The 72,089-nt window shown below is 40.2% G+C and overlaps 2 protein-coding genes across 9 annotated transcripts in view; one reads left to right on the forward strand and one right to left on the reverse strand.

The window, feature by feature from the left end:
• Positions 1-2,440: 2,440 nt before the first annotated feature.
• On the reverse strand, positions 2,441-44,599 carry RDX (radixin). 5 transcript variants are annotated; one of them, XM_082304325.1, is made up of 15 exons: positions 44,362-44,599; positions 37,266-37,318; positions 36,415-36,486; positions 25,729-25,812; positions 20,018-20,113; positions 18,132-18,406; positions 14,133-14,216; positions 13,499-13,645; positions 11,928-12,024; positions 11,098-11,261; positions 10,322-10,452; positions 7,999-8,159; positions 6,915-7,007; positions 5,823-6,065; positions 2,441-4,838 (listed from the first exon to the last, which is right to left on the reverse strand). In XM_082304325.1, the coding sequence occupies exons 3-15, from the start codon at positions 36,424-36,426 to the stop codon at positions 4,674-4,676; spliced, it is 1,752 nt and encodes a 583-aa protein (XP_082160451.1). In that variant the 5' UTR covers positions 36,427-36,486; positions 37,266-37,318; positions 44,362-44,599; the 3' UTR covers positions 2,441-4,673. The 5 variants fall into 5 exon arrangements, with proteins under 5 accessions (XP_082160451.1, XP_082160449.1, XP_082160450.1 ...); XM_082304323.1 differs by lacking the exon at positions 37,266-37,318 and having other exon boundaries at positions 44,362-44,598; XM_082304324.1 differs by lacking the exons at positions 37,266-37,318; positions 44,362-44,599 and adding an exon at positions 43,047-43,142.
• Positions 44,600-65,873: 21,274 nt separating this feature from the next.
• FDX1 (ferredoxin 1) overlaps positions 65,874-72,089 on the forward strand; it is a 16,204-nt gene continuing 9,988 nt past the window's right edge. For all 4 annotated transcript variants that reach the window (XR_014227491.1, XR_014227492.1, XM_082304868.1 and 1 more), the window contains exons 1-2: positions 65,874-66,093; positions 71,970-72,089. The exon at positions 71,970-72,089 is cut by the window's right edge and continues 5 nt beyond it. Coding sequence is in view for 2 of the 4 variants with exons in the window: in XM_082304868.1 (XP_082160994.1) it covers positions 65,921-66,093; positions 71,970-72,089 (293 nt within the window). In the remaining 2 variants the exon portion in view is untranslated. The remainder of the gene's footprint in view (positions 66,094-71,969) is intronic.

The raw sequence follows: 72,089 nt of genomic DNA on the forward strand, positions 1-72,089 counted from the left end.
TTAAACGAAACAAATACGTTTGATATGTCAACAAACTTTGCATGGTGAAGGGGTGGGGGGAAGGCAAAACAAGTCAAAGTTTATCTAACTGTACTCCAAAGGAACAATTTATCAACTCAGAATCTGCAAACAGTAAAGTGAATACAAGTGATAGACTCCATGAATCAAAGCAAAATCAGGTAACCGGCCTGTGCCTATAGACCTGGGCTCAGACTCTGGGAAATGAAAAACGCAACTCCCATCAACAAATTGGCTGTTGAATTTGCTAAACAAATCATTGGTCACACATAGCAAATTCATGGATGCTGCAATAGTACACTGAAAAGCAGTCCTCAACACAAGTGAATAAATGGGCCAGTTAAGGATTCTAGCTCACCACAAGGCTTCGTTTTTGTGTTTTTTTTTTTTTTTCTTCTCTCCTCCTTATAGTCCTCTACCATTACTCTTCACCATTACACCATCCCTGCCAGCCCTGAGCTGCTCCCGGCTGCTGACTGGGTCCCAAACTGGGAAAAGGACCAGCCATGTAAAACTCGCGTGCCTGCAGACCCGTTGGCTGGGGAGGAAGGAGACGCTGCACGGCCGGCCGGGGAGCGCAGCAAGGGGAGAGGCCGCCGGGCAGGCGCCCGCAGCGCCCGGCCACAACCATCACCTCCCAGCCGCCCACCCAGCCGAGCGGCCAGCACGGCCTTTCGGCTGGGAGGCAGGCACTCGCCATCCCTACGCACAAAAATATGCTCTGAGGGGGTCGAAGAAATGACCACAGTTTGTATGCTGATCCATTGACACTTACTACATTTTCCAGGAAAAATCGTATCACCTAGCCAAGATGCATTACATTATGTGTATGAGGCAACTTCTATTCATGAGTGAACTTTGCTCTTTTGTAAAGAAGCTTTCAATTTTATGTTGGTATTATTACCCAGAAAGTATCTTCATGCACACTAGCATCAACCACCTCATCCCACTGGGATTTATCCTTGTTAAAATCCCCGATTCTTCAAACTGATCTGATGTCTCGGGGAGAACAAGAGTTTTTAAATGATCCACATGTGAACAGACATGGAAAATGCTTGCATAAGAACTCCTTTTCAAAAGCAAAAGGTTTTAACTAACCATTCTAATCTCTATCTTTCTCTTAAAAAAATTAAGAAAATATACTTGAGGTACTTCCTCCTCAGAAGTTTAAAATATTTCATTTAGGACAAACCTCCTTTTTCCTCAGAGGTGCTTAAGCAGGGTATTTGAACTGCCCTACAGAACATGTTTTAAGAAAGAGGCAAAAGCACAACAATGCTTTCCAAACTAGGTTTATAAAGGCAGATGTGAATTTTGTTTGTTTTGGACAAAATAAACGGAGTATACAAGAAACATGTACTCAAAGAGTACAACCAACAGAAAACGTAGGTTTTGATGTGCCAAGGGGACTGCTTCCAGAAGACAGAATATCTTCTCTCATCGAGGCATTCTGGGTGATTGTATTAGTTGGCCTGTAAATAGTGGCACTATTTTGTATCCTTTTCTCCCCACCTCAAGGGCATATTTAAAAAACAAAAAAAACCAAAACACCTTTCAAAGCACTTACCTCCCCTTTAAAGCACAATATTCTGTAGTTACATACCCATGCAGAGGCTCTCTAATAAATGAGAAACCCTAAATCTAATGCTTCAGCAGAAGGGGCTCCGAGAGAGGTATAAAACTAGAAATACACACAATAAAAAGTATGAAGTACAGACGTTTTAATTCATCATAGAAATTCTGTCATACAGAGTAACAAAAAGGGTCCTGTGCTTGTATTGAGCGCAAGGCCAAACAAATGCAAGACGGAACGGAATGTCACCCGAGAGGAGGTCTCATTTACGTGAGAGCTGCTTAGCAGATTGATTTGTATACCTACTTATATGGGACTGTTCCTGCTCTCTCCAGGCGTACTAGACAGGTGAAAATGCCATAAACTTGCCATGACCTAAAGCATATGGCCATGCATATATTTGACAGCACTGTCCACTATTATGTGCAGTATCAAAAAAACACGTCAAGGTTTCTCGATGCTTAAGACATTGGCCTATTAAACTAAATTTCACTTAACCTGGGGCAAAGCAATATGTAGGCAGTGATTGAAAGTTCTTACATTACCCATAGAGCTCTTATGTGGCCAAATTGCCCCCCTGTTCTCAAGAAAGCCCATTTGCTCTGATGATTCACATCCTGTTTTGAATTGACAATCACCAGTGCTTCCTCCCAACTGCATGTGGTAATTTCTTACGCAGAGTACCATTCTCTAGGGACACAATTTGAAAATACTTTTTTTTAAATTTCATTTTGACCAGTGAAACAAAAGATGATCAAAATTTGTACACTGCTCTGGAAAAAGGCTATTACAGTGCACTTAGCAAAGCTGTCAGAAAAAAGTGTGTTAAATAACAACAATGGACCTCAGAGAAATTAACTGTATCTCTTTATTGTTAACCAATTAATGTTATCCAAAATAGTAGATGTAATTGTAGCTTAATTGTACAACACAAAACATGATGCTAAAGGAAAAAGCATGTGGAAAATTACTTCACCAAGTAATCATTAAATGTATTCTTAGTATTTCCGCACCAGTAAGTGTTCCCAACTGCTGGTGACAGCAGCTATTACCACTTTGTTCATTGTGAAAATCCATATTACAAATGGTTGTTCCTGGTTGTTTAGAAAAAAAAAAAAATCACACAGCTTTATAAATGGATCTAATCCATTTAGCCCTACTCTATATATTGTAGATTTATGAACAGCAAACTTTACTGGTATTTTTTCTCAACACTAAAACTGATGTATCAGTGTTAGTGCACGCTTTCCAGAGAAAAATGAAAACTCACTGGAAGCACAGTATTTCACCTGCTATGGCAAACTGTTCGAATACTTCAGAAATTTGCTTAAGCTTCTGTGTATGAAGAAGCCTGTGAAACAGAAACTGTTCTTACAACGCACTGCAAGTAGAAACACCAACTTCCACCAAACAGCATTTTGAAGCATGTGCACACCATCTGCACACCAGTCTTCACAGTCAACCAGATACGTTTAGCCCCACAAACCAAAAATATATTAATGTATCTTTATTTTATTTTCATGATGTCACCCCACATAGCCAACCTTTAACTCCGCAAAATAATTAAAAAAAAAAAAAAGAAAAGAAAAAAACTTAGTTGGACTGTTCATAAGAAATTTAAACCTATTGTGCATGAAAAAATGTTTAATAAAATGGCAAATTTTAATAGATAAGTGTAAATTTATGAGTGCATAATATCAAACAGAAAAGAGCTGAACCATCCTCAGAGAAAGCAGGGTTCTTCCACTGTAGATATTTACTAGGGTACTATAGCAGAAGGAATAATTGCAGTCCACATTATCCGTAAAGTTATTTCTAAAGTTCAATTTCTGAGCAAATTTTTCAAAAAAACCCAGGTCTCCTTTTCAAGAGGGAAAGGACTTAATAACAATGATCTGACATCAGATATGACAATTACAATACTAGCTTCACTGAAAACTGAAGCTACGGACACTTTTACTCCAATTCTGGGAACTTTCATTTTGTACTTGGAAACCCAAACCCAAACTAACTCACACATTCTACACCCCTCCCAGGAGATAGTATACCAGTGACAGGTTACAGCTTTAAAACACACAAGATGCTTTTACAATTTAAACTCAACAAAAGGCAGTTAGACAGTATTTAGCACTATAAATCCATCTTAAAGTAAAAGAAAATCCTAGGAGTAAGGGCTCCTAGCGTTCTATGATATTACTGTTTAGTGATAGTCAATTTAAATAGCTTTTTTCATGGTGTTTGAAGGACCAGTCATCATGTATATAGTAGTGAGGTAGGATACTGTCCCCTCCCTGGGACTGATGTTTTCATATGCTCCCTTGCCAGAAAGGTCCAGGTCTCCCTACTGCAAATAAAATAATTACAAGCAAATAGCACATGAAGCTTTGTATTTTTTTTTTCCCTTTGCTGCATTAGAACATTTTGTGCATCTAAGAATCACCTAGGAAAAGCAATGCTTACTCAAGCCTATCAGCAGCCACGCGCTGCCCACAGGTAGTGTTCCATTTAAAAATATTTCCTGGAACTACCACCTGCCATCCAGACCTTTGTGAACAGGTAGGCAAAGAAAACCATCAATGATGACAGGACATGAAACACCAAAAAATTTCACTTGGGAGAAAAACAAAACAAAAACAAAACTGAAAGCCAGCAATATCAAACTCTTAATGGTGTAACTACACTGAAAAATGTAATTTCAAACTTCATACTGAAACAGTACCTATCCAGCTTAGGTTCAGTTTCATTCTTCTTTCTATTCCTTAATGTTCAGGTAATACATATGCTTGTCAGTCATTATATACTTCACATCAGTTTCCAAAGAAAAAAAATATGAAACAATGAAACTGAAAACATGATGGGGGAAAAACTATCATTCTCCACACCCTCCCCCCCAAAAGCTAGGGATGACAGACTGCCTTACTGTTGAATAGCTTCCCCTAAATTTGTCTTCTAGCCACTGTAGTCAAACTGGTATTAAGTGCTTTGGCAAAGTGGGGTGCAATCCATCAAATCTGCAAAGGCCTGCTTTTTTCTCTGTTGGTGGTTCAGCTTTACGAGGAACATATATGCAATATAACAGCTCTCACATTGCTTCAAACTCATCAATACGCTGCTTTGTATTGCCTTGTCGGATTTGTCGAAGAGTCTTGTACTTATCACGGCCTGCTTTAACATTCTCAGCATGAAGGACATCATTTTGTGTTTTCTTGGTTTCATCTCTGGCTTGAGCCAACTCAGAACTTAAAGCCTGTTGAATAAAATATTTGCATTTAAGTGCTTTGACTAATCTTTTAATGATTCTGGAATTTCTGGTAACAACTATCCTGAATAAGGATTTCTTGAATGCCAACCTATGAAACGCTTGTTGTGCTGTTGAGTAACTCAAGTTGTGAGGTCTATCAGAAAGACTGCAGAGGGAAAGAGAAGGAGCGCATAGGATTCTTTCCTTACGTAAGCGTGGGCATCAAGCTAAAGAGAAAAGGCCTCATACCATAACATCCAAGAAGAAAGGGAGCGGCAGGATAAAGCAGGAGAATGACCTTATTTTTCAATTTCTGCTTGACTAAATACGGCTCTTGTTTATCTCCTTGATCCCGTTCAGTGACTGGCCAAGCAGAAAGGATATTACACATACAGGCTACTAAGATGTTGCTGTCAGAAAAAGCAGCAGCTTTCCATTTCTTTTATTTCCTTCCCAAATAGACCTTTCATAACAAGGCAAAGGGTTACCACTAACATAGATTATTATATTTTAACAGGTAAGACTAGTCTAGGAGGAAATGCTCCATTTCAGGGAAATAAGATTAATCCAAAATGGGCATAATTCAGTTTTTGCATTTACAACATATGTGAATGACTGCAAATAAACACAAATACTATTAAGCAAGCATCTGTTCATACCACTTAATGAATTTCAGTATTGAGAAAGGGAAGCATTACTTTTTAACGTTCAGTGTCCTGGACATCATATAATTATTAGAAATGTTTACTGGCCAATGCGACAACATACTAATACTTTTAAGCTATAAAGCACAATCTTACATCCAATCTTTCTATCTATTCCACTTTTAGAACACTATGAATGATATTGGTTGGTAAATTAGTAATAAACCTAGTAAATGATAAAAAGGCTGTTTCCTTGGCACACCATAACTTCAACGAGATTTTTGACAAACAAAGAATGAAAACCCAAAGCCTGAATTATGTTGATACAACTATGAATCTTCATTACCTGGAGCTGTTTCTTAACACGTTCATTTTTCTGTGTTTCTGTTACCCGTTCTTCCTCACTCCTGTGATTCATGACACCATCAGAAGACAGTTCTGCACTGGCTTCAGCATTGTTCTCATCATGTTCATCGTGTTCATTCTCTGTTGGAGGAATAACTGGTGGGGGAGGAGGTGGAGGAGGAGCAGACATCACAGATTTCAGTTCTTCTTTGGTCTTTTCCAAGTCCTCTTGGGCTGCAAAAGCCTAAATATAGTAAACAGCACTTAGCATCTTTTAAAATGATTTATGAATAGTCAGAAAAATAAAAATAAACATTTGAGATGTTTTCAGACACATGGAAACTGTCCTTTATAAATGACACAAATAGCTTACGCACTGGAAATTGTGAAATAGGAATACAGGGTAAAAAAGATACGACTCAAAACCAGCTGTACCAGAGTCCAGCTATTTCCAGCAGTAGACAAGATAAGAGTGAGAGAATAGGGCAGTCATACCGATTGCTTTCCAACTTTCCTAGCCTCCTGAAATGTGAGGCTCAGGGACTTCCTAATCAAAAGGTGATGTCTTCAAATTTCATATTCGACCAGAACTTACAAGAATTTGTTCAATCACTTTTTGAAGCTGCGCACACAATTAGTATTCACATCCCATAGCTAATTACAGATTTTGTGAAGAAATAGTAGTTTGCTTTAAACTATTGTCCAGTTGCATTTGATGTGCCTTTGTTATTGTTCGGGTTAATCTTTTCACCAGCACTCATGGTTTTATACATCTCCCTCCTGAGGTGTTTTCTTTTCCAACACGAAGCTCCAATCTATTTCATCATCATACGTAAGGAAGCCATTTCAAATCGTTGACCATACCTTTGTGATGAGAATTTCCCCCCTTCATGACTATTTAATGAGAAATGAGTTAAATAGAAGCATAGGCTGGCTTCAGTAGACTGGAGAAAAAAAAAAAAACCTTTAAGAAAGGCTTCTCTGAAGCCTAAGGGAAAGAGAGATTCAATCCCATGGACTTCCAGTGGGATTTATGCACTCATCTCCCTTAGTTTCTTTGAAGTTCTGACTTCACACAGCATGAGCTCATTACTTTGTGCTGCCATTCTGAGGCTTCCTCTTCTTTCTTTTTCTTGGCCTCCTCTAGAAGTGCAATCTTGGCCGTGAATTCAGCAAGTTCTGCTGCCTGAAACAAACAAAAAAAATGAAGTAGAAGTTTTAATTTGGTATCATTTTGGCTCTGCAGTGGAAGAAAGCAGAGCCTTTGCTGTGAACTGACTTGAAAAGAGTTAGTTACCATCCATCACTTCTCTGCTAAAAATAGAAGTTCTAAGCATACATGACAAAGAGAATGAATCAGCACTCCTGCCTGATGGAAATAAGTCCAGAAAAAAAATATTTATCTTCTGCACTTCCAAAGCTTGCTGGGAAAGAGTGAGCTGTAGTTACTAATTAGCATTTGGGGCTGTTTCAGTTTAATACAACTTTAATGGTCCCACCAATAAGGTTATGACTCTGGATCATAATTTCAGTACTGTTAAGCTAAATCTTGCCTTCAGAATTGTGTGCTGAGTTTACAGCAGATCAAAAGCTGTTTTATAGTTGAGAAATCATTTCTTCTACTATTTTCATGTCTTTCTCAGTTATTATGTACAAATCTTGAATTAGAAGTAGTCTAGCACAGAATGTGAGAAGATACTGTGAATGCTGGAAACAGAGGGGGGAAAAAAACCAACAAAAACCCAACCAAACAACAACAACAAAAAACCCCATAGTGTCACCAACTCCCCACCACCACCGTCAAGCTTCAGACCAGACCTGCTTCAGAGAACAGGCTTCTCAGTGGACTGCAGAAGGAAGCTACTCTTGTTCTCAGCTGGATAAGCCTGACACTATTAGAAAAAGAATGTAGTGGGTGTTGTCAGTCTGAAATGTCTACGTCATCATTTAATTTCCTATAGCCGCAGAGTTTGTTTTTTTTTTTTCTTGCCAATAGTGGCAAATCTAATGTAGTTTCCTAAAAAAGTTCCCAGAACAATCTGTAACAGTATTTCACATACTTTTATCTGTGTTTCAACATACTTGTCCATTTGACAAAACAGATATAACCAAGAATAAAGGCTAAATTTCCAACTATCTTTTTCAATTTGCTTCGAAATAGGGTTAAAGATTCTTACTAGCTGCTCCTGGTTCTTCATTTGATCAGCTGCCTGCTTGGCTAGAGCAGCTTTAGCTTCTTCAGCTGCTCGACGCTCTTTTTCCAGGCGCTCTGCTTCCTCTTTTGCACGCTTTCGTTCTTGATCCAGTTCTAGAGCTCTTCTAGTCTGTTCCTCTAGCTCTGCCGAAAGGAAAGTTTGCAGACAAGATATTACTACCTAGCTCTTCCTCATATGTTAACGCAGGTAACAGCTATAACATGCTCAAAATAAAGTAACCTAGAAGGCCGACAAAGATTTACAAGGCTGCCTCAAGCTAAGAAGAGCCATTGAGCATGTTACCTGAAGCTATGCTCCATGTCTGATTTTCTTCCCCATCTTTAAGACACACTTTGGATATACTTCTACTGACAGTTCTGACAGCCCAGTGTTTCAGAAAATTATCACCTCACTGATAAAACTAAACATTCAAATATATGTACGTATGCATGCACATACACCCTCGCTCTTACTACTGAGATTTTATATACATTAAATCATACTCTCTTACAGTAAAAAAGCAAAAAACTCTTCTACTCTATTGAAATGCCTGACAAAGATTCCTTAATTGCAACAGACAATTTAGGCACGTGCCTCCAGCAAAATGACCTACGACCCATTGGACAGGTCAGAAAAATTCTCCATAGAACAGAGCCAAAAAGGTGCAAACAGGAAAATTTTAAATCAAGGGAGGGATAACAGTTGTCTAGCTGCCTGCTTAGCAAAATATTGCAATCTAAAGGACAGAACTCCGAGTGAAACAGGAAGAATAATCTACCAGTACTGCAAGGTAAGATTTGCACAGGCAAAATACACTCCTCTGATACGCGAAATGAAGCAACTATGAAAAAGGTCTTTCCGAAGCTCCTTTCTGGTTCTAGTGATAAATCTTCCACTATGTTTTTGTCTAGGCTAGCTTCTTCACTAGAAAACCTAAACAACTGCTCAGTTATTGGAACAACCTATTTGCCCTTTACCATATGCTTTAATACTAAAAAAGCATCTCCCCAGGTATGCTGACACATGCTTAATCTTTGCACTTGTAGTTTTAAGTACGTCTCATGTAATCAATATTCTTCAGTTGGTTTCTGAGGCCTACTGCTTCAGTTACAAAAGGAAATGAACAGCATGACAAGTAACGGAGTTGTACAAATGCTGTACTTAGAAAATTAAATAAAATGCATAAATATTTAAACACACTACTCAAACAAAATCTTCCCATGAAGATGGAGAACACTTAACTACCAAGTCAACTACAGAATGCAGACACCATTTACATAAATACTTCCATATGTGAATAGAAGGCTAAAAAGACCAGCAACACATGAACATTATGTATTGCATCAGAAGTTAGGCTATATTGCTTACAAAAGTTAAGAAAAAATGTATATTGTTAAACCTTTAGAATGACCCTGATACTGTTTTGTCCTAGGTTAAATAGTTCTCCCTTAAACAATTCCAAGGCACAGTTCATGTGTTACCTGTCTGGATGTGTCCAACCTGTCCTGCATTGAAAGACTGAAAAATATGGGGGTAGAGCTAGAGAACAGTGCCAGGCATATGCAATTTATTTGCATAGATTTAGTCAGTGATTCTATCTACGGCGCCTGAAGCCAACAGTTATGAGCAGAAGAGAGGAATAGAACTTTTATGAATGTGAACAAAACCTGAAGCAAAAAAAGAACATGGAGAGGAGGGACTGGGAAGCAGTGGAGGCAGGGGCTCTACAGGGTGGTTCAACACAAAGAACTGTGGTTGGTGAAACTACCTTTATTCATTGAAATCTGACAAGATTGTAAAATTAAAAATTCTCAAATCTTACTCAGGAAAAGGAAAAGAAAGGAACAAGGAATTCCGAATGAAAAGCTAAATTCAACAAAATCCTAGAGGAAGTACTTTGAATCTTCCTCTCTAATTTCCCTGTTCCCTCCAACTCCAGCTTTTCAGCACTTTAAGCATTTCATAATTCTGAGTTGAACTGTGTACACATTAATTTCTTTTTTATTAAAGAAAATTGAAACTTTTGCTACATTAGGAATTGATTTTATATTACAAATATACAGACATACACACCATCTTTTAACTCTTAACATTGAAAAAGAATCTCTCTTCCTAAATTAAATACATCACTAAATCCCTGCTATTATTAATAAAAGTAATTAAAAGAAAAAAAAAAAACAAAAAAAAACCAAAAAAAACCCCAAAAAACAACCAGACATACTAAAGAGAACTGTGGAACTGAACTACCTAACTGAACTAAACATTGTCATCAGATATAAGAAATCCAGGACCAGCAAGAGCTCACCTTTCTGGGCTTTCATTGTTTGTTCCTCAATTTGTCTTAAGCGTTCCATTAATTCTTCCTTTTCACGCTCTATTCTTTCCTTTTCCTTTTCTGCTATCTCCCTTTTCTTCTTCTCATTTTCTAATTGTGCCCTGAAAAAATAGTAAAAGAATTTTTTTAACCTCAGATTAAGTTCTACTCTAAGGATGCTGGTAGTCTATTTTTCAGTTTAATCAGTTAGTAGAGAAGCACATAATTTTAAATGTTTCCAATTCAGTTTACAATGCAAGAATTGCCAAGTTTCTGTTTCAAAATACTGTACAGAGAAACAATTTATGAACAGAACTGATTAGCAGCCTCCGTTGTAGTTCAACCAGGTAAATCCACAATTATACTTGCATTTTAGACATGGCTGATGTTTCACTTGGGCTAGAAATGGCAAAGGTATTTTTTAAAAATACAAAAGGTAAGTCATGACATTCTTCACTGAAGTTTTTTAAAGGTTCACCTGTAGAGTATAAAAGTCCCTAAGAATCAAGCAACAGAGAGTTAAGACTGTTTCACAAAAACATAATGCGAAACAACGATACAGCTACTATTACTATGCTGAGAGCTCAAAAAAGATACGGCTTTCTAATAAGACAGGTGAGCCATGCCAATCCACAAACCTGCTTACATATTACAGAAAAAAAGCAGCTCTCTCTTTTCTAGAATGCTAAGATGTCTGATATTCTACGACCTAGTTTTCTTAAAAGGGTAGAAGAATTTTTTCTCTTTCATGAAAGTTGGTTAATTACCTTTCCAATTGTTTCTGATGTTTCTCCTCTCTAGCTTGGGCCTTCATCTGTTGCACTTCAATTGTATCAGGTTTCCTCCTCCTCATGTACAATTCATGATTTCCCATACACAGTGCCAAAATTCGCTTGTTAATTCTCAGACGGGGTGCATAAAACACAAAATCCTAGCAAAAATAATTGCAGCATATCCATTAATCTAAAAATACAGTTGTGACAAGACTCAAAGCATTACTGCATGCTTGCATTTGTTAAATTTAAACTTACAAATATTTTGACATTCAACCTCTGAGCAATCCAACACCATAATCTATAAATCTAGTTACTGGAAGGAGCTTGCAAGATAAATTCAAAATTACACCTGGATTCCTCCATGTAGAGCTTATCTATTTTCCACAAAATTATTTATTTAAACTTCTAAAAAAGTGAGATGATTCTCTATTTCAATAGGTTAGTTAACTGAAGAGTTTTGACCAAGAAAGTCTCATGAAATGTGCTGCTGTAATATAAAAAAAGAAAAACAGAGGTGGGCGGGGCCAGAGAATTTTGCATCTTACACTGTGGCTTTTCAATACATCACAAAATATTAGTTGACTTAAATTAAAAAAGAAAAAGAAAAAAAAAAAAAATCTTAAGAGTATCAACCAGAATGAAAAGAGAGAAAATAAACATACCATACTTCAAAATCAAAATTGCCTTTTGATTACTGACTATTTGACCAATAAGAATAATAAATGTCACAAAATATTTACTCATGCCATAATGCCAGAGCAAGTCCCTGCAGGCTTATATCTCTTCATATACAAAGGTATACTATTCTTCACACTACTTACAGGGGCCTTTTTGTCAATTGGCTTTATGACAAATTTTTTGTCATTGAAAGAGATGTTTCTTATTTCACTCCAAGGAAAACCAATCTTGGGTGTCAGCCTTCGAAAAGGAAAAGTTCTCATTAGAAGCAGCAAAGATACACATTTTATTTATATCCACTAAGTCATAACTCCATACCATTTTCACTATCACAATTACATTTACAAAACATAACAACAGTTCAAGCATACTTTGGTAGACAATTTTTTACATATTATTCCATCAAATGAATAAATTACATAATGAAAAAATTACATAGCACTGTAACAAAAGGATTTAGAAATTTCAATTTGGAACTTATTCTACTATCATTAAATAGATGCTAAACATCACAATCATGTACTGATTCTTTATAAGCTATTGATAATTTTAAGTTAAAAGAATAACTATTTAAATTTGAGAAGTCTGACATTCCAAAGGCTGAAATTAAATTAGCCTTCAGCAATGTTGTACTTCGGTTTAATTCAAATGTAAGAGATGTGTTCTTATACTTCCAAAGTTCAAGTTAAATTTATTTCCCTTGCATCTTAAGTAAAATAAATTCAGTTCAGAAACCATTATTATATTATGCACCAACTGCATAACTGTAAATATTTTTCTCCGTAAGCACAGAAAGTTTTTTTTCAATTTATATTATCTTAATTACAAGCATTAGAAAATGTTTAAGTATTTGATTGCTAACTATGGGGAGTTAAAGTATACCAAAAACTGGTTGATTGCTCACTCTGATCTGAACATTTTCTGAATGTTTCCTTCTTTCAGGAGTTATATTGCCATCTAATGGCAATTAAGTCTTACAGAATTTTGTTACAGAGCATATACATCGAAGAGCATTAAGTTTCAGTTCAGCTGACAACTGTTATCTGGTGTTTGACACATCACGTTTAACTTCAAATCACTGTGAGAGGACTGTTGACATCAGATACTACTAACAAGTGTTTGGAAAGAAACAAAAGAGTAAGTCTGTTGTTCTGTTTTCAGATTTTTCAAATTTTGTACATTTCAGCTTTATCCCTCTTCAAGTAGGACAGAATCTTTGATCTCTTTATCAGGACACAAGATTCATCTATTTTCTTTGATGACTAAAAGGTTTCACTTTTAAATACCAAAGTTCTTCATGCTCTAACGGCTATAATCCTAGTCACTGCTCTTACAAAATGTTTCTCATTAAATATGTTGCTCAGCTTCTCAATGTCCTTTTCATCCTGACTCAAGAGGAAGTCTTGAAGGAGTGAAAAGTACAGAAGGAAACGATCTAAAGATGGTCTAGTTATCACACATCCATATTAAACAACATAAATTTAAGTTTACACAGAACTGCTCTTCCTTTCCCTTCTTTTGCATCCCTATTTAATCTTTAAAATTCAAATATTCCTGCAGTTAATGTCTATCTCTTTCTATCCTTTACAGAGATTACAATGTCTTCGAGAACTTGTTTTGCTAGATGTTATTGAACACACAATAAGGTGGGTTTTGTATAATCTCAGATAGGATCTCCTAGGACAGAACTGCAAAGTGAGTACTAGCCACTTACTTATCATCATGCTCATAAATATTCAGACCCAAAGCATCAACTCCTAGCCACAATTCAGTTCCTTTTTTATTCTTTATTTCAAAATAGTTGACTCCATACATTTCCAAGTCTTGTGCTATCTTAAGGTATTCCATCATAGAATCTTCCCTGATGAAAGAAGAAAAAAATGTTATACTGTAGACAAATCAAAAGTACATTGTAAGAATAAGGGAACTGCAGAATAACTAATTAGTGTAAAATTTAGTTAGGAGTTAAATCTCTCTTCTTTGAAATTCATGTGTACATTGATTCAGGTACTTGTAGAGCTCTACACGTAATACCCAAGTATAGTTCAATCACCACTCTTTGTCTTTTCACCCTGTGAGCTAAGGAAATAGTAAGTATATTTTAGAGGCAAGCAAGCGTGGACAAAAGCAGCTGATGACCTTACCACAAATCACGTAGGTAACCTAACTGGAAACTCTACCCTCACTGCGGCTTTCATGGAAGCTTTTGACAACTGCCTACCCTGGTCAGAATGAAAGCAAGCAGTTTCCAAACAAATACAACATCTCCCAAAATACATCCTAATAATAATAATAAAAAAACCCCAAACCTTAAAGGTTTTGGAACATTTTCTAACATTTCTAATTACCTTAACATTCCCCTGTGCTCTTCATGCCAGTTCTGTATTCTTTCTTCCCACTGTTCTTTTGTCAGTTTGTGCTGTTCTAACACACTGTGAATAGAAGTTGTTGCTATTAAATGACACTGACAACCAATTTAATCTCTTAAAGCTATAAAAACAAGTTTGATTACATAGCATAACATATGCTTCAACTGAATAAACTTAAACATGACTTCCTATACACTGCTTATCTTTTTAACCCAAACAGACACAGAAACTTTGTATTTCAACAAATACACTTTTAAATACTATGAAATCACTTCTTTTTTCACAGTATTCTATACTTTTTGTAATATAAAAGTCACACCATGGCATATCTCAACTTTTACTGGAAGTCATGAAATGTAATGTTTGCAACACCTGAAAATGAAGACCTATAAAATCCTCATACAACAATGCTGCAAATTAATCTCTATGTATGCACAGATACACTCAAGCTTTCGTTCTGCTGTAGTCTGAAAGAAAAAGTAACACATTAAGACTAGTTTGTTGGGGTTTGTTTTTTTATAAATAAAATCAGTAATGAAGCAGTTTCAGAAAACTATTTGAGGTTTATCTACAGCAGGCTGCAACGATGGAATTATGTTTTGACCTACTAGAATGTTTTTTTTTGACCTCCTAGAATTTTTGACCTCGTAGAATTTTTTTTGACCTACTAGAATGTAGTACTGCACTAAGAAATCAAATGCATATACCTTTATTATGCTTTTATTCCATGCACTTAGCATTTCAAGCATTCCTAGAGAAATCATTTTAAAGGACAATTAAAAAAAAAAAAAAAAAAGAGACTGCAAAATAATCTTACTAAAGAAGTCAGAACAGTTGTTCTCCTTCCTTTCTCTTTACTCAGGAAAGTAAGGGTTTGCTACTTTTCTCTACATTTTTAGCAAAGTACAATAAGGAATTGAGTGATGCAGAAGATACTAATGCAATGTTTCTTCTGTTACAGGATCCGTCACTTGATTTTTCTACTCTGCCCCATATCTAGTGAAGCGCGCTTCTCAGTGGGAGCCATATCATCAGTGCGCATCCATATCAACAAGCTTTCCTCCTCAAAACTGAGGCAGAGGTTTCAGTTTTTGCACCTGCACAAAGCTGATGTGTTCACATCTAAATGATACAAGAACATGCAATGACAAGACATCCTTTTTCATTTATTTGTTTCTTTATCTTTAGCCTTGAATATAAGTATAAGCCCTAAATATAATACTTACAGAAGCCTGTTACAGAATGGACAAAGTAGGACTGCCTGCTTCAGCTGCAATAATCTAAAAGCATCCTGGCAATCATTTACAAGTTTCTATTACATAAAAAAATTAATTCCAAGTCTTCTAGGACAATGTTAATTTATTAAAGAAGTTCTGTAATTAAATCAGGCCTGATTTTTACATTGTGATATTTACACTGTGAGCTGCTTTCCACCATTATTTCTTCTACTCCTCCTCCAGCAGATATTCACAAAATGTTCAAAAGCTTTCATAGCAGTACAACATAAAGCTAACAATAAAAAAGGACAAAACAGGATATTGCAAAATACACGATCTCAGGATTATGTCACACAAGTGCCCATCTGAAAATAAAAGCCCTGCTCCCAAGCTGCTCTTCACAGAATCACAAAATGGTTGAAGTTGGAAGGGACCTCTGAAGGTCATCTATTCCACCCTTCTGCTCAAGCAGGGTCACCTACAGCCAGGCGCCCAGGACCATGTCTAGACAGCTTTTGAATATCTCTAAGGAGAGAGACTTCACAAGCTCTTCAGGCAACCTGTGCCAGTGCTCAGTCACCCTCATGGTGACTTGGGCTTTCTTGGGCTTTCCAAATTAAGTTAAATTTCTACTTCTACAGAAATTCTTTGCACTTTCCTCTTTTTGAATCGAAAGACACGAGGCAATGGGCACAACTGAAATAGACTTGAACACAATTTTTTATTTTATTTCTTTACTGTGAAGGTGGTCAAACATTAGGAGAGGTTGCCCAGAGAGGTTGCAGAGTGTCCATCCTTGGAAATATTCAAAACCCAAGTGGAAAAGACCTTGAGCAACCTGCTGTAATTAGAATAGAATATTTCAGCTGGCAGGGACCTACAATGATCATCGAGTCCAAGTGCCTAACCACTTCAGGGCTGACCAAAAGTTAAAGCACGTTTTTAAGGGCGTTGTCCAAATGACTCTTAAACACTGACTGGCATGGGGCATCAGCCACCTCTCTAGGTGAGTCTACTTTGAGTAGAGGGACTGGATTAGATCTTCAGAGCTCTCCTTCCAACCTCAAACGATTCTGCATTTCTATGACACCCTCAACAAAGCGGGCAACATCTTTGGCAATAGCCATCTCGTCATTTGGTCCCCTCCATTCTCTCTTCACATACTACTGCTGAAACATCACTAGCAGATATGCAAGGGCTGTTGCAACAGAATAACTCAGCAAGGACTTGATGCCTTGTTGCTACCCAGCTCATAGTTTTGAGCCAAGCAATATGCAGTCGTTTTGACAGGTGAACGTTAAGATTCTATAATTAACAGGAACTGCAAATCTTTTCTCACTTTTTTCAGTAAAATTTTGCAAAGCTAGTCTACTTGGGAAACAAGTAAGTATTTTTGATGTTACATTGTATGTTGTTCTGAAGTATTTTTATGATGTACTTGTTAGTTTTCTGGCAAATCTCCTGGCAACAGGAGGCAAAACAGGAATAATTGTGTTAGAATGAATACAAAAGCTATGTGCTCACTCAGTGCAGACTGGCACACGACTGGTTGAAAGCATATGCTGGGAAATCATCTGAACGTTTGCCTACTTACAAAGGAGCATCTTAAGTATTTGAGTTTGTGTCGTACACCAGCACTCCAGTGTTCACAGGCTGTCATCATAACTGAACAAAACCAAGATTTGTGAACTAACATATTCAATAATGACAGTTTTACTGGTTCTATATCTCCCTGCCTTCCTAACAAAGGGTATTTTGTAGAAAGTGGTATAGACTTCACTGTCACAAGAAGGAAGTAAACAGCCAAAACGAAACTCTTGGCCAGGATTTTTAAAAATCTGAAACGTTTTCAGAAATATTTCTTCCAATACTTCACCACAATCCTTTGAAATGCTTTTTTGCTTGCTAGAAAATTCTCAAGCTTAGTTACACGAATAAGTGAGTTTCTGGTTTTAGTTTTCAAACCAAAGAGACAAAGCACATGACTGTTAAAGAAACCTCAAATTATTCCATGGCTCTCATTTCTCTGAAGATGCATTAATGTTACATATTTAGTAAGCACACATTTGTCCACGATACATCACTCTGGATTCATCTACACTAACAGAATTGTCTAACTTTGTACATTTGTGTTGCAGTGCTTCTCTTGCTGCCAATACATGCCAGGAGCATGGTTTCAGTCGCATAAAGAAACAGAACTATAATCTTGGAGCTTACTTTTCCTAACCACTTAGATGAGTGACTGATACAAAAGAGTTTATACTCAACAGCAATGGCAACATTTTAGCTTCTAAATTTTCTGTCCAGGCTAGCAGTTATCCGCAATATATTTTATTTGTAATACACTTTATAATTATTTTCAGGAAATTATAATCATTTAAGCATACAAAAACATCAAGAACTGAAGAAAAGGGGTGAGTATCAAATGGATCTTAGTAACTTCTATATTAGAGTATCTTAATTTAGCAGAAGCAAGCCTCCAGGAACATTAGATCATTTTGGAGTACTTTGGAAATTTGTTCAACTAAATCTGTGCAGATGGTTGTGGACGGGACAGGAAATAGGTATCAAGAAACCCATGGTTGTGATGCTTCTTTGTTATTTAGAGTCTAAATTGGGATCTCTTAAATTTTACTAGCAAAACATGCACTCTTAAGAAAGCTACCATTAAATGCACATTATCACTTAATATTTTAATTATAAAAAATATGCCGTAATCAAGTTTATATGCAGCAGATGATGCAAAAATGGTCTCACTCACCGCTGAGGGAGAAGTCTGTCATTGGCTAGGTAGCCTAGTTTATGTATCTCCTTACTGTAATCTCCATACTTGGACTGGACAGCATAAGAAGCCAGAAGAACTGCAGTTTCTGGTGGGCAATATATTTCATCATTTAAGATCGCTTCTTTGACTTGCAGGAAGAAAAGTCTCTGAGTTATTTCCTGAATTAATTCTTCAGATACATCCTCTGGAAAAAACTTGGCCCTGAACTTAAACTGCAAAGGATTTTCTTTCCTTACATCTTGCTGTGTTACCTGAGGGAGAGGAATAAAGAAAAAAATTTAAAAAGAGCACTAGATGGTATATTAAATATAATTAACTCAGTAGTCATGAACTCTTTTAGCTCCTCTACACTGAGATCCAGTGCTTCCTGACAAGCCTACTGTGGAACTCACTACAGGTTCACATGGCACTGAATCAAGTACACCACTGTGGATAAGTCAGACAGTCTTGAAATACTACTCAAAGGCTGTTTAAGAGGTTTTTTTGTAGGCTTGTGTGAATTTGTATTTATCACAAGATCTGGAAAAGAAGAAGTTGTAATACATGTAAAAAAAAAAAAAAAAAAAACAAAACTACATCCAAGGATGAATTGCAGGAAGTAACAAATTAGGGTCTAACGAGGTTTCTTTAGCAAGAACCACAGCACATTTCTTCAATGTAAGTGTAAAGTTGGATTCTTTTAAAAGTCTTTGAACCATTGAACTAAATACATGGGCTTTGTTCCTGTGCAAAAACCGTAATTCCATTAATCACATTACTTTTCTAGAATGGATAAGCCTTATAATTGTGATTTCTGTTAAGAGACCAGATGTGGTCCTCTTAAGCTTTAAGTAAGTGTCTACTTCAAATTTCAACAAAAACTCATTTTTATGTAGAATTTTCTATTTCATTTGGGCTCAGCTTTCAGCACTGATTATGACTAATGCAAAAACATTCAAAATTAAACTAATTTTAACATTAAATAATACAGTGATTGTTAAAAGGTACATTCATAATAAAATAAATCTCATACATCCCAATTCCTCAAGCACTTTATTACACATTTAATTTTATGTGCACTAGTAGTCCCTCTAGAACTTCTTCACTACTCATGAAATGATGCATCTGTGTGCTTGACTTGTAGGAAGTATCAAAAACTGTAAAATATAATGCAACCGTTTAATTATGTACATAAGGCAGCATAAATACTATATTCAACATTTCAGATGTCAATTCAGATAAAAGAGGTATTCTTGATTAAATTAAACTCAAAAAAAATCTCTTTAAGAGTGCCATTAATAACCTGACAGCCAATATTAAAATAAAAAGTGACCATCCGAATTCATAAATAGAATTTAAAGTAAAATGACCTGGTTCCCAATAGCTGGGAAACAGAAGGTGCTCAGTGCTGTTGGGGAAAAACAAAACAAAAATTATCCTACAATCTACCTATTAGATACCTAAACAGAAGTTTAGAAGCCTATGATTGGTGCCTTGCTTAAAGAGAGCTGTATACATGCAAATTCCTGAAGCTCAAATACTTCACAGACGCACCCCCAACTGTAAAACATTTATTCTATTATATTTTGCTACATAAGAACAGGACAATCGTATGAATTTAAGTTTTCCTAATGCATGCATCACCATGGTACTGGAAATACAGAAAATGCTATCTCCTTCTCACATTAAATGTTGATGCAGCTTTGCATATTCTTTTATAACTAACCAAACTTAACACTGTGTTTTGTCATTTAAAGCAAATGAAAAACAACTTTTCAAATAAATTTGAAGCCAGCTATATCTCACCTACAACATCAAAGCAGCAAGCCTTATAGAAGGATATTTCAAACTGTACACTTGCCTAAATATTAAGGAATTGTTACCTTTTTATTTAGCTTCAGCCAAGTTGAGTAGCCTTTACTGTCCACGTACTGTAGCCCAAAAAACCAGACTTCTCGAAGACCAACAGTTTTCACCACCTAAAGATAAATAATCCATAATCATCAGTAGTCACTACAACAGGATTTTTTTAGTGGTAATTAAGCTACAGAAACCATCTCAAACTGAAATGTAATCAAGTTTTAAAAGAACAAAAAAATTTAAAATAGCAAAACATCAGGTTCAGGGAAGCATTCACCTCAGAGTTCTAAATAAACTCAAACACCGTGTTGCCAAACTACCAACTGGAGTGCGCAGCTTACTACCGCGTAGGTAAAACTCAGCACCTGAAGAATACAAGGTAGCAAACAGGACCCTGATATTTGAAAGCACATCTGGGAATTGATCTGCAGACCTACAGGCAAGTAAGTCCACTTCAACAGAAGACAACTGGTGAAACTATAATAAAGAATAATACTTGTGGACAAGTATGAGGTAATGAGGATGAATCACCTCCTTCAAATATTTTTGAGATCTTCTAAGAGTTAATGATAAAAGGGATAAGGATGATCTAGCTGATAAACCACACATGGATTTCCCGTAAGACTTCTGATCAGGTCTATCACCAAAGGCTACTAAAGAAACAAAACTGTCCTTGAATAGAGGGAAGGTCTTTTTACGGATATACTAGTTAAAAAGAAAGAAAAAAAAATACATTAACTGTTTTCACAACAGACTTGTAGTGTAATCACTGGGAAGTCCCCCATGACTTTATATGTGATCTGCAAAAAAGGATGAAACTGATGTGACAAAATCTGCTGTAGAAAACCTTCCATAAAGATCTGTGAATGAACAGTAAAAAGGAAGATGAACCTCAATATAAGATGATATTTAATAAAAACAAAATACTGTACATAAAAGACAACAATTTTAATTAGGCAAACAAAGTTCTCGTTGTAAAGGAAAAAAGCAACAAAGCTGTTATATTACTACACGTCTATGGTATTCCTAAGTCTCTAACACTACATCTGGACTGCTCATATCAACTTAAAAAAGGATGCTGCAGCACTGGAAATGTTTCAGAAACATTGAAAAGAATGATCAGTGACACGTAACATATTCTGCATAGCTAAGATGAGAACTAAGGCTACTGACAGAGAAATGAGGAAAGAAAAAATATGTTATAGGTCTATAAAACTTGCATGGCAGGTAGAAGGAAAATAGAGAATGATTATCCATTATTTCTCATAACGTAAGAATTAAGAGAATCAACAGAAATCATTAGATGGCAGGTTCAAAGCAAACAAAGAAGCACTTTTACTACACAGTATAATGAAACTTTGAAACTATCTTACAAGTCTTTTGCATAGTAAAAGTACACATGGATTCAATAAGCAATTAATCAGAAAGGTCCAGCAAAGATTATTTAATAACTGTAAACTCTGGCTCCAAAAGATCCAGTATGGCAGTACTTACGTATGTTCTCAGGTTGGACCATGCTGGCAAGCTGGTTTACTGAAGACTGTTTTATGGAAGCATTCAGATGCATGTGAAGTAAATAGAATTTTACACATAGATCCTCCTCCATTTTAAAGTAGTACTATCGGGTTGCAAAATTAAGATTTTGAAAATTAGAAAACGTCACAAGACAGCTGTGCAAACTTACTTCTGATGCCTTGCATATTTGCATTATTACTTAACAATCATTCATATGCACCTTTTTTTCCTCCTCTGCCCTTTCACCTTCAAGCTCCAAAGCACAGAATGGACAACGTTAATGGATCCAACCTGATTCCTTTAGTGAGCAGTTGTTTTCTCTAGAATTCCTACATCATTTACTTTAGAACATAAGAAACGTTAAGAACAAGTTTATGTTACTAGTACGGTCCTGAGTAACAGTAAATTTGGTGTCCCAACACAGAAATTTCAGACCTGCTGCTTCTTTTGGCACAGATCTCCTATATGATGCTAATCAAATTACTTATGGCTTTATCAGATGACTCTGAGAACACTCTTTGCTGCTGGCCAAGTTGAGCCTTTGTACCTGATCAGCCTCTGAGCTGCAAAAGTCAGTAAGAACTGCAGACGCTCAACAGCTCTGCCCATAAGGCATAAGGAGACAAGTGCTTATGCTCACGTCAAAACATTTTGCTCTCACCTGCTAACTACAGCCCTCCAACTGAGATGCACATTGCACATTATTTAAATACAGACAACTTCTCTACTGCAATGCAGAGTTACACATGCTTGCAAATCAACACTAAAAACAGCTTACACATTAACCTGTTTTACTTTAGACTCCGCAAATAAGGAAAGAGCATCGTCTATCACTGCGTGTCAACTCAAAGGAAAGATAAAAACATTTTCTGAAACTTTGTACCAAGACAATATAAGCACTTATGCACTGCAGTAGCATGATATGAAAAATAAGGACAGAATGAGAAACTCAGGAGTTCAATTCTGGCTCAAAAGATTCATTAAGTGGCTTCAGGCAAGTCTTCATCACATCTGTAAAACAGATTTATCCACCATCACATCCTACAACTTGACTATTAATAGGCAATAATAACTCCTTGGCGAAGAAGAGCAACCAGAGCAATAGACATGTTTTGGCAAATCAAAACATACACATAAATACAACCTAGCAAGAATTTCATTAAGCCAGCTTCCAAAGATCACAAGGGAGGTTTCCGAGACATCTGGAAAGGACAGTGGGGTATAACTTGAAATAAAGGAGACAACCCTCCCATTCTTTCTGAATGGCAACTACAGTAAGCCAGAGGTACTCATGCTCAGTGCTAACACCTTATTGAAAACCAAACAACCCCCACCATTACTACCAGTGTGCGTAAACATACCCACCACAGGATTCTTCCTCTCCTAGGAAAGTTACAGGTGCTAAACTGGTTGACTGAAGGAGGATAGATCCCCTCATGCCCATTCTGACAATTGACAGGATAGACAGGACTAACGATAAATATGTTAAGACACCTTCTGAAATAGGAGTAATTTTAAAAAAATGAGTTTGTGCAATAAATAAGAACTATACTGAGTTTCACAATGGAAGAGAAAAGAGAAAGCCACAAATGTCAAATGCTGAATTCTTGTCTGCTAGCAGATGAAGATGATGAAAACATACACAGGGAATGGGAAACAAATCAACAACTCCAGAAGACACCAATTAAAAGCTTAAAAGAACCGCTGACTGAAAAAAAGGACAAGTTGTTCACCAAAAATGTAGAGAAGCACAAGACAACAACTAAATTCATGGAGAGGTTATTTTCTGCAAGCAATAACCAGTAAGTCTACTGTCATGTCCACCATTTCTGCATAAACCTTGAAGACCAACTGTCTCAGTAACAGCGTGTGCTGGTTTTGGCTGGGATAATTTTCTTCATAGTAACTAACACAGGGCTATGTTTTGGATTTGTGCTGGAAACAGGGTTGACAATAGAGGTGTTCTTGTTACTGCTGATCAGTGCTTACAGAGTCAAGGCCTTTTCTGCTTCTCACCCCACCCCACCAGCGAGGAGGCTGGGGGCGCACAAGAAGCTGGGAGGGGACACAGCTGGGACAGCTGACCCCAACTGACCAAAGGGCTATCCCACACCATATGACATCATGCTCAGCATATAAAGCTGGGGGAAGAAGAAAGGGGGGGACGTTCAGAGTGATGGGATTTGTCTTCCAAGTAACTGTTATGCGTGATGGAGCTCTGCATTCCTGGAGATGGCTGAACACCTGCCTGCCAATGGGAAGTGGTGAATGAATTCCTTGTTTTGCTCTGCTTGCGTGCACAGCTTTTGCTTTACCTGTTAAACTGTCTTTATCTCAACCCATGAGTTTTCCCCTTTTACCCTTCTGATCCTCTCCCCCATCCCACCAGTGGGGGAGTGAGCAAGCAGCTGCATGGTGCTTAGTTGCCCGGGTTAAACCACAACACAGTGCTATTAAATTATCTTTCTATAGAGAAACAGCATAACTTCTGTCTGAAAAGTTCATGCTGGTTTTGCAATACAATTCAGCTCTTGATGTTACTCTGTGGAACTCATATATGAATTTAAGATCAGGCTGAAAATGCTTCTCTCCTCACATACAGCTACGCTGGTTGATTTTGCTTGACCTAACAGTTTTTCAATTTACACTTCCAGAAGTTGATTGTAAGAGCTGGTGAGATGTCAAAAGCCACACAGTGAATTAAGGAACAAAGCTGAAGAGACCATGAAAAAGAATTCAGAGCTGTATCTTTGTTCCCTGTTTGTGAATGCCCCTATTTGGATGAACCTGATTACCTGGGCACGAGACGTTACACAGCAGAACGTCACCCCACCCAATACTGCATGGCAGAAGATAGCAAAGGTTGGCAAAAGAGAAGTAACAGCTTGAGGCTTCTGTGCCACAGAATACCATACTTTTCATTTGATGTTGGTGTTGGTTAGACAAAAAGCAGGACAGTCCCTTTCTTCAAGAAGTCTTTGTAAGAGTCATGAAGCCTATTCCTATGTAGAGGCTGAAGATATACTGCTACTGATGTTAGAGAAAGGGGCGGGGGGTAGAAGTGTTAAGAGTCAGACAGTCATTTCAAACAAAAATTGCAAGTGAAATTTCTTTCCTCTAAAAAGAAAAAGCTCAGTGTTACAAAACAATAAACATTGTCCTCCTTTCAACTGATATATTAAGACATTTAATCAACTCTTAAAGGTCAATTAAAAGTTTAAGAGTTCTTAAAGAACTCTTTCAATGTGTTACTTTCTCTTAATACCTGTCATTACATACTTTAAGCATCTATAGTGGAGTGGACAGAAACAACAGTTCTACTAGACATAACTGTTGATACAGTTAAACTGTTTTTGAAGAGTTATTTCAAATATTTCTGCATTTTTAACTAACTGCATACATCTTGTATCTAGATAATAATGTATTTATTGGTTTCTTGAGGAAAAATGAAATGACACATTGACAAGCTTAACATTTTCTAGAACTCTCCACAACCTACACCAAAAAATTGTTTCAAGATTCTGATGGCTAACATCACACGAAATGAACACGAGAACAAATCTTTTTAAGAAATCATTTGTTTAACCCTTTTGACTGGTATACAACGGACACACTATCAAGTGAGAATGTGTAGTTCTGATGGGTCTGCAATCCATAAACACATTAAAGCCATCATTTTCATGTTTCCACTTAGGTTGTTTGGTTTGGTTTTTTTTTTTTTTAAACTTAAATTTCAAACTGGATCATAGGACGACATTACTTTCTAACATCTGGAAAGTGAAAAAGTATCTACAGCTTCCATTCTTGAGAAAACAAAAAAAGATGTTAGCTTTCCTTAATGAACTTTTATTGTTACATTCATTGTTAAGTAATGAAAGCTATATAAATTTCTAATACACATAAGTCTAACAATTATATTGCAGTTGCAACTATAATGTGATTAGACATAAAAAATACCATTAATTTCAAAGCAGTTCTATATGCATGATTCAGCTGAAGCATCACTGTTAACCTGTTCATGCAGAGTTGTCTTTGAATTTAACACATTCCATCAGAAGTAATGAGGAAGTTCAACCTAACCAAGAGCACACCTCAGATAATGTAAGGAAAACCATAATCTATACATGAAAACACTTCCACTTCCTCAAACCATGCCTTAATACCCACAATAGCTTCATGTGCTTGTACACATACATACAAAGACACACACATAAGTTACCTGATCAAAGAGCTGCTTGCCTGTTGTATTGGGCTGGATAGCAAATTCCAACTCTGCATCCATTGTGGTTACTCTGACATTGATCTACAGAAAATAAAGAAATATTTAAATCATACTGTAACAGTGTAATGCTTCTATATACTGTGATTAGCCTGTAAGAAACAATATACGGTAAGTAAATTCAACAATTTTAATGGTCTTGTATACAGACAAAACACAGCAGATATAAAAATGGAAAATTTGAATCTGCAAAAAATCTCATCTTTTTAGTATAAAAGCATATTCAGGATAATATTTAACACTAGGTTTGAAGGTCAAACCAGGGAACAAAGTTCAAAACCAATTTAATGGGACGTGACTACTGAACACTCAAAGAACACTGGGACATTCAGCTACTGGGCGCTGTCTTTCAGTGGGCTTCCCAAATGTGTGCAAAAGAAAAAGTTCCTAGTCATGTACATTATCATTTTAAGGTATTTATTACTTGCCAGTATAAAAAGACAAGCAGCCTCCTGCCCTGCCATTTCTAAAATAAAGAGGTTCAGCGGTCTTAAAGTATATAGGACTAGAGGTTGTAGACCTCAGGACAGACTAATAGCGTATTTTTCATCAATGGAAGGAAGAACTATAGAAGTTAGCTCCTCTTAATACTGATTCCATTCAATTCCCTTACCACAAGACTGAAAAGCCACTGCTATTCAATGAACAACTTCTTTCTCCTGAAATAGAGGACCATTTTCCAGATGATTCCTGACAGTCACTGCTTTTATTTGTTCTAAAACAAGTAGTCAAATATTCCAGGAGATATCTGGACGCCTACCTTACTTGGAAGTACAACAGCCTGTTCCAATTTCTCTTCAACTGGTACACACAGAAGTGAGAATTTTCATGAAACAGAACAAAGTACTAAATGCACAGTATTGTCTTCTCACTGTTAAAATAGTCCTCCGTTCCTACTGCCAGGGTATCACATTGTACTTATCTTTAGCGAATAGGAATATAAAGTGTTAAAGGTCAAATTTACTTTGCTATAAATGCAAAAACCAGAAACATGAAACTTATTTAAGGCACACAGATATATTCTAATTTCTCTCTACTATAAAATATGGAACAGCAATAAATTAGGACTTGTATTACAGGTCCTTACGCTACTTGATCTATGCCTGTGTAAACCATTTCCATTAACTATTTCCCTAATTTTGCCACCAGGTGGAATACTTTGAGAACTGAGAGTCTGGAAAAGTCTCCGCAAGACGGGGAACACAGAAGGGAGATCCAAGGTGTGAAAAAGAAAACTGGAGAGAAGTTAGTCCCCGTGCAACAGATTAAGCTTGTTCACTCCTTTCTTTAGTATCAAGGTAAACACTTTGGGCATGAGCTGGAAACACAAGACAAGAGTAGCAGGAGTCTGAGAACCTCTAGGTTATAGACCTGCAAACAAGGAAGATAGCGGGGGGGTTAGCAAACTGTTTTTGTGTGCAAACACTGATAAAGAACAAGAGTTGAAGGCTTTGGAGTAAAAGATAGTAAACTTTTATTGCAAAAAAAAAAAAAAAAAGAATTAGAGGGTGTGTGTGTCAGGAGGAGGGAAAAGAGGTGTTTTTTGCAGATTCTCTCACCCTGCCCATTTCGAGAGAAAAAAGTTTGCTTATTCTCTAACAGAACAAGACATTTTAAATAGCAGATCTAACTCACTGCCAGTTGCCCTGGTTTAAGTGGGGGGAGTTGCCCCTTAATTACAAGAAGTTAATTTTTTGGTTTTTTAAGCAGTTTTTCAATTTTAAAAACGAAGCCTGCTTTAAGGCAGCTACAAGTAAGCGAGTTACAAGGGATAAGGCTAAAATGTAACTTTATTAAATGCCAAAGCACCGGGTTATGTAACGCCAGCACTGCCAGACGGAGAAGCGCCAGGGAAGACCTACAAAGCACAGCAAGTTCAACCAACTGCAGCAGACTTCTTAGAGCTGCGGCAGAAACTTCTTGCATAAATATCCTCGCAACAAACGTCATCTTCTACAAATGCAAGAATTACTACCTGAAAGTCTACGTCCCTCACAAGAACTAAAAGACTCAAAGAGTAAAATGACAGATGCAAAGCAGAGGCAAGCTGAACGCAGCCTGTGGGTGCTGTTTGCTTCTGGAGGTTACTGCCTCGGAGGAAAGCAGAGTGCTATCAGAGCGCACAGCTGCGGCATCTGCCAGAGACACAAATACACGTTAGGCATACCTGGTCGCTTACGTGCGTTACAGCAACTGCTTAAGTCTTCAGCAACTTTCTTTTTCTTTGAACTTCTGATTAACAGGTCACCCAACTGGTAATTAATATTTACACTTTCAGTTCTGCCACGACAGTCGCAAATTAAATGCGAGCAATATTAAAATGTTACCTTTTATGATATGAGTTATTTAAGAAGAGACTTGCAAGGGTAACACTACACTTGATCATTTTCCTTCTGAAGACATTTGGACCGACTTAGATTTTTGGCATACAAATACTGAGCTTTTACAACTTTATAACATTGTTTCACAGCTTCAGTTATTTCTCGGCATGGAAAATAAGGTTACTTTTGGCAAAACCCAAGACTGAGCCCAGAAGGTTTACTTATCTAATCCAAACCTCGATCACACAGCATGCTCTCAACAAAATCAAACCTCTGGTGTCAGTTGCACTGTCTGTAAAATAAAGCTAACCAACTACATTAAGAAGAGTCAGGGGGAAGTTTCTACATTATAAATAAGGCAGGGAAGTGAGAAAATGCAGGCAGAGAAAGAAGGCCCAGTAAATTCTGCAATGGCCTGTCACTCGTAATCGGCTGTTGGGTATCCAGCTACTTTGAAGCAACACTCCTAACGTGACATTGGTGACAGGGGGAAATTATCTCAACCACAAAATTATGAAGACAGACACTAATCTGAACATAATTACTCTGAACCAACTTTACCACATGAATACGGGAAGAGGAAGCTCTTGCAATGGTGACAAGAGAAATGGATGAAGGTTTCCTGTAGCGCGTGTCGGAAGGCTACCACTACTCATACCACAAGACCCATTTAATGACTGCTTTTCAATCTTGCCTTCACCAGGATTACACATCTTCCTTCTAACTCAGAAACCATGACCAAGCACTAGACAAGACTCAGGCAATTAGTTCAGCTGCTCAGTCATGAGACAAAGCCCGTTCTGCTGCGCACAGGCTCAGGGTAAGAGCTGCAGCAAGTCTCATTTGGCATTCATGTGTAATTTTGACTGAACTCTGAGTAGATGCCTTTTAAGGATCCTACCCTGGTAAACTAATCAAGAAACTCTCTAGGTAGTTCTGCAATTCATATGAGTATGCCTGAACAAACATCATGTTGTTTTGTTTTGTTTTGTTTTTTAAGGTTAAAAAGTGGCTATACGCAAACATTATTTTTGATGCCACAATTTAACAATTTATATCACTTATTACTGACCTAGAGATCTCTATGCAAATATTAAATGCTAACATATGCTGATCATGTCCAGGAAATACTTTAAAATGCTATTGTAGGCTTAGTAACTGGGTAACATAGACTTTGTGAATCCTCTGGCAAGGTCCATGTGGTGAGAGATCCTCCCCTCCTCCTCCACAGATCAGGCAACGTCACACCCAAACGGCAGCTCCGCGATGGCAGACAGCATTGGCACCCGGCAATACAGCACTCCTAGACCAGCCCTCTTACATCCAGCACCAGATATCACTGACTTAGGCCACTGCAACATACACAGTAAGCAAAAAAACCCAACAACCAACCACAAAACTCCAATGCTTCCAACACCCAACCCACGGAGCTACGTACAGTTTTAATGCAGAGGATAAGACAGCTTCTCAGCTCCCATTTTAGATATATGACTATACTGATGTTCATCCAGTAAAGCTAGGACACGAAGTGCACTCTTGTGCTGGGAAGAAGGTGGCATTTAAAAAAAACCAACCCACAACCCAAAATGTGAACACCTTTAGGGTTTGCCTCTTTCTGGCAGAATTTCATCCTGAATATATTGCCTTTGTGCAACTATATGTTAAATTACATAAGCCAAGCATCTAGAAAAGCACAGGCTGCATTTAAAAGGCCATAATGGAAAAGATAAAAGGGCGGGTTAATGAGTTACTTTAATTTTTAAAAAAATTCTCAGAGGAAGAAAATGCTTAGCACAAAGTTTTCTTCAGCTGGCTACCTTTAAGAGTGCATTTTGTAAACAAAGCTGCTGTTAAGAGATAATAAAGAACACAGTGAAGTTTAGCACAGCATAGAAAAAAGCCTGCTAGACATTTAGGAAAATGCTACTGCAAAGCTCTATTTTAGAGCACCAAATCTCTGTGTAGAATACCAATACCTACCTCACAGCTTTTAAAGTGATTATTTAGCTTGGCTCATTTGCCTATACTGAACAATGTAAACAAGTGGCCAGGGACAGAAACATTTCACCATAAAAGGTTCACCAAACATTTGGAAAAAATTGCTACAAAAAGTATAGTTTTTCTTTATTTCTGACAAAAAAGCTTTGTCCCCATATCCGGATATACATACATAGTTTTTAATCTATTTCTAATAAACTTTTCCCAAATAATAATGCTTTAAACCCTTGCATTGTGACAGTTATCTTCTTCACTTTATAGAATCATAAAATTGTTTGGGTTGGAAGGGACCTTTAAAGGTCATCTAGTCCAATCCCCCTGCAATGAGCAGGGACATCTTCAACTAGATCAGGTTGCTCAGAGCCCCGTCCAGCCTGGCCTTGAATGTCTCCAGGGATGGGGCATCTACCGCCTCTCTGGGCAACCTGTTCCAATGTTTCACCACCCTCACTGTGAAAAATTTCTTCCTTATATCTAGCCTGAAGCTACCCTCTTAGTTTAAAACCATTACCCCTTGTCCTATCGCAACAGGTCCTACTAAAAAGTCTGTCCACATCATTCTTATAAGCCTCCTTTAAGTATTGAAAGGCCGCAATAAGGTCTCCCCGCAGCCTTCTCTTCTCCAGGCTGAACAACCCCAACTCTCTCAGCCTTTCCTCATAGCAGAGGTGCTCCATCCCTCTGATCATTTTTGTGGCCCTCCTCTGGACCTGCTCCAACAGGTCCATGCCCTTCCTGTACTGAGGACCCCAGAGCTGGACGCAGTACTGCAGGTGGGGTCTCACCAGAGCAGAGTGGAGGGGCAGAATCACCTCCCTCGACCTGCTGGCCACGCTTCTTCTGATGCAGCCCAGGATACGGTTGGCCTTCTGGGCTGCAAGAGCACATTGCTGGCTCATGACCAACTTTTCATCCACCAGTACCCCCAAGTCCTTCTCTGCAGGGCTGCTCTCAATCCCTTCATCCCCCAGCCTGTATTGATACCAGGGGTTGCCTCGACCCGTGTGCAGGATCTTGCACTTGTCCTTGTTGAACCTCATGAGGTTCACATGGGCCCACTTCTCAAGCTTGTCCAGGTCCTTGGTATCAGAACTAGCAGTCTGAGTTTATCTGTATTTTACCAGACTTCATAGAATCATAGAATGGTTTGGGTTGGAAGGGACCTTAAAGATCATCTGGTTCCAACCCCCCTGCCATGGGCAGAGACACCTTCCACTAGACCAGGTTGCTCAAAGCCCCATCCAACCTGGCCCTCAACACTTCCATGGATGGGGCATCCACAACTTCTCTGGGCAGCCTGTTCCAGTGCCTCGCCACCCTCAGAGTGAAGAAATCGACTTGCTTCAGGATGATTAAAACAGTCAAGGGAAAGGGCAGAACATATACACACTTATCTATGGATTATTCTTTGTGAAGGGAGCAACTGATGTTTTGATAACAAATGTTGCTAATAGGTTATGAGGACATTTGCCCCAGCTCACAAAACAGTATTTATAAAAAACAATCTAAAGCAATTTATCTATGAAAGAATTTATCCAAACCAATAAAGAATATAGTCAATGAACATACCTGGAACAATAAACATCAATGTGCACATATTAAAAGCAGGCATTTCATATGGGAATTATATTTTTGTTGTATTCTTCCACTGCTTTGAGGACTTGAAAAAAAAAAAAAATAGTTCTACACTTCCTTGTAGTATCTAACTTCAACCCTCCACAATTTAATGGGATGTTACACAGTCACCACATTAACCTTTGGACTTCTTCTCAAACAGAGAGACACTCCATAGGATATGCACAAAAACTGACTGCTAGCTTAATAGTCTAATACTTGCTATTACCGTACTTCAGCCATCATTTGCTGATATTAGTCATGGCACTTCAGCTTTCATCAGGAAGCCCAAAACTGAGTAGGTACCAATATTTAGTCAGAAAGCCATTTAAAATTACATGAAAAAGGTTTCCAGTGGTTTTGCGTTGTTTTAATAAATGCAATATGAATTAGTCGCATGTAAAAGCCACAGAAACCAGTCCAATTCTTATTTATAAGAAAATTGCATATAGCAAAAAAAAGTTTTTTCCAAGAGTTTCTTCACACTAGTTCAGCTGATTACTATATTAAGTTTGCATATTAAATTATTTGTGTTAAGGAGTAGCAGTGTATTGGTCCCACTGCTTTACACACTGCACAAACATACACAGCACACTCTCCACATCAACCTCAAAGCAGACATAGGAAGAGATGTAGGAGAAAAATTAATGAAGAAGATAAGGTAAGAAGGTAAGGATTAAACAGCATGAGGAACAGAAGGCTACAGAATAATGGCAAATAGATTTTACTAATAGACAAGTCAAAAGAAAGCAGTCCTCCAAACTGACATTGGTTGCCTATTTATGCTGCAGAAATAAATCATATATTCAAACCATAATTCAAATACTGCACTACACATATCAAAGATTTTCCTGTAAAACACCACCACTCTAGTCAAAAATTAAATTTATACACTGTTTCAATTCAACCACTTTACAGAAATTAACTTGATCCTGTAAATACTAATTCAAATTTTAAACATCAGATTCTGAATAATATGTAGAGCTACTCCTTCCGAATACATGATATCGTAAAATGTTGAAGAAGTCTAAAAAAAGAATTCTTTTTTAATCTTAAGCTTTGACATCTACCCTTGTTACTACCTAGCGTAATGCTTTCTCTTTCACGCCTTGCAGTCTTGTACAAAAATGCTGCAAGCTACCAGCAAAAATAGTTGATAATTTTAACTCCTGGTATACCCTACAAATGCAACTAATATTTCAGTCAATTAAACCTAATCTTCTTAGCCTATGAAATGATTAACAGTTATGTAACTAATGATGTCTAATTTTAGTTTCTATGTTTCTATTTTTGGTGAAGATGTGGGAGAATGGCATACAGCTGAGAAACATTTTGTATCTGTTCTTTTAGGAAGAAAGCACTGAAAATAAGATTCAACAAATATTCTATTCTTCACTAATCACACTGAAAACAGCCCTATTAACAGCTCCAATTTTGATTACAGCAGCAAAGACCTAATTAAACAAAGAAGTCATCAATTTTTTTTTTTAGATGGATCACAACAGAAGCTAAATGAAACTTAATTTTGCACTGCTACGCAGAACTGAGAATATTAAATCTCAGAACTATTTTGTTTTAAAAGCAGAGGAGATGCTGAGTGAACTGCTTGGAAGAATGGAAAGCCACTTTGTTCCAAACGGAGCCAAAGTGAACAGACTTTTCTACTGAAGCAATCAAACAAGAAAATGTTTCAATAATGTATATTTCTCTGACACATATTACCTTAATAGCTCAGGACAATATATTAAGTCACTTTTACCCTTTGAAAACAGCCTTTTCACTCAAGCTATTTAACCCAGTAGCCTCTAAGACAGAAAATCCCAAACACATAAGAAGAGTGACCTCTTACTACCATGTATAAGAAGATTGTTCACAGTGGCATGAATCTTATTTCAGACTGAGACTTCAGGGAAAAATGAAAGAACTTTGCTTTAAAATTCAACTATGCCAAGACCTTCTACTGGTCTTCATTTACTTAATTTTGTCTGGAATACTACATAACTTTTCAACGTGAAAGCAAAAAAGTGAAACCAAAATCTATTCCATTGGTGGTTCTCTAATTTAGTGTTTACTGATTTCATTTAAACCAATCTATAGCGTAATTATTTGTTATGCATAACAAAAAAAATTCATTCCAAAAATGTGGAGACAATTTACTTATAGTTGTACTGCACAGGTTCACACATTTACAAGACTACCAGATTTTCTGAAAACTATCAATTAGATCATTACAGCAGAATCTGGGGGGGGGGGGAACCTAAATAGGTCACAGTAATGCAGAGAAGAGAACTATAAAATAACACCGTCAAAATTCTCACCAGTTATGTTAACTGGGTTTTCTTAGGTCTTATCCATGATTATTTCATTGTTTTTCAGGTTAAAAGACCTCCAATAATAAAACTACAGAACAGTGACAGTCTTACTGCAACAGCTGTCAAAAATAAAGAACAAGGAGTTGAAGCACCAATAGCTTCCGGACTAGAAGTACATTTAGTTATTGTGGATTGTCTTTAAGACAACTGGAAAGAGCTACAGTGAATGTCCAGAGCAAGAGTCCAGTACTATCAAACCCTAGCAGAACAGCAAGACTCTTCAAAGAACAATGTCGGATTCATTAAACATAGCCAATGACTAGGCTCTTACAGTCTCCAAAGAAGGGAGGGGGGGGAAAAAAAGGCGGGGGGGGGGAAAGCTCCAAAGTGATCTAAGAAGCAACCAGAGCAAAATCTGAGGCTTGATTTTTATAGGGAAAATTACTTTATCTTTGGCATGTGTGCTACTTCTCCATTCACTGATTACCAATTATAATTACAGCAACCTGTAGTTTACAGGAAGAAATCCATACGACATTTTTCAAGAAATGCGATCAATTTAATTTCATTTCTTAATGCCTCCTTTCACTTGGCTTCCTTCTAAGACCTCACACATGCCTACATCATCAGGAGACATACAAGAACATCCCAACATGAGAACTCTTTATATAAAGCCTCTCATAAAAGGAAAAAAAAATTATCTCATCTTTGGCATGAGTCCAGCTTCTTTCCTAAGATCTGGTAGCTAATTTCCATTCCTAGCGTGGATCGTGAGCTCTTCCAACACCTCTACAATCTCAGTTCTAAGGATATTGCTTTTCTTGTGAACAACCCTTAAACCGTATTTCCTACGATTTTCTCAGGTCCTTAAAATAGAGGGAACCCTACCTGCCTAAATTTCATGGTTCCAGTCCCAGAATTTAAAAAGAAGTAACCTCACTCAGGCTGTCTTTTTTTCTAGTCATCACTTCTATGACTTCATTGCTCTGTAGCTGCATGAAGTTGGGGGACTCAGGAATCACATGGGCTCACAGTGACTTTTTGCCTTATTCTTAAAATTCAGTTTTCCAGTTGAGAAGCTCTATCAAAGGCACTACTCAATTACCATAGCCAGGGCTCAAAAAGGTCAGAAAACTGTATGCTGCTAATTCATTTTCCTGCCCTTAATCGTGCAGCTTTCTGTAAGAAGGGGGCAGGATAAAAATAACTACTTCCAACTTCAGAAAGTGCTAAGATATTGCTCCCAATCCACAGGGGGGGAAAGAAGAAATTACAGAGCAATATGGTATGGGCAGCTGGTCAGTAGACCAACGGCAAAGCTCAGAACAGAACTTCTAGCCCTTGAACAGTCCCATGGTCACATTATTCATTAAGCTGTATCAGTTCCAAATACTGCTACGCAATGCAGACTGTTTACACCGGTAAGTTCTGATTAATAGCAAAAACCTTTTATACATCTATGTATAGGTATGTCTATGTGTACACACACACACACAGAGACATATTTACTCTTAGTAACAGATCTGCCCTACTCCTAATCTACTACCTCAATGAAACATTAGGAAACAAAGAAAGCCTGAAGGGTACATAAACCAATTGAGTTGAATACAAATAATATCCCCCGACAATTTGGTTCCCTTTCTGAATGCTTTGCTCACTGCGTACAAGGGGAAGAGACAAAAGTCATTTAACACATGGCAGATGAAATCCTAAGCAACCAGTATTACATCAACAGCAAAAGAATCAAGCTGCTGAATAATTATCTCCTCAAAGAATTCTAGCACTATTATCAAAACAAAAATGGATGAACCCTTATCTCAGCTGAAGTGAGATGAATAGGAGACCACAAACATTGCTTATTTCCTCCCTTCAACACTTCAACCTTCTAGGTTATACCCTCTACCACGGTAAAACTACCACCTAACTTAGTGCTGTTGCTGTCACAGACACTTTACACATGTTGTCTTCCCCTGCCAAATCCTGCAGCAAATCCTTCCACTGATTCTCACAGACATTAAGTCAGGCTCAAATTATGCCTCCATTAACCACTGTTTGTCATCTCATCTCAAAGTCAACAATTCTTGAAAAGTCATTCCTCCTGCCAGCCAAATGGGCTCTAAGTTCATTGTGGTTTACAAGTACTGCCCCATCTCCAAGTATGCTCCACGCAACTTGCAGTACCAAGCTCTCTTGATCTTTTTTCACATGTTGGTATTAAACTCTCTCAACTCCAATTGTACATTATCAGATCTTATGAAATCTAGAAAGGGCAGAATCAAAACAACTAGAGCTGTTATAAGATCACCACTCTAAAATGTGAAAACCCTGTTAGATTTCATATGAGTAAGCTCATCTTAAGTAAGATGAGAACAGCTACTTACTGGTTTCGGCATTTTTCTTGTTTTCTTTAGTCTCTTGTCCACTTAAGTCTTCTACAAACTCTTTGTCCCCTTCTGTCAAAAACAAAATTAAAAGGGTTGTTTTTAAATTAATCATAACAGAGTTCATGCACATCACAGCAAATAGTACAAATTCCAAAGCAGCTAAACAAGTGCTCTACATGTACAAAATACACTTCTCAGTAAACAACATAAAAAGCAACTAAGTTAGCCAGTACCAGAATCTACAGGTCTCTAAGCAGTAACCTCCTTTCTAGCTTTTGTAGAATAATAATACACTAATGTCAGAATAAAGAGACAACAGTTCCCCTAGTGCTACAAATTCTTTTTAAAACTTTTGATATCAGACATCTTCTAGTATTAAAAATCTTTAACATTATTTGCGAGGAAGTAAAATTTGTACAAGATACTCCAAAGCTGCAATTTAATCTGTCAACTCTAGTCAAACTTGAAACATCATGGAAACAAAGAAAAAACCTAACATAATTTTAAAGCATCAAAATTGTATTTCATGTCTATAAAAGCATCTGTTTCTCTCAGTGAAGGAATGATACGGTCATTTTTCCCAAACGGAGAGAAATGCAAGTACACTGTCACAATAAAAAAAAAAAGGAAGAAAATCTGCTCTGGTTAAAATAATAGAGATTTTTTTTTTTTTTTAAGCAGAAAGGCTGCAAATTATGTCTACATGGTAATGAAACTATTCACTATTGTGTTGTGTTCCAAACAAGTTTTTATGGCTTGAAAAAAATAAGCTTGCAATGTTATTGGTAGATAGCATTCTGCCTCCTTTGCAGTTCATTCTAACTCAGAAAGAATAAGCAGCTAGTCACCTTCTTGTGCACTTCTAAAGTAACGACTTCCATGAATCAGTCCTGCCGCTGGTCTGCAAAGAGTACCAAAGGTGGCATTGCCTTCAAAAATACTATTAAACTGGAATTATAGTTATACTAAGAAAAACGAAAGTGACATACTACTCTGAATAATCCAAGATTCCAGTATTATAACTCCATGATTGCATCAGATGAATAAAATTTTCAGAAATGCTTTAAAATATATATATATAAAAGGAAAAAGGCAAAATGTTTAGAGTAATTCATTTATCAAATGCAAATGTTTTTATAAATGATTTCTCATTCATAATGAAAATGAAAATATATTGTTATACATATATTTACAAAAAAAGTTATTTTCCTTGCTTCTTGGCAATAAAAAAATCAGTAAATATTAGAAACATTTGCACAGCAACCTAAGATGCGTTAGCATTTCATTTTTATTTCTTTTTCTAATCTATAGAGATGTATTTGAAAAGAGGAAATGGAAAAAAGAGATAAAGGATGAAAACAGAATTTAAGAAGTCTCAGTGTTGCTGGCTGGTAAAGAAAAATGAATGTTAAGGCTAAAGATTACAGAAAGAGAGATCGAATGGTATAATGCAGATACGGAGCAAATTTTGTTTAATGAAAAATCAGCCTGAAAAAAATAAAACAGTATCTTTAAGTTATATTCATTATGACATAATTAATGTAGCACAACTATAAAGGTATAATACTGTTTACCTAACATAAAGACAATCACATTCCAGCAGATTATTTTTTTTAATTATGGAAGATATTCTAAAGTATTGGACAGTATCAGTAAGACTACTATTCTACGATATTGTTCAATATATTCTTGAAAAATATTAATACACTTTTACAAAATTCCCCCCTTTTTTTTCTTTTAAGCCAAAAGAGCTTTCGAGGCAGGGGGCAGGGAGTTTGTTTGGGTCCTTAGGACACTGACTTTTGATAAAATTCAATAGCACATTTCCAGTTCACAGAAGAGATTGCCCCCTCTTCTCCCCTCCTTTCCCTAATGTACTCCTCAGAAAAATTCAAAAGAGTAATAAAAAGCAAAACAAGCTTGGCTCTAATATCTGCTAACAGCAAGCAGGATTCCGAGCTGTAGTAATCCCTGTGTTCACCTTTTTGACAGAGGCTCATTGCTTGCAAAACTGAAGGCAGATTGAAGCCCTAGAGTTAACTCAGTTAATTAACGATGCAAAAGCTAAATTAGATTCTCATCCACCATTTTATAAGCGTGCCAACTCAACAGTACTAAAAGGAATAGAAAGTAGCACAACTATTTTTATGTGCCTGTAGTTATATTAGCATTGACGAGAAGGGGTATGCTAAGATGACTGATAAGTCAGTCCAGTCGCCAGGAGACAAATGAGAGCATATGGCAGAAGGCTGAGATCTGTGTCATCAACTGATTACTCTCTCAGGTCTTTTTAAGAGAGACCATGTCTATCACTTTCTAGAATGCCTGTCATACCCTCACATGTTTTGTCATTGCAAATTCTTCCATAAATATGTCCCAACTTTTTACTTTGGGTTTTACCCAAACATTTTGTTAAACTACTACCAACTAATCCTAAATTACTTATCTGAAAACATGTTTTAAAACCTTAAGGTAATTTTTAAAATCAGAAACATGACTACAAAGTTTTATAGGATAATTCTATGTCATCAAATCACAATTGGTAGACATGTAATTTAATTTAGTTTACAGCAATAACATTTACTGTTCACATGCAATAAAACAAAGCTATCAGCTAAAAGTAAGAATCCTCTTGTGCAAAACTCAATAAAAATGAAGTCTCACTGCCAGCCCCACAGATCTCATGGGCCTGATAAATTATCACAGTACACAAGCAACAGAAAAAAAAAAAATCTATGCAATACAAATAATAGCCCAGGTGTTTTTTGTTGAAGTGTTTGTTGTAACATCTTTTACTAGAGTAAAAAAAAATTCTATCATTTCTTTAAAAACAAAAATTTAATAAATTCAGAGCCAACTATGCTGAACTTGTTTTTATTTCAGATCATAAAGACCTTGTGCCATCTTATAAGGGAAAAAAAACCAAACAAACAAACTCAACAGATAGGGTCTGCAACTTAAATTCATTGACCGTTGTTTCCATTTTATATATAATGCAAAAAACAGCCTGTGTTTATATGCTTTCATACTCAAAATGTTATGCAATTTCAAAACAGTATATTCACACAAAAGCATCGCAACTAAGTATTATACGTATACAAAAATCAGTAAGTTCCCAGATCTTAAAATTGTGCAAAATTTGAAATCAAATAAGCATCAAATAGAAAAATAACACCGTATCTTTCCCAATTACTGGCACCAGCTAAGATTAAAAACAAAACAAATATAAGGAAAATATTTGGCCAGAAGAAACAAAAAAATCACTACCAAGCAAAATATTGTGCATCTCCACTATTATTACTGGAGTGGGAGTTCACTTCTGCTACTTACGTGTTTCCAATAAATTTATAGTTAGTGGATGCAACCGTACGAGTTTTACTAAATTTTTACCTTTGAAACAATTAATTACTATACTTACTTTTATCTTAACACTCATGTGAAATAGCATTGCAAATACATGGAAAAAAAACAGGCAGCTGGGATTGGGAATGATATCCCTGTCGCTTCCTGCATTCTGAAACCAGCTTGTGACCTACTAGACATAAAGGCTCATCCCTTTGGCATTTCAATTCCCAAAGCTGCCTCTTCCAAGTCAGGATTAGCAGGGTTGTGACTTTGCAGAGTTCCTACTGCTACAGCCCTCCAGACCTCGAGACCTTTGCAGCATATGCAGTCATCTGGACTCTGGACCAAATCGCCAAAATATCAGCAGGCTCCACATCACAAACAAACAAAAACTCATCCAGAACTTCAAGAATTCTCTTGAAATGCAGAACTGTGACTTCAATTCATTTCACTACAAGGCAGTTACGATTTTTAAATCAGTATCATCCATGTTTCCAGTTATGCCACGGAAGCCAACAAATAAAGCAATTGTTGAAAGATGACAAAGAAAGCTTTCTTCAGAAAATGATGGTGCATAAAATGCTTGATGCCAAAATTCTGTCAAATAATTTATGCAGCAGCTGTTTTCAAAAGAAACATTCATACACACAGCCATGGGTCTGAGGTCAGGTGAGGATGGGCGAGGAGGCAGAAGGCTTGAGCAGGACGCCTGACTGGCAGAGAACCAGCCCTCAAAAGCAGGATCCCTACCTGACAGCTTAGGACCTTCTCTCAGAGGCAGTCTCTTCAGCAGTGTGCCTCCTAAGCTCTAGCAAGAGGAGTATCACCTATATTCCTACATACAGATGGCAGGGACCACAGAGCTTTAGCCACAACAATACAAATAACTCATTTATTTACAGGAACTTATTTAAAATTAATATACTTTGTCATTTCAAAGGCTTAGACCATTCCATTTCTTGTGATACCTAGAAGTTTTACATCTTTGGGGAGGCAGCAATAGGCAACTTACAGGCCACTGTACCTGACTAACTGGTCTCGGCTTTCTACAAAAATGCCTCTCTATTCCAAAGCAGCCTGTGAATGCCTGCAGGGCAATCATCTTTTACTCCAACAGCTCCCTAATGACACACTTGCTGCCGTCCAATAAAGAAGTTCATTTGCCACAGACTTCTGCATATGTCTTTTTCAGACAGAGAGGTCGTCTACACAACTGTCTGCGATGAAAGCAAACCAAGGGGGGAACGAAAACAAGCCATCTATCTCACAAAAAAGGAAAAATAAAGAGCTGAATTCTATATCTAACACGCAATAATTGAGATTTGATCAGTGCTAGATATCACATGCAGAGTATTACATACCAACTGGGTTTTTTTTAGTACTGTATCTTTAGCTTCTTAAAACCACAATTTCCCCCAATCCGCCCTTCCCCGAAATACTTGAGATAGGCTTGCTGTCTCTCTGAAAAATAATTGCAACGTAACCAGTACAATTGTTATGCATTAAATATATTTATAGTTAAACATATTTTGAAGAGTGAAGTGTTTCTTCCAAACTGGAGTTCCTGAGAACTTCAGAAGTCCAAATGAAAACTTGGGAGTTGCCAACACAGTAGTTAAAAAGCAACACAGACCAGCCAAAGAATATTCCTGCAATACTTGCAGTTTTACCAGTTAATGAACTGGTATGCTATAGATGTGCTATACAATTTACATACGGCTTATATTTATTAAGTTTAGTAACCTTACTTCAAATTTTAGCTTCAAAGTACCCACAACTGCACTATTGGAAATAACTCAAAGATTTTGAAGAGTCCTTCAATGACAGGATGGCAAATCTTCCCATGTGCATCTGATACACAAGCAAAGATGGAAATTAAGAAGCGTGACTGATGCAGGTACTCTGTTGTTTCAAGGTGAAATAAATTTTCATCTAAAAATACAGTTAGCAAAGAATTATGACAACCAAAATTCCGGGTATATCCCATTTCAAAAGCAGGTGTTATATTTTCTGAATAACGCTGTTAAGTCTCTTAGAACTAGTTCCATAAAATAAAGGAAACTTATGAACATGAACTGGCCCCTCGCATCAGTCTCCACATACACCAGCAAGAGTTCTTAAATCAAATGTTCTAGTGTAAAGATTAACAACTCTCTTTCTGGGCCAATATAATATTTCTTTTTCCTTGTACTACATGACTTGAAGGTTTCATTTCACCGAGTGATTAATAAACGTCTAAAGAAGAAAGGAAAAAAAAGTTTTTAAATTCAAAGCACAGCTAAGAATTAGGTACTGGTAAAGTTAGCCCACAGATGCAGCCCTTCAATGTTGAAAGGAAAGAGTTTACCTAGGCCCCTTCAGCTCTGGAGTAAACTCGCTGAGCATGCAAGATACTGCTCCATTAAAGCAGCACTCAGTGTATCTTTCAACAATCAGGACTTTCTTCAGAAGTTTGTGTAAAGCTTTGTTTACATTTACAGACTTGAAAATCCTCCCTTTCCTCTACTCCCACAGACTCTGCATGCAACAGAAAGTGACAGGACAGCTTTGATGTAAATATTTAGCATATCCAATAGAAAGAAGTAATACCTTAAACAACTTCCCTCTTCACCTCTGCCAACAGAAGTGCCCCTTCTCAAAAAGCTAAGCAAGGTTCTTGAAGGAGAAAGGCCGTATACCTATCCCGGCAGTGGCTAAAGTAACCTTCTTTACCAGGAACTGCCTTCTAATATTATAACCTCTACACTTCTTACTCCCCTCGTTTTGCTTCTTGTAGATGGATCCATATTCTCACTCTCTTTATAGCTTTATCTAATTTTCTGTGAACAAACTTTTTTTCTGGCAGCTTGATTATCATCAAGCCCTGCAATGCTCTCTACTGCAATGGCAGAAATAGTCAGACCAGAACTCTCTCTGTCATCTCTACAAACACTTTTACACCGTTTCTTTCAGTCAGCATGCAAGGAAAGCTCTCTGGACAGCTCCCGACATGTCACACCATGTCATTTGCTGTGTGTTTTCTAAAGCTGTTTGCTGTACTTTTGCTCTCTAGTCTCCCAACCTGATGGAAGAGCTGTGTCACTTCGGCACAAAGCTTGGAAATATGCCACTGCCTTGCAATTGCCATTTGCTGGGAGGCTGCTTATCTGGGAACATTGCACTGACTTGCAGTTTATTTTTCTGATATTCCCTCTTATGCTGAATCAATAGATCAATAGAGGCAAGTCTTATAATTCGATAAACAGCCACTACTTGTCTCTTATCTTTAACGATCACGAAACTACCTCATTGCAGCAGCCATAACGTTACTGTATACCAGCTCCACGTCTTCCCTTGCAACACACGCTGCCCAGCAGCATCGTGCCAAGGCACTATATAAGAGCTGACAGCAACAACGGTATTTCTATGGTCTTCTCAGTATGTGAAGTGCTGCGCAGGCAGATGCATCCTCAAAACGTTTCTGTGACATAAACACGATGACAAGCATCTCTGATGAAAACAAAACAGAGCAAGATGCAGGGACACGTCTGAGGCCTGATACAAACCAGTCACAAAGACAGAATTAATTAAAACTCAGAATTGCAACTCCCATAACTCAGTCAAAAAAAAAGGCATCTTTTTAAAAGCCTGTACCAGAAAGAGGAACGTGAAATACTTGTCTAGGGTGTTACATAGACCGGAAAAGACAGCTTAATAGCACCTTACAACTGATGTGAGTAGTTGTGTTGGCATGGAGTCCAAAGAGTTATTTTTTTCACATTCGAATTAAGAAAAAACTGACAAAAGAGAAACGAATTCCACAAAGTTGAAACTAAAACCCCTTATCTGCACTAGACTTTAAGCGGCAAGGTTCATCACAAATGCCCACGACTTGTACAAAACATTAATCCATTCAAAAAAACAATGCACAAAGGCTCATTCAGGGCCGCTGTGCCCATTACGTCGGTCAGTATTTAAGGACTGTAAAAACGTGCATTTGTTGAAAACAATAGACAGCAACAGATGCTCCGCAGAACTTGTTTATGAAGTAATTCCTTATTATTCCTCCACACCGCCACAGCCGGCCGGCCCGACTGCCACATGGCTACGGCCACCTCGAGGGCCACCGCGCTGGGGGAGATGAATAACGCAGCGGGGGCCGCGCGGCTCGGGCACGCCGAGGGCGCGCGCCGGGGCTGCCCCAACAAAGCGCCCGCCCGCCGCCCCCGCGAGCCAGGCCCCCCTCCCCGGCGGCGGCGGGGTCGGCGAGCCAGGCCCCCCCCTCCCCGGCGGCGGGCGTCGCGCCCCGGACCCGAGCAGCGCGCTGCAATGCCACGCCGCCGCCGCAACAAGTCGCCCCGCTGGGCGCCGGTGTCCCCCTCCCCGCCCCCCGAGGGCTGCGGGCGGGCTCCCGCCTCAGGCTGCCGCCAGCGCGGCGGGGGAGCGGGCCCCCACGGCCGCGGCCCGCCGCCCCCGCGCTGCCCTCCGGGGCGCCGCGGAGGGGGAGACCCCGCCCCCGCGCCCGCTGACAGCCGCCCCCGCTCCCCTCGCCTCAGCGCCCCGCGGGGCCGGCGCGGCCCGGGCGGCCGCTCCCTGCGCCCCCGCCTCGCCTCGCCTCACCTGCGGCTCCGCTCCCCCGCGAGCGGGGCGGGCGCTCCGCGGCGTCGGGCGGAGGGGGGGGACGAGACCCCGGGGCAGGGTGCCGGGCGCGGCGCTCTCCGCTCCTCCTGGGGCAGGGCGGCGCGTCCCCCCCCCGCCGCGCAGCTCCCCCCTGGCAGCGGGGCAGGAGGCGCTGCGCGGCCGCCCCGTGCTGCTCGCGGCGCCGCCGGGGACGAGGCGCCAAGCGCGGCCGCCGCTGACAGCTCCGCAATATGGCGGCGGCCGCCGCCGTTCAGATTTTCCCCCCTATCAGAGGCTGCTCCTGCGCCCGCACTGGGCATGCGCGGCGCGGCCGGGCGTGCGCGTCGGGCGGCGCGAAGCCGCTGCCCGTAGGGCCGGCGCTGGCGGCGGGGGCGTGGGGGCCGGCGGAGGGAGCCGCGCCGCGGCCGTCAGGGGGCGGCGGCTGTCGTTGGGGGGCACGGAGGGTGAGGGACCGCAGCTGGCGTGGGGGGCACAGCGAGGGTGAGGGGACGGCGGCGGGCGCCCACCCTGTGAGGCGGCGTCCGGGGCGCGGCGGCCCCGAGGCCCCTCTGCACGGAGCTTCCCAGCGGGCTGAGGCGGTGCTCGGAGGGGCGGGTGCCCCGCGGACATCGGCCGAGCCCGGCTCTGCCCGCGGAGCGCTCCGCTCGCGTAAGTGAGGAGAAGATGAGGGGCGAGAGCGCCTCCGTTAGCCCAGCGGGGCGGCCGGCAGGAGGAGGTGTCCGTAACGCCTGAGGAGGGCGGGGGAGCTGGCGGCGTGGGGCCGGGGCGCGGCGGGAGAGGGCGGCACGGAGCGGGCCGGCGCCGTGCCCGCAGCCGGGGGAAGCAGCCGGCGGGGTCGGGGGTCGGGGCGCGGCGGCGGCTGTTAGGGAAGGGAAGCCCTCGGAGAGAGCGCGGAGAGCGGCGTGGGGGGGAGCGCCGGCCCTGCTCCCCCTCCCGTCCCGCCGCAGGGACGGGGCCCTCGCGCCGCTTCCATCGCTCGGGCGGGGAAGGAGTCACACCGGGGGATGGGGTCGCGCTTTTTTTTTCCATATACATATTTTTATTTCATCATATACAATCCTAATGGGGATGGAGAAGAAACAGCGCTGAGAAGAATCGTGAAGGACGGAGAGGTTGAGGCAGCCCCGGCCCCCTCTGGGCTTTTGCAGTTTGTTTGCACAGAGCGCGGTGCTGCCGGGGCTCGGTGGCAGCACAGGCAGGGGGGCCGAGCAGCAAGGCCCAGTGCAGAGGGGTCCCCTTCAGCTACCAGCTCTGAGTCACGCAGCTGCTATTAATACAGCTCGCCCTCCGGCTGGCTGATAAAGAAGGAAAGGTTGGGGGAAGAACTAAGAGGAATATTCAATTAAAGCTGCTTCAAAAAGAATAATAAGAACATTTTAAGATGAATCGGAGGTGGGGAGAAGGGGAAGAAGAGGAGAGCAGGCTGGCAAACAACAAGGAATAATCTACCAGAGAATCTGTGGGAGCCTCACTGACCGAATTTTTTTCAATTTGTTTGGACAAAATTTAGAGAACGCTGCGATAACCTAGACGACTGCATAACACAAACTATCATGAAATTAAATTGAATTATATAAGCTTGAGTTTAATTGCTTCTTCTAGAGGCATTTAATGAGTTTAATCTGTGATGATTTTATGCATTTCAGCGTATATTTCAAAAAGGTATTTCTCTCACAGTCATCACCACAGAAGTAGAGGTGCATTTCGCTTCCAAAATAGCCCATTGTGAACTGGCTCAAATACAGGATTATTGCAGAAGGGCATCTTTACTAGTGTTGATAGCATGTGGAAGAAAGTTCCTTTCAATTGGTGCATTATCACCGTAGGGTATGCTTTATCTCTTATCCTGTTACATGAAGAACGTTATTGCTCAAAAATGTCAAGGTAAATAATAGTCTTATCTTCCTTGTCAACAGTATAATGTGGTTTTCTTCTCACCTTGCTTACTTAACAAGGTGTAAAATTGCAATTTGTCTGATAAAACAGGGCAGTAAAAACAGAAGTGTAGTTAGAGATCGTATTCCTTTTAGCCATGAAACTGAAACTACAGAAAGAACTACAGGCAATAAAGAGAGCTTTCAGATACCCATATCAACTTAAATTACACACTTCTTTAAGAGGTAGGCTGTAAAGATAAAGTTAATGATAAGTAAAGATTTCTGAAAGTAAGACTTCCGGGCCAATGCTTCTCTTCTTTTTCAGTGCAACTGCAGAGGCATAAAGCGTCAGTCTGTGAAGACCCAGTCGTGTGTTAGAGTCTGCTTTTATTAAAGCTAAATGTACAATCCAAGGGGCATTTACTGGACAAGGCATTTTGGAAAGGAGAACTAAGGAAAAAAATCACATTGAGGAATTTCTGATTTTTTTGGCATGTTAAATGATATGCAACACACCTTTATCCTCTAATTCAGTTAGGATTTATGCCGTCAGCAGGGACAGAAGTGTAGTTCTGCCCATACTGTGCCCCTAACATGAAAAGTTATGCGTGGACTTAGCCTACAAGCCTGGAAGCTAGCCACTCTGTCTGGGAATATTTATGCATATGACTCAACACACGCATACTCATCTATTAATATGTTTACAGAAGCAGGCCTTACATAGTCTAAAATTATTGCAGGGTAATTTTACTAATTGTATGGTCTAAAACCAAATTGTTTATTCTTTTGTTAGTATTTGAATAACAATAATAGGATATGTTACCTTAGTGGACATTAATCATATTTCTTTTCCCAACAAATATGTTAGATTGCCTTCTAAAGTCTTTGCTAGAAACAAACGGAATTGAAAGAAGTTTGTGGTCATTAGATGAATCCAGTTCACAGATATTTTAAATATTTGGTGAAATTACAATAAATGTCTGAAGTAATAGTTTTTATGTCTGTTAAATTTGTCTGGCATTTAGAATTAAATGTATCTATTTCCAAAAAATATTTTTCATGCATTATTAAAATACCAGATTTCAATAAAAATACAAGGGTTCCAGTAGCAACACTGAGCATTCCAAGTGGCCTTTATTGCCTGCATGTATATATAGTCTCAGCTTTGATCGAATCCAAAAGCCAAAATAGGGTACGACTCTGGAAGGGTTTGTCCTTTTCCTTTCCGGAATGCTGTAGCCGTGTGAAGCTCACTTGGGCGTCCCTCCGTGCCGCGATCCTGCAGTCGGCAGTGCTTCCACGAGCCTCGGCTCCGGGAGGGTGTCGGGGAGTTGAGGCCCAGGACCCTTCAGCTGGATATTCCTCTGCACGAGCGTTGTGATGAGGGAGGACAGCCCCAGCGTGCAAAAAGCCGTCTGGAAGGGGGATTCTCCCTCCTCTTCAGGGACATGCAGGAAACAAAGGATAAAGCAGCACCCGCAAGCCTGATCAAAATGCCTGAAAAACAGCGGTCAGGATAATCTGCTAATGCGCTGCTGTGCTGGCAGCTGGCTTGGTGTCAGGCCGTGCTACCGTTTGCTTTAACAACCCAGCTGATGAGGCTGAGCCTCTTAACGTTGGCATCCATACTTGCCTGGCCAGCAGTCACCTTTCGCTGTTGAAAATCTGTCAGGTTGTTTGCAAAAGTTTTGTCCTGCGGCCCAGTGAATTCCTGCTGGTGAAGGACTCGAGGAGAACGTTGCTTCTCGTGATGACTGTTCCCACCAGAAGCGGACGCGTTGCGCTGGCTAGGGCCGGGGTGAGCGAAGAGCCCAAAGGCTTTCCCGCTGACCGCCTCTTCCGATGACATGTCCTTGTTTTTCCCTCGCGTATTTAGTTTCCGGTGCTACAGCAAAGGTACCGCAGTGGTATCAGCCTATCTATCTCAGGACCAAATTTTAATACCTTTTATGCTCAAGACTGAAAATAGTAACGTCACTTGTAGAGGAGTGTGTTTATTCAACAGTGTCAAATACGGATCTTAACAATTCATTCTAAATGAATCAGTATTTGCATCTCTGTGGTAATAATTTGCTAATTTAATTTTTGCACACAAAGTATGTATTACACAGTCCTTATGTTCCATCTATTATTTCAGCCACCCTTATCATTTTATGATTCGTTTTTGTAAGCGTCGGTAATTGCACGAGAGACAAGTTAACAAATTAAGCTGCTTTGCAATTAAGGTTGGGGCAAGCTGTCTGATCTCCTGTGTCCCAGATGGGACGTATCTGCTCATGTCACTGCTCTTGTGTCACGGCACCCAAACAGGCCTTCACTGATACATGAGGCTGTCATCAAACAGCTGACACTTAGCTGCAGTTACTGCTTCTGGCCACTTCATGTTTTTATCTCATTCATAGTTATAATTATTATGACAAGTGCAAATTGTTCTGCAGTGACAGCGTTGGGTTTTTTAGGGACAGTGCTTATTTTCGTTATAATGTGGCTGTAGCTGGGTCACGTCCATAGCATTGGAAATCAAACCTATTGATAATCTTGGAGGTATTTACTTCAGTGAAATGATGTTAAGCATTTATAATGAAGTAAAATAGGAGGTAAGGTACTAGGCAGAGATAAAGGCACCATTCCAGACAACAACTTTTTTTGATGAAACTTTCTGTGTGCGAAAAAAGGAATATGGTTACCAAGGAATTGGATGCAAGTGTTTGAAAGCTTGAAAAATATATACAACTGATAAAGCCAAAGCAAATGCTTTGAGTTTTGGTCTTTTTTTTTTTTTTCCTAAGGCACATGTACCCTGTTCTGAGATACTGCCATACAACTTTGTGAATAAATAAAATCATATTAAAAAATAGAGCTTTTTAGTAGGAATCAGTCACTGAAGTATTTTTAGGTCCTGACCCTTTCTAATTTTACTGCATTAACTTGCTTCCTTATTAACAAGCAGAAATAAGCAAGACTGTGGAAGGAGCGTTACAACTTTTCAGGCAAAATATATTCTCAGGATTTTGTGTCATCTCCCTGTTCTACCAAAATGGACACGTCAAAACCTCAAAACAGAAGTCCACCCTTCCCCTCAACTCTTTCCAAATAGAGTGGCTAAGACTCCTTTTTCAAGATGGGAATTTCCTGGAATATTTACATATATTTAGAAAAAAAGAGTGAAAATTGAAGTAGACTCTTCAGTTTTGTGTTTTCCAGACATGGAACATTTTTGATAGCATGCCAGTAGCATCACAAAAGATGAGAAAATGCCCATGGAACCAAAGGAAACACCCCATCACCTCTTTAAAGGGGATATTCCACAAGTCTCCCCAGCCCACTTTTATTAAGAAAATGTTTTAGTTAGAAGAAAACAGATGGCAATTTCTGCCAAAGTTGTTTTCAGCTAAACCCTGCGTAGCCCCTCATCATGAAACTCTGCTGAAAAAAGCAATAGCAAAAAAAGAAGTCCCAGCATGAACATTCTGTAAAGAAGTAGGAACTGAATATAATTCCTCTCTTATTTTAGATGTTATGCCTCCTCTGAAATCACTGGCTTATTTCAAAGTTAATCTGCTAGTACTGAGTACAAGGTTGTAAATCCGCAGACATTCTGGGCTTCTGAAGGAATTTAGGAACAAAAAGGCTGAGCTGATATTAGCAAAAGCGTGTGTCCTTAAAAGCAGCGACAGCTCTATTGCCGGAGTGGATACCCCCACAGATTCATTTTTTTTCACCTCACGAGCATACCAAGTGCGGAATGTATCAAAGCACTTCATTTGCAGAACCAGATTCACCTCAAGGCTTTATCATCAGCACACCTACAAAGATCCAATTTTGAGTCTGGAAGGTAATTTAGGCTGAAGAGGGCACGTGCTCTTGCAGCAGTTATTATGTTGCAATCGAACCTTATCAGAACAAATCACCCGCCATTAAAGTTCATCAAAGAGAAACACAAGGCAGGAAAGGGAGACAGGCAAGATAATTCTAGGATGCTAAGAACTTCAGTGTGCTGTTCTCCAAGTATATTTTTAAAGGCTGCTCCCTTTTCATTTCACTGTGTATGAAGAAGGTCTGAAAGATTTAAGAGTATTTATTCACCTTTAGAAAAAAAAGACACAGTCTTTGGCTACTCTTAAGGATACCTCACAGGCAGTTGAAGCACCAGGTGGACTAGAATATTACAAGAGTACCAAAGCAATGAAATATGATTAAATTGAAATGGAAAATTAGTTTGACAGTCCCCTTAAGGGTCTGAATTCTGCTAATGATTTTCTACTACACGTCATTTGTGAAGTTCATTGGTGAACAGAGATTGAAAGGATGGCACATAATGACAGATTTGACACTTCAGATGCTGCTGACGTCGAAAATGCAAAATAGATAAGTTGCTCCATGAAACTAGATTGACTGGGGTTGTGTGTGCTTGGAAACAGAGCCCTGTAACTGAGTGACTCGGTGTAGCTGTAATTCTTCCCTGGGGCTGAGGCAGGCTTGAGAGCTCTGCCCTGGATTCCCAGCTGACCGAGAAGGTATGAGATCGCCCAGTCAATCCTTCCCAACTGGGGACGCCTCAGTTGTCTTCTTCTTCTTTCCTGATGGCCACTTACAGGAAATTTGTAGGATATTAATTCTTCCAAGGCCCCTACCTTTGTTGCATTTGGTTGAAGTTGGCTAATAGGTTTTAAAGTTACCAAGTAAACTTGCAGAGGAACCTAGTTTGATGACAAAAGCTGGGCTGAAAACAGTTATAAAACTGAGATCCACTATGAAGGCAGAAGAAGTACCAGTCCAAGTCATTTATCTTGTTAAACAATGAACAATTTTTTCCTATATCCCAAACTAATATTCAGACTAGACTGTAGATAATGCATTTTTAAGTTCAACATTTGGCACTAAATGCTACTCACAGCCTACATTGAAACCAACAGGTTTGGTTACTACTTTTTCCATCTGAAAGTTCCAAATTTTGTTACATCCTGGAGTTGACAAATTCTGGGAGTAGTTTGAAAATCTGTTTGGTGCATGCACCTCTCTAGCTCAGATGTTCATCTTTTGAGTTTAATTAGACAAGATGAAGCATTCCTCCTGCTAAGACCTCTGGTTTGGTCATTTTTTGTTTCCTTTAAACAAAACATGTTCCTTGCTCCCACTTAACAGATCAAGAGGAGAGTTACTCTGGTTGCCCTGCTGATTGCTCATCATCTTCTATATGGAATTTCTTCTACACGGAGCCAGGCAAAACCACTGAGGTTTTGCACGCAAATGAAGGTTTGGTAGCTTGAAGATCTGCCCTTCCTTGCTTCTTTACATTATTTCCTATCATGTAAGTACAGTTGAGAATTTTTTTCCTCATTGCTTCAGCTGAGCCCTGCAAACTTCATTTCTATTGTCAATCTACAAAAGACTGGGGGAATTTCATCAGTGTTGGTGTACAGGGAGCACAATGGCAAATGAAGTTTGCACAAGGTAGAGAAGGTAAAAAATCAATATCTTGCACATTATATGTTAATAATCTTGTTTCCAGAAAAAGACAGAGCTATCAATGTAGACAGTAAAGTATGTGGCTATGATCAACAAAATGTTTAAGATTCATGTATGTACAGATCATACAACCTCAGCTGAAATCTGTGTACAGCTCTGATTGTTGCAGCCTAAAAGACTACAGAATTAGGAGACATTTGGAGACACTGAAGGGGCATGAAAAAAAGGCCTCTAACTGAATTAGAACTTTTTGCCTAAGAAATGAAATAAATAAGAAGAGATTCAAATATGCAAGCCTGAGGCTTAGGAGAGAAAAAAAACAGCAGCCCTTTCCTGAGCACTGTAGAGGAATGGAAAACCAAGAGGGGGTGAGTGCTCCGTTGGCATCTTGTGGATAGAAAAGGAGCTGAAGAGAAACAGGCAGGCTTGGAACCTTCTGTTGGAAGTTTATGCTTTGTGGAGTTTCTGTTAACAAGTCAGCCACTGAGAAAAAACATGGTATAAATTTGAAACAGTGTTGTAATTACAGTAATGTGTGAAAAGCCTGGGCAAACTAACTCAGTGTAAATGTGCTCAGGGCTAGCAGTCACCCTAATCAAAAACCTCCCTTTCCGCCTGGGGATGCAGCAGCTCCTAGAAGGGGAATGGAAAGCTCTGTAAAAAACAATCTTCCTGGGGCAACAAAGATTATTTGTGTCTTTATATGTGATCTCCTATGAAAAAGCACAAAACCAGTAGCGAGAGACTAACAAAAAGGAACAGCCAGCAGGATGGTCAGTAGGAAAGGACAGCAGGTGACTGGGAGCAACTAACCCAAATTACATGGCGACATTTCGGCATGCAGCAGCCTAAAGTGAGAAAGGTGGTCAATCCACTGGACTTGACACCAAGTACCAGTGAATAAAGTACTACCTAAGGAGGTAAGCAGCTGTCCCTTGCACTAAGAAATCAGAGGACAACTCTAAATTATAACTACTGTCCTTTAGGGAAAGTGTAGTTGCTGTCCCATTTCCCTTCCTTTACTTTCCTCCTTTCTAAGTTCTGCTTTGTTAAGCTGTTTGTAAATGGGAACTACAGTATTATTTAGGTCACCTTTTAGTAAATATTCCCTAGAAATTCTGGGTCAAGATCTAGCAAAAGGCTTGCAAACATAAAAATGGAGAATGTGGTTGGTGAGCTTTCATTTTCTTAGTCTTGTAGTGCAAGAGGAGGCAGACTGCGTAGCTGACAACCTGGATATTGCAAACTGAGTGTTGTCTTTTCATCAAAGAACAAAATAGACTGTGAAACTCACTGCTCCAGGATGTTACTTAAGTCAAAACACGCAGCAAGAGTCTAAGAGGGAGGGCAATATTCTCTTGTCCTGAATTACTGTATTTCTGGATATTCTTGTAAAGAGGTATTAAAAGAAAAAAACAGCTTGAAACACAAAGTTTAAACAAGTTAGCAATTAAGATGAAGTCTCCATCACCCCAATTCTGCTGAAAATATGTTAGAGTTTGTTTTGGTTTTGCATCTTCTCAGAAGCATTGGGAATTGACAACGGTGAGAGATACACAGCTGGGCTAAATGAACATAATGCAGTATGGCAAGTTATATGCTCCAGTGAGCTCAGCATTTTCTTAGAAATAAAACTAGGTTTAGCCCACAGAGAGAGCATGTCAGTGATCAAACTGTATATGCCTTGAGGAAGAACACAGGAAGGAATCTCTAAGGTTTAATTCTGTAAAGCAAAGTTTCAGAGAGACTACTGAAGAGCAAGTAATTGCACCAAACTCCCTTTTCCTGAAAGGTCAATTTTTAGTTCCCTTTAGGAGAATGTAAGAAATACATGTTACACAACTGTTCAGAAAATCCTTCCTTTCTGTAGGAAGCCAGTTCTGCTAGGCAACTTAGGCTTTTGGGAAATTTATTTATGCAGAGATCCATTTCAGGTGTTACTGCACAACTCTCGGGGCTCAGAAAACCTTGTTTGCAAATGCAACAGGCCATGAAAATGGTGAGTTAGACTCCTGTTTATAGCTCTGCTTAGCAATTAAAATTTCTGACTTAAAATGCAATCGTCAACTATTAAGATCCTCGAGAGTGCTGCCATTCCCTGTGGAAGGGTCTGTCACGGTACCACCCAAGATTCTTTAAAGTTCACTGGATTTGCAAAGGCTTGTTTTCATATTCATTCTCCCACACATACAAAATCTGATGACAATAGTCCCACTATACAGCTCTGTGTGGAAGAGGAGAATCCAGCTCTTACTGTAACCTGCTTATTTTTCAATAGTAGCGTAACCACACTACTGCTGCTAATGGTAGCGGAGCAGAATACAACGTTTTTGCTTATGTGTCTTTTTCATTAGTAGTTTTACGATAACACTGAAACACCACATCCTGGAAATACAGCAAGGGAGGCTGTATTGTTAAGGTGGTTTTACAAGCAAAATGAAGATATGCCCAAAGTCTGCACAGGGGCTTTTAATCCAGATATTGTGAGTAAAACCAGCAGCTGCGTTGTCACCTGCACTGAGATGTAGGCGTGCTCTGTGTTCACTTCTTCACCTTGCCACATGAGAACTGCTGCTGAAATTTCTTCATCAAGACAAGAGCCTTCAGAGCAACACTGTATAAAAGGTTCAGGCCTTCTTCAAGATGTTAGTATAACCAGATGTCATTTGCTTCTCATCACATCATTGTCAAAATCCCTGGAAGAGATTTTGAATTGCTAACATTTTTCTTTGTCAGTTTAAAATACTCAACCTGCTAATCTGTATCTTAATATATTCAGAAATCAGTTACAAAAATATTTGTGTAGTACCTAACGTAATCTATTACTCAAAGGCTGACTATATTCTATTGCAGTAAGTTAAAATGCAGGGTAAAGTTAGTCTCACAAGACCTATGAGTCTCATTAGTAGTCCTGATCATTTTAGTCAAAGAACTGATCATATGCATTTTGGTTCGCAGAACTGGTGATCTAAACTTTTCCAGATTCAGTGAAATCTAAACCACTGGACTGGTATTTTTCTTATACAGTAAGCAAAGCCACTAAAATCTGTGGAGAAAGATAATTCAGCAAATCAAGCAAAGATGGATTACCAGATACTGTTTACCCTAAATTAAGCTGGGACCATTGTACTTCTTTATACAAGATGTCAGAGCTCTAGCAAAAATCGGGGAAGAGAACATGGGATTTCCCCCAGATTTTTTTCCTTGTGAAGCAGAGGAAGATGCACTTGTAACATTGATACTGCAGAGAAGGATGTGGGTAATTCTGGTTTCATATTTGGCCTGAGTGGGTGTTTCTCAGCTGCCCTTTGAGGGATGCTCCACACTCTTCCTCTAGAATAGAGGCGCTCTGTCAGGCATAAACCCCGCTGTGTCAGGTCAGGCCACCTGCATGGGGATCTGAGAGCAAGCACGCACGCCTCAGAGGTTGATTCACAGTAAGCAGGGCTCCGTTCCAGGCACCACGCTGCATCGGTATGGAGCCAGGCTGCCCGTGGGCTGCCCATGAGCACATCTGCCCAAGGGACAGGCACACCTTGACGCAGGTTGTGCTCCGGTGTGTAGGGGGGTGCCATTATAACTGCTAACTGCTGTTGTACTTCTATTAAAATACAATACACTCAAATAAAAACATGGAACTCTGTGACCTTGTGTTTGAATCGAAGTATTTTTGCTTCAGTAAAATTTGAGTGTTTTGTAATAATAAAGATGTAAAAATCTGAGTATTTTTGCTTTAGCTGTTGTGTGATGACATTTTGGTCTTTCATGCAGCGAGACTAGTCTTTTGAATAAAACCATTCATATGTTTGCAGTGCCAGGGCCTTCAGTCTTTCATACACACCCTCTAGGCTATAAAGCCAGGATGGGTAGATACAAAAGGAAACAAGTTCAGTCTAATTAATTGGATGTCCCAGCTAGCGAACGACAAAGACACAAGCAGGTCATCAATGACTGCAACAATGCTGGCTCAGGAAACAGCCCACACACCCCCACCCTCCCTCGGTAAACAAATAGTGATTTCTGGAAAAGCATTTGCTTTTCCATTATATAACTGAATAGTTCAACTTTCTTCCACCTTAGTAAGACATCAGTCTACAGATAAAAGCTGTCAAGTGCAACAAACACCAGTCCTGAAATCCCAAAGGCAGGCGAGTCAGTGAGATCAGGGTGTTACAACAGAACTTTAAAAGACATTTGCTCTTAAGAGGGTTACTAAAAGAAGTATCATGCTTAATCACATAGGGCACAAACACCAGAGTTAGATAATTAGTTTACTTGGCTTTGCACAGGCCTCTGCATCGTGACGGCCAGCCCAGCTCTGTGCTGGTGTAATGCATCAGAACAAAGAATTTGGCCTGTTTTAAGACTTGAGAGCTGCAGGATTCCGTTACCCTTGTTTCTATATAGAAAACAGAAGTGTATAAAAAAGTAATAGGGTAGAGTGCTACCTCAGCAGTTTGGAAGGACAGTGGTACTGCTACGGGTTACTAACTCCAACCTTGTGCCAGCAGTTTGGCTAAGAGCGCTAGGAGCAGCGCAAGAGAAACCTGCTATATGATATATATATGCCCGCAGAGTGCTCTGCCTTGAAATAAGAGCCGACAGGCAAAGCCAGTGCAATACATTGGAAGCATTGTTTTATTGCTGCCTTACTGCTGAGATTGCTCAACGGTCACGAAAATGCCTGGCGCTGCTGCTGCACTGTTCCAGCAGGACGTGACCTGCTGCAGGAGATGGCCGCACGCTGTGTCTGTCTGCTGTGCAGCAGCAGCTCGCGTAAATGCTGAAGAACTGGAAATATCAGATGAGTTCTCTCTACACAACCGAGTTTCCAGCAGTTGGATTATTGCCAGCTAAACTAGTGCAATTTAAAAGTAAAATAGAATTTCTACACCAGTCGGAGTGTGTCAGCTGCACTAAACCCCTGCAGAAGCTGGTCCTGGGGAGCAGAGTGGGCCCTTGGCCCCTCACCCCAGCCCCACGGCCCGCACCGCCAGCCGGGCCCCACGGCTTTGGGTCACTTTGTTCATTTTCTGTGCTTAAGGGTTTTTGACTGCACATAGCAATCTTGGATTACAAAGGAGCGTAGGCTACATCTCAACTGTTTTAAGTGCTGCCAAGAAAAAAGGGGACTTGGGTCAAGCCCAAGCTAGCCAAGCACAGAATTGCCAAACCAAGGCTTTCAATAAATCAGTTCCCAGAAAGTCATGAGACTGGCATTAAAAAAAAAAAAAAAAAAAACTCATGAGGCCTTAATAATAGTTTGGGGTTCTCTCTATTTCCTTTCCATGCTCTTATATTCAGGTTTCTCTTCAAGCCTGGGAAGAGAACTTTTTGTTTGCTTGGTTTTAGATTTTCAATTCCTAGCTGATTACCTGATTTTGAAATGACAGAAAAGGCTTTGATTACCATACTTTAAAAAGTACAAAATTTAGCAGCTTTGAAGACCCCACTGTTAACATTCCTGTTGTGATATACATGCTCCTAGCATGTCAGAGAGAAGGATCATTGTTTCTAACTCCAGTTACACTGTTGGAGGAGAAGCATAACTGATCAGCTTATTACAACCTGGATTCCCGGGGAGTCCCAAATGTGCAAGTACTTATTGGTAACACTCTGGCTGGTTTTGTAATCTCTTTTACAGCTTTAAGGTATAACAGATATGATCGTTCCCATGCATAAATGTTGGCAGCATCAAAACTTTGTCCTTTTCCACACGTACAAGGAGGTGTCTATTTTGGCCTCTTACACAACTGCCGGTGTATACTTCAAGAAGCTGAGCCCCAGTATTGCTTTATAGACTGATTAGCATTTTTATTTTCAGTCATATAAATTTTGACTTCCAATGACTGTGAACAACAGCAACAAAATTTATTTGAAATTATAGCTTTTGACCAGATAACATTTTGACATATATGCATTTTATGACTTCAGCTTCTTGCCAGTTCTCCGCATTCTCATTTTTATTCTAGAAATCTCTCAATTTCTGACTTCCGGACGTAAAAACCTGATGAAAACTTTTGCCTCCCTTCATTGCTGGTACGTGCAGCTTGTTCAGTGCTGTGAGCAAGATGGAGCCCTAGCTTGCTATGCCTCCTGGCGGACACACAAACCGACTGCCTTAGTACACTACCTTTGTGCATCACACTTTCTCTAAGAATTTCATACTAAAGACTTTCTCATGTGTAATTGAGCTGCTTCTCATTACAAACCAATAGGCTACCACTAAAAGTAAATGCAGTCCTTTCTAGAGGGCTATACGAAGATGTATTTTTCAAAGGTAGTAAAGACCAGCATGCAGGACCTCGTACATCACTCACTCCACTTGCTACTGACAGGACAGCAGGACTTGCAGCATCCACAGCAATCAACATCCTTGCTTAATGGAGAGATTTTGCTTACACTTTGTTGCCTGTGTTCTTACCAAACAACTGTGAAGACTCCTGGGAAGACAGTAAAAATATGTTACTGATGATAATTCATAACAGCATTATCCAGAGAAGAGAAGTGGGCACCAGTAGGCAACAGGAGAGGATATCAGGCTGTAACTCATTGTCAACACGAATCTTGTGCAGTTGCAAAGTGGCTTTTTTGTTTAATTGGAGACTCCAATTACTGTCTTGATCAGGAGTTGGGACACTGGTAGTAGTGAAAAAGATTGCCCCAGCCCAGATTCAGTAGGGAAGGTGTGGTAGATTTTGGTCCTCAACTCCTGTCCTCCAGCAAGAACTCCATAACTTCAACTTGAGGGTGTTATTACATGCATGAAAATGAGGAAGGAGTTAGACCAAAGAAGAATCCATTTTATGTTAGACCAAATGTCCCTCAAGCCCAGTATTTTGTCTCCAGTAACTGTGAAAGTCAACACCTGGGAAACAATGTAAGAATGGAGCAAGCATTGACTTCCCCAGAATACCTTCCCATCTTCCAACAACTTGCAGATCAAGGACTTCAGGCATGAGCTGGACATGGTGGTTTTGTATTTAACAGCCTGCAGTGGAGTTCCCTTTCATGACCTTGTACAGTTGTATTTTGAACACACTTTAAGATCCCCTATTGATGGAGACAAATATACACAACGGAAATCTGCCTCTACTTCAGCAATGACAAATTCTTCTTTGTTTTGAAAATTCCACATTAAACTGTCCACACACTTTTTCAACTTATCATCTGAAGGAGCTGTTGCTATGAAATGTTATGCATAACATGAAGCAGAAGAATTTCAGAAATTCAGAAGAGTCAGAAAAGTTTTCCTGTGGAAACACTCACACATCTTTCTATTAAAGAGTATCAAGACTTTGAGACAACTAACTTTAAAATCCCCTACTCAGAGATGCAAATTCTCACACAGATTTCAGAGTCTCTTATGTATGACGGAACCATGGCTTTGAAGCAACGAATTATTTACAGTTTAGTAGAATTCCATGGCAGTAATTCACCTTCCTGTCATAAGACAGACCCACCTCCTCAGCTTTCCCCTCTGAGTGGATAACACCAGGCTCTGGCTTATTCCCAGAGCTCCACCTCTTTGAATGACAAAACTCCAAACATTTCTATCTGTTTCCCACTGTATTTCAGGTGCTATAGTGAAACCAGCAAAGACAAAGCAACTGCAAAAAAACCCACTCTCCTGCCCTGCTGCACTGCAGTTACTGGATCCTCACAACAAAGTGCCAAAGTTCCCAAATCTCCCTTTACCTGCAGAATTGCTTGGTGGCTACACACACACTTTGATGGTACTCAGATTACATGCCTTTTACAGAAAGACTTACAAACTGCTTTAATTCCCAAAATAAAAACAACCACCCCATGAGCATTTTACCTATCCATTAATCCTTCGTTGGTTAATGTATTGGGTTTGCATGGCAAGGTTTTGGTAGCAGGGGGGGCTGCAGGGGGGGCTACAGGGGTGGCTTCTGTGAGAAGCTGCTGGAAGCTTCCCCTGTGTCTGATAGAGCCAATGCCAGCCAGCTCCAAAACGGACCCACTGCTGGCCAAGGCCAAGCCCATCAGTGATGGTGGTAGCGCCTCTGGGATAACATATTTAAGAAGGGGAAAAAAAAACGTGGGCAATTGCAGCCAGAGAGAGGAGTGAGAATATGTGAAACATCCCTGCAGACACCAAGGCCAGTGAAGAAGGAGGGCAGGAGGAGCTCCAGGCACTGGAGCAGAGATTCCCCTGCAGCCCGGGGTGAAGACCATGGTGAGGCAGGCTGTCCTACAGCCCATGGAGGTTAGCGGTGGAGCAGATATCCACCTGCAGCCCGTGGAGGACCCCACACCAGAGCAGGGGGGTGCCCGAAAGAGGCTGTGACCCTGTGAGAAGCCCGCGCTGGAGCAGGCTCCTGGCAGGACCTGTGGAGCCATGGAGAGAGGGGCCCAGGCTGGAGCAGGTTTGCTGGCAGGACTTGTGACCCCGCAGGGGACCCACGCTGGAGCAGTCTGTTCCTGAAGGACTGCACCCCGTGGAAGGGACCCACGCTGGAGCAGTTCGTGAAGAACTGCAGCCCGTGGGAAGGACTCACAATGGAGAAGTTTGTGGAGGACTGTCTCCCGTGGGAGGGACCCCATGCTGGAGCAGGGGAAGAGTGTGAGGAGTCCTCCCCTGCGGAGGAAGGAGCGGCAGAGACAGCGTGTGATGAACTGACCGTGACCCCCATTCCCCGTCCCTCTGCACCGTTTGGGGGAAGGAGGTAGAGAACTCAGGAGTGAAGTTAAGCCTGGGAAGAAAGGAGAAGTGGGGGGAAGGTGTTTTTAAGGTTTAGTTTTTATTTCTCATTATCCTACTCTGATTTGATTTGTAATAAATTATTTTTTCTCCCAAGTCAAGTCTGTTTTGCCCGTGACAGTAACGGGTGAGTGATCTTCCCATCCTTATTTCGACCCACAAGCCTTTTGTTATACTTTCTCTCCCCTGTCCAGCTGAGGAGGGGAGTGATAGAGCAGCTTTGGTGGGCCCCTGGCATCAAGCCAGGGCCAACCCACCACAGTTGATGACCTCTCCTTCACGTTCCTGCCTTCTTTCAAGCATGGATTACTTCAGACCTCACTGCTCTGAAGTCCTGTGCTCCTGGGCTGAAGGTAATAACAAAGTGCACAGCCTGTGTGTCCCACTCACTCAGCTACAGACTGAATCTCCACTGGTTTCTGACTGGCTGGAGCTTCCTACGATCAATGACTACATTTTATTTATGTTTGATTGCTTAAAATTAGATCAAGGTCTGTGTTACTGAACTGTCAGGGGCAGGTGGAGAGAAAGACCTTGGTCATTTACTTGGTCTCAGAATTAGAAAAGTCAGGTTGAAGAGATGCCATAGTTCGGAGGAACAAACATAGAAAATGTTCTGTGTCAGCAGCTCACATGACCACTCCTGCCCCCAGTCACATGAAGGTTGCCAAGATGAAATAATGTGGCCCTTGCTCTCCTGTCTTTTTTTGTGTGGGCTTATTTGCACTCTTGTAATCAAAGAGAAACAGTAGCGAGAGGACTGAACTGAGGGAGTCATGCCAAAAACCAGAGTGGGGAATCCTAGGATATCACAAATCACGCTACCTTAGAGAAGAAACTTCGAATGATATGGTTCTGCTCCCATGGTGGCTAACAGGAGACAATCACAAAAGGAGAGCTCACATGGACCACAGATCCTTTCCTTTCTCTGGCTCTCCTTGAGTGTTTCAACCAAAAGGGATAATTTGACACAATTTGGCTTCCAAGAAAATCCAGGTTAAAACACATGTTCACACAGAACTTTGATAATGACCAGAAAAGCTAACCGTATACATAAGTCTGATTACTTGGTGGATTAGTTATTTTAAAAATCTCTTTAAAACAGCTGGATTTGCATTTTGTAAATATGCATTCATGCCATGCCTCTTGTAGATAGAAAACCGGGACTCAGACAGATCATCTGTAGTAACTTATAGAAATTATCTGCTGATCATTGGTATACACATGCAATGTTTTTATCATCCTGAACCCTGGAATTGTACGCCTAATAGAAGAAAATGTGGTACCTTTGCTCAGCAGCATAAAACAATCCAAGCTGGGACTGCTGTTCTCCCAGAATACATTTTCTTGTTTTGCATAGGCAGCCTGTAGGCTAGTAGATGGAACTGAAATGGCTGGAAACCACTTACTGTCTTCTTTTTCCTTTCCTTTATTTTTCTTTTTTTCCCCCCTAGGTGAGTTTTTGCATAGATCACCTCTAGGAATCCACTCCACACCTGGGTCATGAACACTAGAACAGCAAAAGGGAGGGAGAAAGATGGAGGAGCAGGACCATATCAGCTTCACTCCAGATTTCTATAGATTGCCATGGTACTACACTCCATGGCCTCAATGATGAAGCTGAGGACAGAAGATTGTGTGAATACCCGTGTATCTTGCTGAAATTGTTTGCCATCTAGTGGTTTGTTGGCCTCCTACAAATATAAACTTAAAAAATAGTAAAGCATTGGAGGACATAATTATAAAAAAAAGTTTGTATTACATCTCTTCCCAATGTGCAAGAACCTATAGAAACAAATAGGAAAGATGAAGCACCTCTGGCAAAGTGTTTACCATTGGAATGAACATGCCATGGAGACAAGCAACAAAAACTTGCACACAACCAAGGTGAGATTCAGAGGGATGTTAGGTACTCGCTGTTTGTAATTTATCTCTCTTTTATTTCGCTCTGCTACTCTTATTTCATTGAGGTGTCCTGATCTAATTTTCTCTAATTCTTCAAGCTTGCCCACCCGAACGTGTACACGATATAGAAATTATGAGGGAATTAGGAGGGTTCTGTGTTTGGGGGTGGGAGGTGTCAGGAAGCAGCAAGAGTTGGCTGCTCTGCAATGTGTGCCGGGAGCCAAGGGCAATACCAAGGCAGGTGAAAGCAGTCACCTCACCAACAAGGAGCCAGGATGTGGAGCGGCAAGCCAGGGTCAAGACTGGGCTGAGAGACAGTGGTCAGGGTCAGACACGGTCCAGTGGTCGCCCAGCAGGGCTGCAGTGAGGAGGCAGGTCCCAGGCCAAGCCAGGATGCCAAGTCAGCGACCCTGGGTCAGGGCCAGACTCACGGAGACGTGAGATGGTGCAAAGAGAGCTGCTACCTCAGCTTAAACGTGGCTCTGAAGGGAGGGAAGAGGCAGGCCCTCGCTGCTAGCTTTTTTCATAACTGCTCTTATCAGTGAAGGAGCTGACCTTGGACTCTGCCAACTAAACTTCTGCAAGGGGGTAACGTGCTCAGGGCCATGGCAGTCTGAGGGCTGGAACAGAGCTATGGAACACGTCCAACACAGGGATAAAGTTGGTTAACGGAAATGGCCATATTCATTAAAATGGTGTATGAATGAAAATCCCACATGAAAGTAGATCGAAGCAAAATTCAAAGAGCTTACGGTGTTCAGCTTGGGGGAACCAAGAACTCTTGCTGTTAACAACGGCTTCATTAATGAGAAGCAACAAGGGACATTTGGGTTATTAACTGATCACAAAATTATTTGAGGCTACTAATTTGATGTGTACATGAAAAAAAAACCAAATGCAATCCTAGGATGTATCAGGGCCACGTATTTCCATTAGACACACTGTAGTGAATGTACTAACCAGTCACCCACGTTTAACAAGGATAAATTCAAACTAAAATACGCACAAATGACTCCGTGGGATAATGAGAATAGTTAGAGTTTCCTGTCTTATGAAAGGAGACTAGTAACAACAGAGGCTAAAATAAAAGGGCTGGAGGGGGTACAACAAATAGTGGGTGAACATCACAAAGAACAAAAACTATTTAAACTCATGGCCAGCATTGGCCAAGGACAAATCGGTATAAATAATCCTATACTAAGAATTAAACTAATAAAATAAATTATTTGAAAATTAATAATTAGGCGTTCTGCCCTTCCTAGGAGTGGAATTTTGGGGCTGTTTTTTCAGTGCAGTTAATACCAGCAAGAAAACTTCAAGAAAACTTAAAGAAATAGATAAATACTTCTATATTTAGTTACTTGAGTTGCATGTGACAGCAAAGGTTTACATTAGAAGGTCCAGAGGATCCCTTTCAGATTTATTTCCTGCATTAACCATTAATTTATGATAAGCAGCCTTCTCGTTAAAGTCAGAGTAGATTATCTGATGTGCTCTTTTGGCTTTACAATATAAAGCTGTATATATTTAGCTATATACTGCCTTATGAGTATGCATATATGACCCTGTGCTGTAGTGACAATATTGAAATAAACTGTATTGTTTGTGGTAACATTCTCTTGTGTTGCAAAAGAGCGAAACCTAATGAAAGAGAGCTCAGCGTGGGTGAGGGGATACCAGTATACTAGCTGAGGATCTGGCCCTCAGAGTATTTATTTCAGTGACTGCTCTATGATATATTCACATGTTAACTGCATTTATATTAATATATGATTTAATAAACATATTGAGTGCATTGATTTCAGTTATATTTAAAAAACATTACTCTATGAACGGTATATTTGAACAAGTGCAATTATTTTGCTAGTAATCAAAGAACCACTGAAACCTATTCTGCCTGTACTACACAGTGGCGACCTGTGTAAAGTTACTGCAGCCTCTGTGACAGGTACAGCTTTTAAGGAAATTGCCTAGAAAAAATGGTCAACCTCATGTCAGCTGAAATTTAGAGGTACACTGTGCATCTAGGTAATTGTAATGCTTTTAAAATCCTGTGCTAAATCTAGATGGACACAGCAGTAAATTTGTTTTTATGGAAAGAATACTGGATTGTAAAGGGTAATGACATGAAATAAGCTTGGTATAACAGGATTCATGCAATATAGGTGCTATAGAAGCTACTTTGACATAGCAGTAATTGAAATAAAGCTTAAAAGACAAGATTCAGACTGTGTAAAATTTTACGTTGGCCATATTTGTCACGGGTAAAGGGAATCCCTATAACGACATTGAGTCTAATTTAGAGGGTACGAGCTATATACCTGAAGCAGAGAAAACTGGCACATGCAAGTCACTTTGTTTATGGCCAGACATTTTGGAGGCTCTTGACATTTCCACAACCTTCTCCTCTCCTTAAAGAAAATATACCAGTTTAAGTTACATAGTATGTTATCTCCCTCTTTGTTCTTACTCTGATGCAACAAAACCACACTCCTAAAATCATAAGGCATCAGGAGTAATCTTAGCTAACTCAAGTGCATCAGAAGTAAACATGTCCTCCTTTTCCCCATTTATTTCCACTCCTGTTTGAATGAATTGTTTTGAAGTAAATGCTCCATTTCTTCCTCATTCCCTCAGCACTCTCCAGTCTGGGTGTGGTAGAGTGAAGAGGATCTACATAACCATCTAATCAAAACTTGTAGAGCAATGTGTACATTGCAAAGAGCCAAATTAAGTCTACATATATGGTCTGTAATTGCTCAGGATATCTCAAAATTTCCTGTTGCACATACTGATATTTGAGCCATTGACCATGAATGCTCACCTCCTGTTAAAACCTCTGATAGCATCGCTGTCCCTTTGCTGATGCCTGAGCTTTAGAAGTTGATCTTCTGTCATGAGAAACAGTAACGAGGACCTGGGCATGTCTCGGTGGCCATGCCTGGACAGCCCGGCGGGCAGCCGAGACCCCCGAGCCGCCAGCACGACTTCCCTGGGGCCGTGCTTCTTGCCCTGCCTGGAGCCAAGGATCCCAGTCCCTCACAGGCCAGGCCTCCCAAAGGGGCCTTTGGGATGTAGTGCCGACTCCTTGGGCACAGCCTCCACAGCCTGTGTCGGGGACCCCACCGGGGCCCAGGCAGGCTGAGCCCCCGCCTTGGCAAGTAATCCCTCGCAGCCCCAGCCGGGGAGGGGGGTGGGACGTGCGGGGCTCCATGGGACCACCTTCCCGGGAAGACTAGGGATAAGGCTTGGATTTGGGAGCCAGAGAGCTTTCACCGGCCTACGGCGTGGTCTGCGGGAGCAAGCGCGAAGCTGACGGGAGCGCCGCGGGCGAGCAGCGCCCTGCGCCTTTTCCGTAAGGCCCGGCCCCTTCCCTCAGCGCACCGCTGCGCACTTTGCGTAACCCCGCTCTTCCCGTCATGGGGCGGGAAGTGCGCTACGTAGACGGCTGCGAGAATCGCCGCAGCTCGCGCCGGAGGCGTAAGCGCCGGGACTTTGCCCCCGCCCCTCGCCCGGTGCCGGCGCAGAGGCCCCGCGCTCCCGTGCCGCCGCCGCCGCCATGGCCGCCCCGGGGCCGGCCCGGCTCCTCCGGGCCGCCGCCGCTTCCTCCCGCCGCTGGCTCTTCTCCGCCTCGCCGGCAGCCGGGACGAGGCCGGGCTGCGGCGGCGCCGCCGCCGTTGCTGCCGTGAGGGCAGCCCGGCTGTTCAGCCTCTCCGCCCGGGCGGTGCTCAGGTAAGAGGGTCGGAGCCGTGAGGCGCCGGGCGGGCTCCTCGCGGCGGCGGCCGCCTTCCCGCCGCGGCAGCGCCGTGCCTTCCCGGGCCGCTGCCTGCGCCTCGGCGCTGAGGGCACCCGGGGCCAGCGGCCGCCTGTGGCACGGGCTGCCCGGGCGGGGGCGGCCGGCCGGGCTGGCGCTGCCTGACCTTCCCCCGGTCGCTCGCCGCGCCGCGGCCCGCGGTGCCCCGTTGTCCCGGGCCCGCCCGGGGCAGGTCCCGGCCTTCTCCTCGGCCCTCTCACGGCCGCGCTTCGCCCCGGCTCTCGCCGTCCCGCCTGCGGCTGCCGTGGCGGTGGCACCGAAGCGCTCTGCGGGGGGACCTTCCACCCGCCTCCCCCCGGGGTGGCGCCGGGCGCCCTCGGCGGTGGGGCGGGCCCTGCCCCGCCGCGCTGTTCGCGGGAGGTGCCTGTGGGCCGGCCCGGGCCGGGCGCCGCACCGACCCCGCGGCCTGGTTAAGCCACAGGGCCTATGCGATCTGGAACCCCGTTGACCCAACTTGGAATCTCGTGGAAAGCTAAACTAGGGTTCCTAACATTCAAAGAAGTTTTCTAAGAGGTTTTGACCTTATCAGTGTTGCTTTTTTGTGCAGTGCAGTGCTTGCCCTTTTTTTTTCTTTTTTTTTTTTTTTTTCCTTTTTGTGGAAGCCTGGCTAGGCTTGTGGTAGAAATACAGCACATCAGAGAGAGCCCAATACTGAAGATCTCATCTCCCTTTAGTATAGTTTTCCTTTACTGAAGAGCACTTGTGCATCTAAGCGCACAAAGTCCCTCCTCTCCTCACCAGGATATATGAGTAGGTGTTTCAAAATGCATTACATCTGTAGACATTTAATATTCCACAGCCCACAACTATAGATTGGCAACTTGGTACAAGTAGTCAAAGACTGTTTATGCATGACCTTCTGACTTGTAGCTTGTGTACTCAAAGATAAGTCAGAGCCTACAGTTAACTTTCGGTATTTAAAATACAGAAGTCTTAAAAGCCTGATTTACTTGGTTGCAAGAGAAGTTTCTTTGACTCAGAACAGGACCCATGATCAGCTGTCTGACATCAGTGGTGTAGCCTAGCCTGTTCCCAGAGGGTTCAGTAGTGCTCTTGCCATCAAAGCTGTTTAAATAGTTCGCTTTTAAACTGTCCTCTAGGTGCTCTTTTACTTTGTTTCAGCAGATACTTTTAATATGGAGAGACAAACTAACTTTTTATTCTAGGGCTCCCATGTGAGACAGGTAAGTTCTAGTTTAGATCTCTCCTTTGAGTGACCCTGCTGAGTGTCTTAAAAATAAGTCTCCACTGAGTGAGTGCCCTGACCATCAGTTATTTTGAAGTCCCTGATTAGCAGTTTTTCATTCAGAAAATCAAAAAATTTTTGTAAAGTATTGTCAAATTTTTAAAAGTTCCTAAAAATTATTTAACAGGGTATAATGGGAGGAAAAAAGAATACTAAAAAGGGAAACATTTCATTACCTAATAGTAATGTAAAACTTGTAATCCCTCATTTCTTTCACAAACAGACTACAAGTTGGAATTTATCCACATTCATTGCGCAAGCATACCAGCAAAAAAGCTCACGCAAGCAAGTATTTCAAATGCATTGTTTATATACTCTATGTCATAGCCTGGCTGAGTGAGCTGGGAGAAAAAGAAAATCCTTGTTTCTTTCATACGTTAGTATTGTCTCCACTCATGTGCAAGTTATTTTCTCTAGTCCTACCATTTCTGGATGTCCTATTATTTGAGACCCAGATCCTGAACTTTATGTAGTCAGTCAGTGTTATTCCAGTAAAAAGATACATCATTGTTTGTATATATAAAATTAGCTGTATTTGTGTCTGGAGGATGAAGACCTAGCTGTATAAATCATCAGCTGAGGTGATTCTTGTGAGTAGAAGTTACCAAGGGCTTTAGTGAAGCATCAGGTGTTATGCTTTCATTTCCATTTCATTCTTTCTCTTGCTCCGTTTTTTTCCGTTATCCTCCCTTCTCATTTCATGGTGAACAGTAGTTATCTCCAAATTCTTTTATACTGGCTTAGATAGCTGTACAATGTTTTTGGTGCACAACGTAATTACTACCTGTTTTAAAGATTAATTCAGATTTACAACTTCCATATTTTAATTGAGGCCTGTATAATAGTTTCATTCATTAAACTCTTCAGGCAATTAGGTAAGGCTGTTAGATTTACCGTTTAATAGAAGATCTGGAAATAATGGAGTTGGTCTCGCCATGTGCAACACCAGGCTACAGTTGTTATCTTTATGCTTTCTTTGGAGGAATGCAAGAGGTGATTCTTAACTTGGAAGTAATAGCCAAAGATTCAAAAGGATGCTTCTTTTAAGGGGGAAGAGGTAGCTGCCAGGATTGTTGCAGTACTTACTCTTTTTTCCATGGGAGGGACAATGAGCAGCGTTTACAGTTCTCTGGTGCTCTTCTGTGCATTTGCAGTATGCTTAATTTAGGGTATCCTGGGGACACTTGATAACAAAGCTGATAGTACTGTGGCAACCATATGAAGAAATTAATAGTATTTTACATCTGGTGAAAAGGGTTCATTTGAGCGTGAATTGGGATATTTATGCTTTATGCATAAATATGTTTTGTTCTTCCTGATGATCCTGAGGCTATTTATACTTGCATAGACCTGTCATGTGTTTCATGCTAATTGCCTATGACTAGTTCACAGTATGGTGGTGTGTGGGGTTTTTTGGTTTTTTTTTTTTTTTTTCCTTCACGCAAACAATGTCTGGGTAGACAAAAGCCATGTTACTTCAAATTTATAAAGCCTAAATATTGTTTCATGCCGGTGTGATTATAATTATTTTTTTAATGGTATCTCCTAGTCATTGAAAAGATGTGCAAAGTGTGTGTGTTGAATGCCAGACTAGTCTGATTATTACATACACGCACTTCTGAAGGTATTTTCACTGCTCAGGCTCATGCACAATAAAGCCTTGGTGATTTTTTTAAATTAAACATTTTGGCTATGTGAAGAGTGGTAAAGATGGCAATAGCAGAAAAAAGGATCCTACTGGAAAACTTAAGAAGGCTACCTCTAGCTTTATTATGAATAAATAAATTTTAGTTTCGGTTATCAACCAGGGTGGATTAGGTGCCATTAATTACTGTAGTGATCTTTAACAAAAGTCAGTGGCTTAGTGGTGGTACTTTGGTTTGTCCCCTTGCTGCATGCCGCACCGGTTAGGCCCGCACAGCCACGGTGCAGTCCCACAACTGGCTGAAGCTAATGTAAGATTGTTACTACCGGAAAGAGGATCCAACTGCTGTTTCCTCATTTTTGTTGTGGGCAGTGGCGCTTCTGTCAGTTTTGCTTGCTGGTTCAGCTGAGACTGGTTTTATGGTTGATTTTCAGCCAGACTAGCAAAATGAGTTGACTTGTGGCAATACTGGTGTAAGGATGATGGCAGGGCGATTTGGAGTGGGGATCACCCAAAACCACATTCTTATATTAGAAAGAGATTGGTTTAAGCTGATTGTGAAGCTTAGATTGTGTTATTGCATCATAAAGTTGCAGTAACACAATTGTTTTAAACTGACGTAATTTTCCTATAAGGGGCAGGTGTGACTGTGTACCGGTTCTGACATTCATATGGCCATTGACCTATGAAGGCTGGGTTTCAGCCAGTTTTGTTTGCAGACCTAATTTACTGCGTGACAGTGTGAGTGCTGGAGATAGAAGGAACAAAGGAGGGAGGCCAGGACCGTTCTTTTTTTCCAGATTGAAGTGTAATCACAGGTGTTTTGAAAACTGGGAGGGAGATGACTTTGTCTTTTACAAAAGTTCTGGTGATCTAATGGATGGCCAGACATCTTGCTGTTTGGTCCATGTTACTTGTGATTGCCTCATCCTATAACAGAGGAAAAGGTATGGTTTGGATATTAAACAAATATTTAGTACTTGCCATGTCTATACCTTGGGCAGAGGATGCCCATAAATACAAGTACATCTTGCGTTGTGGCTCCTGTCAGGGTTGTGTTTGTCATGTTGACAGAAATATTTCACTAAATGAGAGTGTATTTTGGTGAGCTCTGGAAGGGCTTTTTGAAGCAGTTTAAAATTACACTGTCAGTGGTTTACTTTGGCTGTCAGAGAGTGAATCTGTACCTTTCCAGATGCAATCTAAACCCATCAGTCTTAAACTTCCAGTGAAGGTGGTGAATTTTTTACTAGTATATCTAAGAAGTGGGTGCTTGTTTCCTTAGTTGTGCTGTGGGAGGTGTTAACACAGCAGAGGAGCAAAAAGAAGAGCAGAGTGGTAACTTAAACCCCCACAGAACGGTTTGCTGGAGGTGGTCCTTTGATATCACAGTTGACTGTGCAACATTAATTGTATTTTCTAAAGCTAGATCTTTAAGATTTCTGAATTTTATTGCAGTGCATGCTTCAGTTGCATTCTGCAGATCAGCCAGGTCAATCCTTCATTACTGATTATAATTTTGGAATGAATTTATAGTTAATAGTAGCTTGCGGCTGCCTTCTGGAGAATGGACTGAGGGATGATATGACAAGAATTGAACATGACATCATAATGAATCACGGCATGTACTGCTGCCAACTGAGCTTACAGTTGTGGCAAGTATATTAAGTGTACAGCAACAAACATTTGTTGTTTTTCAAAACAAGCTAGGACTCAGATTGCTAAAACCACGTTTTCTTTTACAGCCAGTTCTAAGAATAAGCTGTTTACTGATGTTTCAGTATGGCCACTTGCAAATTTTTGCTTCAATATTCAGCTCTGCAGGTTAGTTTTCCAGGGCGTGCCTTGATTTTCAAGCTTGTATGCTTTCCATATGATAGATCACTGAAAGACCAAATTACTAAAAAGATTGAAGGTAATGTTAAGCATGCTGTTGTTAAACATGGATTTGACATTGAAACATAGATTTTTGCATTAGCTTCCAGTTGTTTTATTTGTATCTCTCATCTCTTGGCAGGTTTCTTTGCTGTCCATCCAACAAGTTTTTCCTGTTTTATTCACTTTCTATAGGAAAGAAAATAGTTTAAAACCAAACAAGCTCTATTTTAATTATTAGCATTTTAACAGCTTTCCTTTAATTTGCATGTGAAATGACATAATATGGAACAATCAAAAATATTTTTTCATATTAAAAGCATTACTCTTAAGAAATTTTTATGCAGACTGCAAGAGAAATTTTTCTTAAATAAACATAATTGTCTGAAAAGCAAAGCAGCAAAATACGAAACCCTCTTTCTTTGAAGCCAATGTCAAAACTTTGAACTTCACTGGAATTAATATTTACAAAGTAAATTCCTAAGAGAATCTGTGCTCAAAAAAAAGCAGAATGCTTCTGGAGGATTTTTGTTCTTGGGAGGAGAGGATAATCAAATTTTGGAACTAATAAAGTCAAATGCCTTAAACTCTAAGCAGAAATGGGAAAATTTTAAAATTTGTTCTAAATGACAACAATGAGACCAATTAAAATTTTATAAATCCACAGGAAGAAAGGAGTGAAGCATTTAAAATGACCTCTTTTATTTGGTAAAAATACAAATATTTTGCCTAAAATAAAATAGCTCCGAGTCTCTTCAGTGAAAGGCAAAACAGCAGGATCCTATATAGCTTCTAGTGACAAAACACAAACCAAGTTGGTTTTTTTTTTTGTTATTTTTTTCATGGCCTTTGTTCAATGCAGAGCAGTAAATGCCTGTAACTGTTACAGCTTTTAAAAGCCAGTAACTTAGGTTTTGGTGCTCTTAGAGTTGATAGTGATTACTGGTTTAATAGTATTCAATCAATTTTAAAGATTTAAAAAATTCTAGAATTCTTTCTTTAATTCCATTATGTACTTTTTTTTTCAGCTCAGAAGATAAAATAACTGTTCATTTCATAAATCGTGATGGTGACAAACTAACAGCCAAAGGAAAACCTGGGGATTCATTGCTGGATGTGGTTGTTGATAATAATCTAGACATAGATGG

This window comes from Platalea leucorodia (assembly GCF_965183815.1).
Source record: "Platalea leucorodia genome assembly, chromosome: 2".
In the NCBI taxonomy this organism is placed as follows: domain Eukaryota; kingdom Metazoa; phylum Chordata; class Aves; order Pelecaniformes; family Threskiornithidae; genus Platalea; species Platalea leucorodia.

Bases quoted from the DNA above. Each gene is read 5' to 3' on its own strand.
- RDX (XM_082304325.1), bottom strand. The intron at 14,217-18,131 runs GTGAGTGAGACC...TTCTATTCACAG, and splicing joins GACAGACTTCTCCCTCAGCG to TGTGTTAGAACAGCACAAAC. The intron at 12,025-13,498 runs GTAAGTGGCTAG...TCCTTTTCGAAG, and splicing joins ATTTATGAGCATGATGATAA to GCTGACACCCAAGATTGGTT.